Here is a 72089-nt window from a genome sequence, read left to right as displayed (position 1 = left end):
AATGTTGTGCTTTTTGAATTGATTTACTTTTCAAATGTATTTATTTTAACATTAAAGTATATTATTTATCTATCTAATTTATTAATGTGCAATTGTAGGCCTTTGCTCAATAAGCTGTTGTGCCATTTTTTTATTCTTTTTTTTAAAACAGTGGGATTTTTACTGCAGCATTTTGCTTGTATAGATAGATAGGCAGATGTAGTTCAGCCTGACAAACAGAGGGGGTTATTGGTTGTGACTGATCAGTAGGGACGCACACTCAGTAACCCTACTCCGATGTAACAGACACTGATGAGCAGATTATGTTGCTGAAGCGCTCGTCATAAACCAGCTGTGAATGCACAGACGGAGTTGATGAAGGGCAGCATTCCTCACTTGAGAAAACGAGTCTGCATTGTAATGTATATTTATAATACATGCCGGTTATTGAATGTGCGTGCGTGCGTGTGCACAAGCGTGTATGAGTGTGTGTGTGTGGCTTTATCTGCCTTCTTTCCTGTGTGTGTGTATGTGTGTGTGTGTGTGTGTGTGTATGTGTGTATGTGTGGGAAAGAGAAAAAAAAAACCGTGTGCACATCTTTGTGCATGTGTATGTCGAATGTGTTTGTCCGCGCTTCTCGAGTATGTTGCATTTAGAAATTCCGTACCCGTTAAGGAGTCGTTTGTAGGATCTGAATATGCAAGTGTGTATGAGAGAACGTGCTCTTCTGTAATGTTGGTTTACGTTCCGGGGTTTGGGAAGCGGGGCGAAAAGCATTTACTGGTGTTGAAGACAACCACAAGAAATGTGTTTACCTTTGACGAGAATGATAAAAAAAAATTTAAAAAAAGAACTGTAAATTGATCCAAGAATGATTAAAACAATGCCTATTAAAATCTTTTTGCAAATTTAATGTGTGTATTCTTTTATAACTGTTTCTTTGCAGAGAGGTAACATGCAGCCTTCTCCTTCGCCTCTGCCCTTTCCTTATCTCAACAGTGACTCCTTCACCTTCACCTTCACTCCCGCTGCACTCACCGCTGTTTGTTTCTCTTGAGCACCACTTGGCAGCAATGCTCTCCCTCCTTCCCTCACACTCCGCTTCTCCGCTTGTAGATACGTCGGCTGTGAACAGACGGCACACAGTCTTGGTGTAAAATGATCACCCTTTCTCACATGGCCCATCCGTGCAGCACCTCGCGTCAGTTCTTCTTCTGCCATAAAACATAATGACAGCATGGGGGGGGGGAGGGGGGGGGCGGAGTCATGGCTCCACATCTCCCACTCTATCCATCTCTCTCTGGGAAAAAAAAACAAAACACCTGCAAGCCATTCATGTCTCCACAAATCCGTCTCTCCACGTCGCTCTCCTTTCCCTTCGCTCCTGTCAGCTTCTTTCTAATCTGCGTACGCAGAACAGACGAGCTGACAATGGGGAGAGACACCTCTCCCAAAATGCACCAATGTCCACGTCAAAAGGGACAGAGGGGGGCCGGATAAGATTTGTGTCTTTGATGTTACACACATCGGGCCTAAAATCACATTAGAGAGAAAGAAGTAGAGCGCATTCTGCTCTCGGCTGTCAACTTGTCCCCTCCAGTCCTGTGTCAAAGACTATATGCAAGTGTGTGTGTGTGTGTGTGTGTGTGTGTAGGGCTAGTGCCAACAAACTATTTGCGTTAATTTAATGTTCTTTATGTGATTGACAATTTTCTTGACAAAATGTGAACCATACTTAACCAAGCAGGTTACGGCGAAGTGATCGCGTCTGTTAATAAATGTTTCACAGCTGCTTGACTCTCCTGTGCGGGAGCAGCCTCTGATCCGGCCTGACGTTTGTGCGTTTAGCTGACAGATTGATAATTGTTGAATAGTACTAAGGGACTTGGCTTACAGTCCCTCGCCTACTTCTAGGTTTGGACTTGCACATACGTGTTTCAGTGTTTGGACACCGGGAGAACAGGGGAAGGGCTTTAGCTTCTGCTCCAGGCCCCGAGTTGACAACTTAAACCGTCCTTTTTGCAGGAAACCGGCCTCCTTGGTTTTTGGCAGTGAGGCTGTCTCTGGATAGTTATGTAAGGGAATTAACGCTGTCATATTTACCCCTTAATTTCCTGCCTGGAAGGGCTTATGTTTTGCTTGTGCCTGAATCAAGCATTAATTGATGCGCTTACTATTTAAATGTGAGAATCAGGAGTGTTGCAAGTGAATTTAAAATGCCCACCTTTCCCTGAGCAGCTGACACAGAGCCTCACATTTTTAGCATGAAATGGAGATCCCCCCCCCCCCCCCCCAAAAAAAAGGTGCTCTGTCCAGACTCTAACTACGAAAGACGTTCCATTTGCAAAAGGACACGACCTCGTCTCCGTTTGGAGGCATGTTATCGTTTTCTGAATCATTTACTGTGAGATAAGCCATCTGTAGCACGGGCAGGCCCCGTGCCGTCGAGAAGAATTCCCCTGACGAGCTGCACCGTCTGGCCCTAACAATGAAACGGATGCCTCCTCCTCAGAGAACCTGTTACAGCTCAGGCCATCAGCGAGACAATCACGTGGACCGATGCTGCCTTCAAGTGTTTTTTTTTGGAAACGCCTGTTTTCAAAGGTTGGGAATCATAATAAAATGACTTGTGTTTCGTTCAAGATGCCTCGGGGCCCCAAAAAATGATGTCATTGACATAATGAAGGTTTTATTTTGGGAATCGTGCAGCACAAGAAATACATTTGGCAGAAGGTTTTGTCCAAAGCAACACATTTTCCTCATCCAACGCACGTATCAGGGGGTTGCTAAATTAATAGAAGGGAGGTGGGAATCAAACACCAACTCTACAATTCATGGCCAGCCTGAGCAACCAGCAGCAAATGTATGAAATGCTTAACGCTTGTAGGCTCAGTGATCACTTTAACATGTAACAGTGATCACTTTAACACATTAAACAGAGTGCACATGAGAAGGTGTGTCAATGCCAGCTATTTACTCACTTCACAGTCTACTTTCTTCGGTGCTCAGCTTGTATGATTGATATTTACTTTCACTGGAAATGTTTACCCTCTTTCTGCGAATCTTACTGCCATTCAGTGCATTCACTCACTGACACACTGAAGCCTTTTTTTCCCCAGTTCGTTTATGGATTCCTGATTCTTGACAGTACTTTTGTATACTGCATGTGCAACCATGGGTTTTTTTGTATATAACAAGTGAGGTTCAGTTTCATGGGCTCTCTTGTGTCAGACACACGCACTGGTTTTCCAGCTACACATTCCAGACAACAATATGACGACATGGGAAACATCTCAACCAGGTATCTTGTTTCCAGACAACAGGTTTTTATGAGGATGTTCTACTTAGTGTAACCACCTAATCTACTTTCCACCTACAGGTGTCGCCAAAGCTTCCTTTCAGCCCGTGTCTCTGCTGGGGAAACTGCCGGTGAGATGGACTACAGGACATTTGAAAAATATTATGCAACAGATTTACATTAATTATGTTTACCTATAGGGTGAAATATGAATTTAGACTAACAATGATGAGTTGGTTTATGTATAAGGTCACCTGTGTAGTACCCTGAACAGATTTTGCTATCTTTATTCTAAGCTGGTCTGAAAACATGTTCAAATGCTGAAGTCCAGCGGGACCAAAAGAATAATATCTCTTCAAACTCAAAAAAGTTTAGTGTGCCGTCGTTGAAGGCTGCCAGTGAGGCTGCTCAGGGACTTCCAGTGTTGATGAATCAGTGAAGAAAGGCCATCAAAGGCAACATTTGCTAAACATGTCTCTTATGTAGCTGTTGAAAGGATGAGCTGACCTACTGTACGGACCATTTCTTTCAACCTTCAGGATTATATTAGTCCAGGGGTGAGTCATCACAGAGTGGGACAAGAATAAACTTTCCATGTAAAAGAGCTATTTCTGTTCTAACATGGAAATCTAAGTTTGTTAATGACTTAATCTGTGCATCCTGAGGACAGGTTTGTTGGTTGTTGTCTGGCACGTAATCCCACTTCACTTTGTGTACGGATCAAAGAAACACAATATAACATATCAATTTATGAGCTTTGGAGGTGCTAGATTATTTTACCGTGAGACAGACTGAGGGCAACTTGTTTCCCTCTGTTTCCAGTGTTTTTGCAATGCTAAGCTAGGCTAATTGATCACACTGTACTCTTACTGTCATATCACTGAGTGAACCTTAATAATGATGAAGATCTCAGTTCCATAGCTGCGGTATGTATCCATTCACCTGGTCCCAGGTGGTATCTCAGATGCGTCTCCGCTGGTCTGAAAGGACCCTGATGAGATCTCCTCCAATCTTCCCAGGATTCTGGATGTGACTCGGCACTCCTCCAGCTTCAGGAGGAGTGTCACTGTGAGTCAACTCTCCTCCTCTGCGGAAGGAGACAAACCCAGGTGGGGGGGGGTTTTGAGCTGAGCTGAGATTAGGTAAGGAGACATTTTGGGATCCAAAATGGCATCATCTAGTCCCCTGGGAAATATGATGCCGGCTCTTGCGACTAAGATACTTGGCAGGATAGGGAGGATGACATGACAGTCCACTGGTGACGTATAAGCAAGCTTTCAAGGCCGCTAAGACGTGTTATAAGTCGGTCTTCATTTTATTATATTTCACCATTAATGAGCTGATACAGAAGGATCTGTGGGGTCGGCATTCAATCTCGTTAATAGTCCCTTTTGAGCCTATAATTGGCCCTCGGTGGAACAAGGGTCACGTTAAAGTCAAAAATGTGAAATCTGCAAGCAGGAACAACTCTGCTTCCGTGAAATAGGCACAAGCTTGCATTTATTGAATAGTCATAATGGGCCTAAATTAAATGAAAACGTCCAATTTGTCAATGACAGCACACTGATTCCGGGTTTTATGAGGCAGACTTTCTTGGACATGTTGTGAAGAGAGGCAGGAAAATGTGAATGTGCATCTTAATTAGAGCGGCGTTAAGCTTCCTAGAGGGCTTTGCTTTTGCGCACATTAATTTGGGCTCTTGCCAATCCTCTCCAGATCAGTTGACTAATGTGTTGACAAGTGGAGGAAAGTTATCGCAGAATATCAAACGTTCGCCGTCTGCAGCAGCAGCCTCTTGTACGCGATGCAGTCGCTCGCGCGTGTGAAAATGTGTTGAATATTAAAGAGGGCAGGAGTTGACTGTAACCCTGGGCTGTAAAAGAAATAGAGGTAGATGTCAGGCTGCACAAGGACAAAGATTGTATGCCCTTAGTTGAGGTCTTCATAATGTATTTACATTCATAAACATATCAGTGAAGTCAGACAAAAAACGTTATCTATTTTCCCATTTAAAGCGTCTTATGAATTATAGAAAACACATCTGATCATCTGCTGAAAGCTGCACTGTCCCACAGCAGAAACTATGTTCGCAAAAACATCCCAAAGTCTCCGGTGTGTGAGTATATTAATGGATGTGAGATTTAAGATGCTTTAACTGCAGCGTATTCTTGCCTGCATTAACACAGCCTCTGTAGATTGTGGAGAAAGTTGAAGAAATCAATGAATTTGTAATCGAATGGAAAAAAAAAAAATGGACTGTACTCCAGCTTCACAGATTCCCTCCATGGAATAGTTTCTTTTTCCTATTTCTATTTTTTACGCCCTCCAGCTTTCACTTGTTAAAATTCTCATCTCTTTTGTCCTTCCTGCGTTCTTCCTCTTTCTTAAATGTTCACTACTGTACATCTCGCCCTCTGGCCTCTTATCATTTCTGTCTAATCTCTCCACCATCAGCTTGCATTTCCTCTGACCCCTCTTAACCCTTTTCTTCATTTCAGACTGTCGTACCTAACCTCCAGTCACCACATTGTTCCCTAATCACCCCACCCTCCTCTTCCCCTCTGCCTCCAGATTTAGCTGTAATCCCTCATTTCTGGTCGCTACATCTGCACAACACTCAACAGCTGGGGACCCACTCACACAAACAGCCAAAGACCTTGTGCAGTGTGTGTGTGTGTGTGTGTGTGTGTGGGCAGATATGTACATGTGCCCACACTTTGGACATCTGGTCAAATCTTAAATCCAGCTATAGCTAAATGCTTGTCTCCAAAAAAGATGTTGTGACGGAGTAGTTGGAATCAAAGGAAAGATGATACTGTTTATAATTTACAGAAAGCTGCAGAGAGAGTACATGTAGTCTGGTTCGTAAACAAATCTAAAAAAGGAAAACCAGCCTAGAGATGACAACCAGGAAGCTGGATCTCTCACTCTGTGGTTCACTTCATAAAGCCAGAATCTGGAGCTTCTTCTCTCACACACACAATGAGAGACCTTCTTAATGCAAGGTATTAAATTATTTGGTATTGATTTATTATTAAATGATGACAATTCTTTTCTAGACTGGTGCCAGCATTAGGCGTAGCAAGACTACGAGACTGCTGCATGCTAGCAGCTCTGTGAGGTTGTACTCTGTACTTTGTGCTAAATGCTAACTTTAGCATGCTAAAATGCCCATAATGACATTGCTAACATGCTGATGTTGAGCAGGTATAACATTTACCATAATAACTTAGTTTTGTGTGTTAGCATGCTAATAATTGCTAATTAGCACCAAAACCAAAGCACAGCTGAGGCTGATGGGAATGTGGGATAGTTCTGCAAGTATTTGTTTTTACCGATTAGTAGTATTGAACAAATTAGAACTTCTCTCTGATGATAGTGACAGATGAAAAGTCTGGGGATAAACCAGGTTCATCCTCTGGGGACCATGAATGTTTGTATAAAATGTCGCGCTAATCCAACACAGCCACTAGAAATACGTCTACTCGGATGTCCAATACGAGCATAATGTTTTACAAGTGTACAGATATGAATTATATTGAGTAAGATCCAAAAGCATGAATATTTCATGGGGGATATTTGCACAGTGATTTTGTTGACACCCATTTTGAACATTTCGACTGCTGAACTCCTCAGTCTGATGACGAAGCACTGATTTGACGGGCCAATTTATTAAAAGGTGTAACGTGTTGCACTTCATAGCTATATTCTGTACCTTGTGTGAGCAGGTGTCAGATCCACTCACTTCAACTGACTGCGTCAGATGTCACAAGGTATCTTAGCTCACTTCGCTCGGGGGGGAATGTTTCCCCGAAATGTCATATTGACAAACTAATTTTGCAACTGCCTTTCAGTTTCAGTATGCCTTCTATTTTTTTGCAGACGTTGATGCAAACTGAGACCGACATGCTGTGTGACTTAAAAATATATCTATAAATACGGAAACCGATCTCATGAAAACATTTGTGATTTCACAAACAACCTTTGTTCGTGAGTTGTTGGTGTTTTCATCGTCTTTCATCGACAGCTCTGCATCGGCCTCGAAAGGGGACTGTTTCTCATTCTGGAGCATAAATAATCTTTGAGGCTGAAGCCAAATACCCGTTCACAGCACGTAAGACTCGTGTGAGCGCTACAGTACACCAGCAAGCTGCAGAGTGTTAATAGCCATAATGATAGATGAGACGTTAACACAGAGTGGTGAAGCGTTCAGATGAGGTGAAAGGACAAAGTGACATCCCGCGCTAGAACTTGAAGGTTTTGGAAATGCTCATTGAGAGTTTATATTTTTTATTAATTAACCGTATAGTCTAAAAATAAAAGCATTTTCATGAGTTCATTGTTTTTTACAGTAGGTTATTTTAAAGCTGGACTGGCAACATATGTAGATGTCGTGTTTGCAGACATCGCATGTCCTACTTTCAATTTTTTTTCCCCCAGCTGGCAGCTCGTGTTTACGGGAAACCCAACATCACATGAACGCAGCATGACTGTTGGTTGGGAGCCAGCTGAGGTCCAGCCTTTAACAAGAGGCCTAATCAAACCCATCGCCTTTATATCTGCAAGTGTCAGTAAACACTGAGGGAGGCTGGGACTGAAATGAAGAACGACGTCTACTTTAAACACACTACATGTAAAACTGGCACGCGTTGTATGTTTCATATGGTTCAACCCCTCCACACTCAGCCACAATGGACTGTTACCACGAGGCTTCATGCAAAGCAATTAACCAATAAAATCAAAGCAAACATTTAACGATCACTCCCCGCGAATCAGCTCCTTTACTGATATCCTATCTTTTATTTTCATTTCTTAATCAGACAAAGTGGATCATGAAAGATGTGATTAACAGCCTGTACCTTACATACAAAATGAAGGCAACACTTCCCATGAACACCTTTGTTGATACATTTGCACGTGTGTGTTTTTGTCCCCTTTCACTTCCCTGTAGAGACAATTGAGATTTCTGAACACTCAACAACTTTCATGCTGGAAAACTGTGATTTTAAAAATAATAATTTTAAACATTAATGGATAATAAATTGCCAGTTTGCTCTTCCTGCAATCTCTCACGACTTTTTTTTCATCTTAACATATCTTATTTCAATTTTATGAAGAATGATAATGATTTTCAAGTATTTCTTATCCATTATATTTCTGTGCGATTTAAATAAAACAGACGTCCCGGTTCATTTCCCCTTAAATGACCCAGAACAAACCGCACTCCCGCTGTGGCATCGAGGTCCCACAATGGGCACAAGAGTCAAGTATTGACAGACACTGATGACTTCCAGGCACAGCCTCAGTTTAATGCTGTTGTCCCCAACGACACCCTTTTAGCAAGAACTTTAGAGCAGGTTTTATTTTGTTGTTTGAATGGAACCCTAGATGTAGAGAGAGAGAGAGAGAGAGAGAGAGAGAGAGAGAGAGAGAGACTGATTAAAAGACCTCAGCTGTCCTTTTAACCATTATCAACCAGCCCATATGAGGGAGGTGACCTCTACCCGGACACGCATGGGACTAAGCCCTCTTAGGCCATCAGGATGTGTTATGAAGTCCCGTTGATTTCACTGAGTGGGCTCAAGCGGAGCGGAAACTTACACACACACATACACACATCTGCAGTATCCGTGTTTAAATCTATAAATGGATATTGAGAGAGCAAATGAAGTCGATGCAGGATGAGTAAAGAACAACGACGTGTGTGATGTCTGTCTGTGTCAGCGAGGGCTCGTTTGAGTGAGTTGAGTGCAAATGTGGATGTGGATCTGCGTGTGGATGCATGCTGAAGGCAGTACTTATTCAAGAGAATGAAAACAAGTCAGAACATGGTTACATGGTTCACCTGTCCTGGCAGAGCTGTTACACAACCCCTGTTCAGTCAAAAACACATCACAGTGAAGCAGAATAACAATGACGCAGGCTTCCTGCTGATTTTCTCCTTAAGTTACTGGGCTTATTCATATTATATCATTTCCACTATTATAGTCCCTATTGGCAGTGGTGAATGGAAATTTTGTTTTCGCCTCACGTAACAGATGCCCCTCCTTGCATTGTACTCTGTCATAGATTATTTTGTCTTTTTGAGGTTCATTTGTCATACATTGTGTGCACAGAGGGAGCAGATGATGTTTTTAGGCGTGTTCATTGTTATAATGCAAAGACCTACATTTGCTGTAAACGACTCACTGACGTGGTATTCACAATTTCGTAAGTGGAAATTTTCCGATAGCTCCAATTTGTGACACACACTAGTGTCAGAGCCAATGGTAGTTATTTTCTTAAATCCTCTTTTGTGTTGTTAATGACTTTGTTTTTCCTAAAGTTGGGGATGAAAAGCAAAGAACACCAAATTAATTACTTCTGTTTTTATTTATTCTCCAGTGTTCCCTAGAATAAATGAAAAATGTGAACTTGACCTCCCATGTAAAGTGAGATCGGTTCATTTTGAAGGCAGCAAGACACCAGATTTAGCTACGAGACAACATTACCAACAACTGGTAGGAGTTCAACACAGTGAATTCAAGGCCAAAATGGAAGAAGACAGGAAATTCTTCTGTCTCTCACAAGTCACTACACAACCAAGCCTCCTGCACCACCTATTTTTTTCACGAGCACACACAAATTCATTCTGCTGTGCCACTCTCAGCTGTTACTTGGCACTGTCTCTGCACCCTGCTGCTCCAGACAACAGGCTGTGCTGCAGTGAGATCACCAATCCATTTATAGCGGATCACCAGCAAGGAAGGTCTATCAAAGCTCCATAGTACCCACTACCCCACTGGCCAACATGAACACTCCAATTAATCCTTCACTAATACGATTTCTTTCACTGGAATAGTGAAATTTGCCAATAGCAGCGGGATGATTTAGAGCACCCGACTGGGCTGAGCCCCTCATATCTCCTGAGATGAACATGGCTTACTGTGCATGCACTAATGCCTCCTTGAAGCCCATTGGTGGAAATCCAATTGAGGGCACATCACCCCAGATAGTATCCATATGTATCAGCCGACCAAGAGGTCCAGGAGAGGCTGCAAACAGACCATCCAGCTGTTGTGCCAGTTGTGTGGTAAACACAGCAAGGATTAGCCCCTGCTCTTAAGCTTGGAGATAATGATTTGAAATGCATGCGTCCTGTTCTGTGGGCAGTCCAATATGCTCCCTGTATCCTGTCTGCATTCAGAAATAGAAAGACCTCTGGTCCGGGTCGGCGCCCGAGCATCCACCGTCACACCGCAACTGCCAGGCTCACTGATGGACATTTTGGAAGCACACAGATGATAAACTAATACCTATGTTGCAGATCACACACACACACACACAAACTGACATATGTACAATATACAGAACATAATTTGCACCTTTTCTCCCTGTTGATGAGCGATAACAGCAGAGAGTGACCTTACGGGCACTCTAAACCTCAGGATAAAGTGTATCATTTTCACCAAGTCATAAGAGGTCTTCACTGCCATAATGAAGGTCAATGAGTGGTTTAATGTATAAGTACAGCACAGCCCATTAAGGTCGTCGACTGATGAATATGACCTTAACTATTAAATACTATTGCACAATATCAACAGAGCGAAGAGAATAATCTCTCCCCGCAGGAGCAGCTGTAGTGAAATTCTTCTGGTCGTGAGGTTAAACAAGGCTGTAACGTACCTTTGGGGTTCAAAGTGTGAACGGCTACAGCAACTGTTGGTGATGTTCATGTCCACCTTCAATGGCACACCTTCTTTAATATTATCACGTGTGCACAAAATGAACTGTTGACTTATCACATCCGGATAGTATAACGACTGTATCTGCAGTGAGGGGTTATAAATAGAGCTGTTAGATTAGTGCTGCATTACCCATTTAACATCACCACTGACACAATTCACTGCAATCTGTCCCTGCTTTTGCTCGTCAACCACGTTTGATTGTTTCTGTGAAATTGGACATCTTGTCGCTTTCCTCGCTGGTGAGGTGCTTCAATGCAGAAAGCTACTAATTCAGTACACTCTGTTCAGCTTAAGGATTCAATGATTGGTTTGTTTATGTTCTGAGCACCTCTAGAATGCTAAGAAGGGTCAATTATCTCTTCCTGAAACTGAAACAATCCCAGCTCAAGGTCCACTTACCAGCTTTTTCCTTTTCTGGATGGAGTGTCCCTGGTTGTAATGGAGAAAGATGTGTTGTCATGCTAGCTTGATGATTGTCATCAATATCACTTTATCCTTGTTGCTTAAAAGTCAAACATCAAACTTCATTTTTTGACCCTGGGAACAGGAGTTTGACAAAAATCCATTCACCTCCTGATCATCTCCATCATGTGGAGGATCATGTGCTTTGGTCGAAAACTCTGGAAAAACAATAGTATTAATACTTTTGTACATTTTACCTGCTTAACGTCAGCATATTAGCATCTTACTACCATGTTAGCATGGTAGCACCATTTCCACACTCCGTCACAAAAAAACATTAACAAGCAATATAAATAAGAGATAATTAGGAAAATATGAATGAGAATAGAATAAACCAAACTATGTTTGTATTAAAATAAAAATAATGGCAAAAATAGTAATTCATAAGTAGGCTGCCATATAAACATCGTTTTTTTTATTGACTAATCTGCAGATTTTTCTCTCAATCAATCTGTTGACGCTTAATCTTGTTCAATCATTTTTTTCTATCTGTTACCGTCTGTTTGCTACATTTATGTCCTACGTTTAGGGACCTCCGGAGGATTAGCAATTGCATTTGCAGAATTGAATGTGAGTCCTATATAAACAACATAAGAGTGATCAAATTCAGGTCATGTTTGTTTCCAAAAGGTGTTCAACATATTGCAGTACACCTCCTCGACCGTGATGACGGACGGGGGAACAGATGATCTCTTTCTCAACGCTGTCACGTCCAATCATTTTCGACTGAAAAACCTCAGGACTCGTCTCGCACTCCGCTCACACTTGTTTAGCTTTCCCTGCACAAACATGTTTCTTTTTAAAGAGTCTCCTCCTCAGAGGAGGAGGCAGTGAGTGAGCATGCATATTCATGACGGGAGCGTGTATTGTCAAGTTAGCCAAAGACAGGAAAGCATGTACCTTCTAACCCTTGCCGCTGAGGGCTTTATACGCGCTAACAAACATAAGTTCACGATGCACATGGAGGCCATGCAGAAAGATAGATTTCCTCAATAATGAATGCAGCCTGTTGAAGAATGATAGCTGAAAGCCAAGCCATTTTAGGGGGGTGGATCCATAATGCAGAAATCCCGAGAGGCAGCACCTGCCTGCTTGTACAGGCAAGAACACACACACACGCTACTTTCCTAAGCACACACACACACACAGACACAGCATGCAGGGCCAGTGGAGGCTGCTGCTGCGTCGGTGTGAGGTGCAGAGTGGGGCCCCTCTTGGGCAGAAGGGTCTTTGTTCCTCTTTCATGGGCTCTGCTTCCCTCTGATGATGGGCCCATTGTCCGTGCCTCCAGCGGACCTGCACCATTCAGGCCTGCTGATAAAGCCCCCTTTCACAAAACCGAAGCAAGGGAACAAGGAGGGAAAGGGGGAGAAAGGGGAGAGAAAGGCAGTGATGGAAGTGTGGAAAGGCAAAGGAGATGGGAAGGAGGAATGCAGCGAGAAGCAGAGAGGGTCAAAGGCAGGAAAGAAAGGATAGTGATGGAGGAGAGAGTTCTGGAATGGTGAGCAGGACTGCTGAGCTTTTTAGAGGATAGAGTTAGAAAAAGAAAAGAACAAAAAGGATAACTGGATCGGAGTGGAGTATTTGAAGGTGGATGAAAACTGGCTCCTCATCTGCTGATCTGAGATTAGCCATCAGGCGAACAGAAGATCTTGTCTCTCCAGTTGTTTCCAGCCCGTTAGATCACACACTGCAGTCAAAACCCAGCACATATCCAGTAAGCATTGCATGACTCTGAATGTTTTTCCATCACAGATTTTTTTATTTTTTACCCTGAACTTTGAGGAGAGCTTTGTACCACCCTTAATGAGAGCTAACATCAGCGCTTGACTCGCAATTCTCTTTCGCTGCAGTTCAGCAAAACACAGATTATGTAATTATGCAGATTTGTTTATTTATTGCGTGTAGCCATGCGACCGAACCAAACACGGGCTTATTTTTGCTCGGAAAGGCGGGGAAGGACGAGGAAGAGGAGGCCGAAAAGTGACCGCTGTCGCTGTCATGCGGAGCCGGAGGGGGCCCTGCTGGTCATACCAGCAGGGCTTGGCCTTGAGGCAGCCTCTCCCCTTTCTCCTCCACAGGATTAGAGGGGTGAGCAGTGAGCACTCATCGTGGTCATGCGTTTTTCACCAGCTTGCTACTACACAAGCGCGCACGGGGGAAAAAAACGCACACTCAGACAGCAGGCAGAGGTAGTAAACAGTGGCCAAGTACCACAGGAAGACATGGATTGAGGGCACAGAAGGACAAGGAAAGAGGGAGGCAGCTGGTCACTTCAGATGGTTTACGATCCAGTCGCCTTTCACTCTGACTAAAAAGCAGAAATAACAGACTCCAGAGATGTAAAAGCAGATTTGCCCCAAAGATTTACCGAGATCTTTTTTTACCAAGAAGTCCATTAATCTGCCCTGAAAAGTAATCATCTAAAAATAGTTGCAATAAGGATGAGAATGTGTCAGAGCGATTCTGCGTACTACTTTTGGTTAAATCCTCGTGGCGTGATGCATTGCAGCGGAGGTGGTCATCATAACATAATCTGTACTGAGCCCGTCCACATCGCTCTGAGTCAAAGTGTCATAGCTTGAACTGAAGCGTCACGTTTTTGATGCTCATCTCCGGCCGTATAAACACACTCTTTACGTATAATGTGAAGTAGGAGAAGTAGAAGAGTCCCTCTGAGAGCAAGCTGGTCTGTGTCAACACATAAGATGAAGATGCCCTTCCAGACACAGAAGAGAAAAAATAAATCAAAGCTGGTGACTCAGTTTGACAAGTCGAGCACTCTCATTTGGGCTTTTTAAAGCTTGAATGTTCCCCCACATCTGTGAGAGAAAACTAACAAATTGCTTTTGCCATATCCTCATCAGAGGGAGTTCAAAGCCAGCCTGGTACGTCATGGCATTTAAGGGCAAACTTTCTGAAATGTTAAAAATATTCAGTGATGATTACAAAGGACTGCCGAAAGCCTCTGAGGGCGCATTAGTGCGCCAAGGCAATGAGCCATTGCAGAGGTGCAGTGTCTGTAGAGTTTTATTTTCATTCTGTCGTTTTAATCCAGCGACTGCACCATGTCTGATATCTCACAGACGTGTGTGTGTGTGTATGTGTGTGTGTGTGTGTGTGTGTGTGTGTGCGCGTGCAGGGGTCATTCAGAGGGCCAGAATAGATTTAACAGGTATCCGAATGGAGCGGAGCAATTATGTCAGCAAAGAGGCCCACTAAATGAGCATTTGCATAAATCCCTACACAAATAGACATCCTCTGAAAAAAACTAAAATATATCGCTGTCGCTACGATTCAGATAAAAATAGCCGTTTTGTGAATGGAAAGGGGAATGCAAATCCATAGGTTACGATGGTAATTACAGGCGGTCTGGAGGGGGGAGACAGGAAGCGCTGAAACTGAGCGGCGAGTAAAGCCACAGGGAGGATATGTTTTTAGGAGAAGACGTGGATGTGTTCAGGACTTCCATTCGCACAGCAACAGGCACTGGGACAAATCAACAAGAGGACAAAAACAAGAAATGTGGCGGGAGGAGAGGAAAAGGACGAGGAGATGGAGCGTGGAAGAACTTGTGTCTTATGACTTCGATATGTCATCCTGACAGTTGTGGTGCTGTGTGCTACTTGGATTTAAATTGAATCACATTAAACAAATACGACTCATTCAAAGCACATTTAGATTCAATTAACGAAAAGCAGAATGAGGAATGCAAAGTAGAGGGACAGAAAGATTAATGTCATTTGAGCAAAGGGAGGTATAGAGAGATGGGGGGGGGGAAGTCAATGAAGGCAGAGGGAGAGGGACGGAGCAGGAGGGGTAGGTTAAGTACAAATCTGGAACCACACAAGCCAACCACACGCTGAAAGACTGTAATTTGGATTTTCCCAGAATAGCCAGTAAACGAGGGAGAGAGGAGGGACGGAATAACATAAACTCTTTAGCAGCACGCAACACGCACAACAACAACACACTCCCAGGGACGGCCATCATATCTCACACACACACACACTCATGTATAGAGGCATACATATAAGCAACTGTATTTATCTACAACCCTGTAGGATTACAGAGTAACATGTACGGTACATGCACAGACACAAAAATACATGTGTAGATGGTAAAACTCTCCTCTCTCTTTTGAAAACATTCCAAGGAATAGTTTGGAATTCAGAGAAATTAGCTTATTGGCTTTCTTGTAGAGAGTTAGATGAGAAGATTGATGCCATGCTCTTAAATAAGAAGCTACAGCCAGAAGCCAGTTGGCGTAGCATATCACAAAGACTGAAAACTTTGAAATGGCTAACATGGCTCTGTAAAAGGTAACAAAATCCGCCTAGCAGCACCTCTGACGCTCTTTCTTCTCACCTTGCAGACTTTACAAGTATGCGAGTATGAACCCAAAACTTCAAACTATTGCTTTCATCTTTTGTTTAACTCCAATGTGACTTTGGACTGGATTATATGGAATATACATAAATGTACCGCTACATTAGCCTTCGGCTCAACAGAATTTCTCCGCACTCAGCCCCGAAAGAGGAAGTGATGTCATTATTGAGGAAACACCTCAGGTAGTGTTATATTGTACAAAACAAGTTAACGATGCGCATGTAAAATAATTTAAACAAATTAGATATACGTTGTAAAATAGTGATGTCTTTTCTATGTTTTACATTTGGAAAGAATCAGGCTAGCTGTTTCCCCCTATTTCTAGTCTTTATGCTAAGCTAAGCTAAGCAAAGCTAAGCTAAGGGGTTGCCTGTGGTTTTAGTGTGCACACGTGTATGGTATCAATCTTTTCGTCGAACACTTGCCACGAAAGTGAATACACATATTTCCCAAAATCTAAAACTAATTCTTTAATGTTAAAGCCTTTTCTCTTTTCTGTTCCGAACTCCCATCAGGAGTTGGAACAACCAAACAAAATGCTCAGCTCCTCTCCTCCACCGTAATTCCAGCCTTACACTTTCCAATGGTGGTTGCTGTAAAGCTAACAACACAACTGATTAATTGTTTTTGTAGTTTCTTCTTGCTGGGGTCATTGTTGTTCTTTACTGTCACAAATGTCTCTGTAAGCGATCATGCCTCTCCAACAAGTAATTGATACTTCTGGTACGTCCTGAAACAGCTGAAAGCAATAATCTCATCAGCAGCAGTAGTGTCATGGCTGATTTATGACTCCGCGTTTAACACTTCCACACTGGCCTGCAAAGCGCCGCACACAGTGCGCTTAAGATATCCATCTCTGTGGAAGTCATGTGCTCGTCCAGACCCTTTCAGCTGCACGTCACTTACGCAGACAATGCACAGACATGCTGTCTGTCAAACTTACCAATAGCTTTCAATGCACATGCATTCAGCATAACTGGACACAGATCTCTGCAGGACCTGCCAAGCTGTCTAAAACACGAACAGCATGGATTGCAGTGAAGTATAAACAAAGTGTCATTCACCACACAGCACAGACATAAGCTGAAAAATCACTTCTAATATGTCAAGCCGTTCCATATCGGTTCTTCACACAGCTTTATTTCATTATCATGTAGGGAGGGGATGTTACGATAGCACGATTCTGACTGGAAGATAGCTGGTTTCAATTCTGCCACTGCTGGGAAAATCGCAATGGGGAAGAATAAAAAAGGCTCACTTTACTTTCAGTAACTGCTGCTAAAGTTCCCTTGAGCAATGTATTAACAGCGGTATGCTGTGTGTGAATGAGGCAGCTGTGTACTTGAAGCAAGGCAGCGCAGAAGTAGCAAGCTTTGTGGCCACGGACAAAGGAGTAAAACAAAAAGAGAGCTTTAGTATTGGACTCGCCATTGTGAATTCTTTTTTTTTGCTTTATTCCACGATGACTCCTCAAGGTTGTACATGGACATAGCTGCACATCGAAAACAAAAGAATCAGTCGGAAAGCGACATTTGGAATTCTATTCTATTCAAAAAATCTGTTTCTCTCAACGTCAAAACCAAAACAAACTAGCATAATGATACTTGAAGATCTTGATCTCTTGTCAAACATTAATTACATTTTCTTGATACATAGTCATGTTAATGTCTTTAAAATTGGCAGACTACACGTCTACATTTAGACTGATTATTAAGCAAAAAATAGTAAGCAGAAGATTTTAAAAACAAAACTAAACAACCGATAGTCATAGTAACAGAAGGTTATTATAAACCTCAAACTGCTAATCTTTGAGATCCATAACCTTGAGTCTAAGGTTAACCTGAAATTTAATGTATTCCTGATTGGTATCTCCATGTCCGTGCCATAAATGTGATAACCCATTCATTAAGATGAAGCCTGCTTATCTATGTTCAATGTTTGTGTTCTCATACCAGCAGAAATATGTACACAGTGACTGCTGTGCTCTCTCTCTCTCTCTCTGCAGTACAACCTCTTTACTTATTTCCACCTTGTCTGACTTACTGTGCATTCACAGTTCATCACTAGTTTGGACGGAGGATGAAAACAGTGAACAAAGCTGACGAAGGCTGTGGCGATGCCGTCAGCCCTCCGCACCATGTTCTATTACAGCAGGTCAAGCGGAAGAAGCAGGTCAGCTGATGATTGAAACTGGGTCAGGTTGGCCTATTGCTGATGGCCCTTGGGCCAGCCAACGTGGGTATTAAGTGAACGCGGCCCTCATTAACAAACAGGATTATCACCCTGTGATCCTACTTGATGACTGTGTCATTTTGACTTCTAGAATTAGAGACTCTCTCGAGGATGGAAGATTAAGGTTCATTTACATTTCTTGATTTTAAGCATGTAGCAGAAGCTCTAAAGTGCATCAGTAGAATAAGCTTCAATTCCTAAATCAGCATAATGACATGCAGAAATTAGTATTTCCTCACAGTATTCTTGGCTGGGTTGTGCTGTATTTATAATATTTATTATATATATACAGTATGTGTATGTATATATATATATATGTATATATATGTATATGTATATATATGTATATATATGTATATGTATGTATATGTATATATATGTATATGTATATATGCATATTTATTTTTCTATTATTAGCAGGGATCATATGAATGAACGACGTAGGCATAAATATCTCACCTGGTCCTAAAAAGTTGTGTAGATTTATACCACTTTCATGTCTGTACATTTTCATATGAAGCTACGGTCAGTTAGCTTTGCTTAGCTTAGCACAATGGCTGGAAATAGGGAAAATGACATGGCTCTGTCCCGGTTAGCAACAATGTTTTTGTACGGATTAAACAAATGAGAGATACATGTAAGTGAACTTTAGAGGTGTTTGTAGACTGATCTAACTGTTTCCCCGTTTCCAGTCTTTATGCTAAGCTAAGCTAACATGCTGCTGTTCGGAAGCCTTATATTTGCTATAGGCCTACAGACATGCGATTGGTATCAATCTTCTCATCTTAACTCTCACCACGAAAGCCAATGAGCTCATCTCCCTAGCTACGATAACATTAACACAAATGTCAAAGGAATCTTTAGAATAATTATCTTTCTGCCCTGAGCTCTGATCAGTGAAGATACAGAGTGTTTTCTTTGCAGTTCAGATGTCTTACTTCATTAGTGACTTCAACCACTGAGGAAAGCCTTCCTTCCTGTGGGATAGTATTCACTTGCTTAAACACATTTGTGATTTTTTTGTCTTGGCACGGAGTGTGTATGTTATTACCGCAATGTTCTTCTTCTCTATGGTTTCTGAAAAAGCAGCTCGGAGTGCTAGTCACTGCTGAGATGAGTCAGCCCATCAGAGAATACCAGTAACACCACCAGCCATTTGTCATTATGTATTCCCTGAGCTTCCTCTCATAGCTCCACGGCTGTCCTTCAAGGTGTTTCCAGATTTTGAAAGACATTTAACACATCTGTGATTTCCATCTTTCGTTAGGCAAAAAAAAAGCAAATAACTCAGAGCACCAGAGTTAAACCGCAAAGATATGTCTTCACTGGCTCGGTTGTGATTAGATGCAAGATTGAATTTCTTACCAGTAGCAAACAAGCTGGAGGGCACAGTTGACATCAGGGAGGAAAAATCAAAACTTTGGTTGTCATGACAAGTCATGGAGATCATTTCTGCGATGATTGCTCCTTGACCGTGATGCCAAAATCAGTGAGGGGTGAGCAGCGGATGAGCTCGATCACTTTTGTTTTATGCAACATGGCACATTTAATAAGGGCAACATACACCCTAATTGTTGATGAGGAGTCTTTGTTTTCATGTGGGACATCATTTTCCTCCTGTAGATTTGATCACATCATTTTGCTGTCTGTGAACGCTGTGACATTTTGTACTCCAGCTAATAGTACAAGTGCCCCGTACACAACCAATTATTTCAGTTCCCAAGGTCATTTCATTCTCCAATCCAGAAATTAAGACATTTTTGGCAAGCCCTGAACCACGCTTGGATGTGAATAAATCATTGTAATAGTGCGCACTGACGGTCGGGATCTTTTAACGGCTTTCCTGCAACTTTGAGCCAAATGTCCCAGCTAATTACAGTCAATCCAGGGATCTCCTCATCACACTCTTTCTCTTTTAAATAAAAAGTGAATAGGGCTTGATGAAACATTGTTATCACCAGGTGTGTTTGTTCTTCATGCTGCGGGCCATTAACAAGCCCATCAAACGCGCACGCATGCAGGCACAGCAAAATCTAATCACGCGAGGTGCATACATGTTCATACACATGCATGCATGTCTACATTACACAGAGGCACATGATTTATCATCAACGCTCATGATTACATCTATAAATATACTTTTCACTTTCAAATATCACTTTTGCCGCAAAACTGTTTAGCTTGGTGAATACCTACACCGTCACCAAGAACAAAATACGATTATTCTTGGCAAAGGAACAAAACTCCCCTCATTTTTCCCACAGAGCACACACCAATGCATCACGTCCAACCCGTCGTCAAAGGTCCTGCCAGTTGCCTGTGTTTGCTCGAGTCCTGCTGTATGTAACCGTTGGCTACAGTCACACCCAACACTCTCACGGAATCAAAATTGACAGATGAATTGAACCGGTACTCATTTCCATCCATTTCACTTCTGCTGACTCCCTGCCGCCGGCGATGCTGAGTATGTTTAATGGGATAGGTACAGTCTCTGTCGTGTCAATAAGGTTTTTACAGCGTTTTAAGAATAAATCCCAGCATGCCTGGGGGGTCTTCTGTGCCAAAACAACAAGAGATTCTAAAAGTCTTTTAATGATGCCTCATCCATTAAAGCATGCTGGTCCTGTTTTCTAGGAAGACTGGATATGGACTGATATTCCAGGAGATTCAGTTTTTGTTTTGTCTCCTAGTGACACTCTCATGACTTTGTTGTTTCGGATGAAAGTCATTTAGCCCTGACCCATGACTGTATTTAGATAAGTTGGTTTCCAATGTGTTGTGGTCTTTTATGTTTGGTACTAAACAGTGAGTGTTTTGTTTGAGCATTTGTAATGTGGTCAGCACTCACACAAGAGACATGTCCAGTAGAGGGTGGATGGGTGATGTTTGCGACCGTGTGAACTGAGCTGGATGCTGCTGAACAACCGACTGAAAATTTCTGCATTTTTGTGTTTAGGTTTGTCCAAAATTGATGTGTCTCTATGTTTCTAAATGCATGTGTCTCTGCAGTTCTAGGAAAGCCTGCTTCTGCTCTCTGTCGCTCTCTCTTTTTCTTTCTCAAAAATTTCCATCCGCATGTGTTTGTATATGTGCATGGGGAGAACAAACCTGGGTAGGGCCAGCGTCTGGAGAAACCGGGCAGACAGACGTATGAACATGCCAAAATGTGACCAAGAAAGAGGAAGGCGATGTTAAAAAACAAGGGAGGACAAGAGGAAGACAAGGCAGAGAGGTCTTGGACACTGGAGAAAGTGGAGAGAGACGGGGCCCCTGACTTGACCACATACTGACACACTCGGGTCCCTCTCTCCCCACCAGCTGTGCATTGTGGTCGATTCGGATAGGACACACTCGCGCACACATATACTTATCTACGCATGCTGGCGATGAGGACATACTTGGCCTGAATGCATGTGTGTGTTTGGATGTGACAGCCTATCCATGCATGCTAAAGAGAGTGTGGACGCTACCAAAAAATCCTCCCGTCTGTGTTTGTTTTCCCTCCAGCCTCTATGTCCCTGAACCTGTATGCACATCTGTGTGTGTGTGTGCACACGTATATTTACACGTCTGCTGGAGTGTGCTGGTGCTCATTTCCATCTGTTTTTCTTGCTCGGCAGCCTGAGCGGGCAGGATATTGACGTGTAGAGTGTCGCCATGTACCACTCCATCATCTCAGCCTCTTCACTGTGTCTCCACATGTGTGTCACGTCTGCGAACCATTAGCGATGTCGAGCACAAACGGAGTAATTAGGAATAAGTGCTCAAAGGTGCCACAGTTAGACCACGCAACCCCCCCCCCTCCCCAAATATCTCTTCCCACAATCCTTTGCTGCATTCGCAGGCAGCCGTTCCCACCACTGGAGTCTGTCTGTTACCCAATGCGCACGTCTCTGCAAATAGAAATGGTGCTGCTAACAGGCGATGTGGGCACCCTGTGTTTTCAGAGCGGGCCCCAGCGAGTGCTGACTAGCCCTCGGAGGGGTTATTTTTACTGTGTGTGTGGAGCTCTGCAGGACTGGCAGCGGAGAGAGGTGCAGGAAATGCAGCGTGGTCAAAGAGTCAAGGAGGGGAAAGTTCCCTCTCAACACAGCAGTTTGTCATGTCTGCGTGTCGTGCACATGGTTATGTTTCTGTGCATCTGTGGCTGTGTGTATGTACGTTTCACTGTAACCAAATGCGGGTGGGCTTTTACAGTATGTGTGCGCTGGGTTTAGACGAGGAGAACTGCCTGTGTGTTTATTTGTACGAGTGTTATGTGTGTGTTTGTCTCCCCATTTCTAGGAAACAGGCTTTCCTTGGCAAAGCCAGCAGATCTGCTGCAACCTCTGTAACCTCCACCCACCGCAACCATCACCACCACCTCCACCCTTCCTCACCCTCCAGGAAAGAAGCTGGGAATCGATACTCCGCAATCTGAGGGAGTGAGCGTGCCAGCATCCGTAAACTGAGGTTTTCGGCCATGGAACATCAGTCAGATACGCGCGCGCACGTCAGCATCCTAACAATCGCACATAAACACACACACACACAGACAAACACATGCATGCACGCGCACACACATGTTGATGTTTGCGTGGACGTGGGGACTTCCCAAACGAGCTCATCATGACATCTTAATTCAGCAGCGCCAAGCGCAAAGTGGTGCTCAGCCGAGGGGAACCAGGATGGAAAAATTGTGTTGCTCCAGCTGAGGTCAGTTCTGGAGACAAACCCCTTGATGATCGAGCAAAGTAAAAACCTGAACTATGTGCTTTAATCGTTGTCCTCACTCTGCCCTCCAGCAATACGTGCTTCTGCTGGAGTCACACAAAGGACGAAGAGGGAAATCAGCGTGAACATATTTGCATATGCTCACAGTTTACTCTTGAGCGTGTGCAAATGTTGCATGGAGAATGGTTCCAAACAATCGTTGATGCAGTTTAATTATGATAACGCTTTTTTTTTTTTTATCTCCATCGGTTCCAAACAGTTGCACACATAAACAAATCTGCCAGCTATGCATAGCTTTTATGGACGAACGCACCTACTCATACACACACTCCCACATACACACAAACGCAAACACACTGAGGCCACCGTAAATTACAGTCATCCCATCTGGGAGCATTAAGAAGCTGTTAATGAATAGGGTGCTGGAGCAGCAGCCACAAGTGGAGCAAGGCAGCTGGAGGAGGGAGGTGTGGTGGAGGCAGGGAGGATGGGGGGGGGGGGGGCGGGGTAGCATCTGGGCAGCAGATATGTGTGTAGTCATGTAAAAAAAAAAGGGCTTGCGGTAACATTGCACGTCTTGGGGGAGGAGAGGAATCAAAAGATGTGTTTTGAAGCCAGTGCTCTCTGTGACCTGCCTGGTGGAGAACGCTCTCTGTGAGTGTAGCAAATGCAAATAATACCCATAATCAAAATAATGTTGTTTTTTTTGTAAAAATAAATTCTGCGGAAGGTCAAACGTGAGTGCTCACATTTTAAGCTGAGATGTTTAACGTTGTATTAACAAGATCAAGAATCCAGATAAACTCAGTAACCCTGCGCACTCCCCCGTACTGCTGAATGGGTTCACGCAGAAGTGGGGCTGCAGGGAAAGGGCAGCTCAGCTCCACACTAATGACTGCACCTTATCTATGGGAGGTGTCGGAGGAGGTGTGGCAGCAGAAGGGCCGGCTATCCTAAGTGACCCTTTAATACCCTCTGCTCTCTCACAATACCTCCAGTGGCGGGCGTTGAAAGTGGACACATGGGCAATATACAGAGCAGAAGTGTGCCTCAGAAGGAGACAAAAGACGCCACCTGTATGCTAATGCATTGTGAGGCTTTCAGAGAGGATGAAGAAGGATGAAGTGTGCCGCTCCTCTGGAGAAGGCCCGGGGCTATAAAACGGAAGCAGAGGCCCAAAAAATAGATTTTGGACCCTCTTTTTTTCAGCAAGTAGAAAGGGAAGAAACAAGAAAAATCTGAAGGGTGCCACTTTATGGGGGAGAGGGGGCTGTAAAATTGATTTTCTCCTTCTTTAAGGCTGCAAAGGAGAGAGACAATAAGAGCAATGTGGATGAGCGACTATAGGACGGTGCTGAGGAGAGAAGAAAGGGCATGGGCAGTAAAATTCATTTCCAATCTTTGTGTTAAGTAATGAGAAAGAGGGAGAGTGGCGGAGTGTGCCACTTCGGATGGGAAGCGAGGGGGGGAGGGGGCACAACAGAGTGAGGAGACAGATAGGACCAAAGGCTGTAAAATTCATTTTCCCTTCCTCTCTTTAAGTAATGGGAGAGCAGAAGTCGCTGAGGGTGAGTGCGGTGCCTTTGTCAATAAGCAGAGGGAGGGAAATGGGGTAATAAAATTCATTTCCTCTCATTCCGTATTTTCTTAAAGAAAGAGAGAGGTTTGGCTGGCGGAGTGTGCCGTGGCAGAGGGGCGGCTGTTCATATGGAAAAAAGGAAGGGAGGTCAGAGGCTGTAAAAGTCACTTGTTTCCTCGAGTAATAAGGCAGAGTGGTAGCATGTGCCAGCTTGAATGGAGGGTGGAGTAATTGCTATTAAGCAGATTTTTATTTTAGCAAGGCACACATGGCAACAGAGACAATTCCTCCCTTTGGAGCCCTAGACCACATGTGCCGACTCTTGGCTCATTCATAAACAGACTTATGTAAACACATCTTCAGCATGCACACAGGCACTGCATTCGTGTCAGTAGGATTTACCGCTATCTCTGTGCTCCTCCAGACATCGGAGCGGCAGCGTTTTTTTCTTCTTCACACTATCTTGTTTCTGCTGAAAAGCCCCGAGCCATCTATTTACCACACTGTGTCTCAGTGTGTATACACCCAGACCTCTTCACTGCATCTTTTTCACACCATCTCTTGCTATGGTTCAGCTGCAAAGCCCCAAACCAGCTTTGAATATATAACGCACACGATTTTTTCTTTCTCTGCAAAGCAAGTCACGAAAGGCAACTTCTGAAAGTTGCACGAATACTACTTCCCATCTGTCAGCAGCAGTCAGCAGCAATGCCACTGCCAAGCCGTTGAGCGAACGTGCATGTTAACTATAACCTCTTGTTAGCAACAGTGTCACTTGCTGTCAGTGTGACCGTCAGGATGGCGCTATTCTGGGCCTGCCAACTGCCCATGTCTCCTGTCTCCCTCAAGGCTCCCCACGGCCTATCAGAGCCGGGGAGGTCTGGGCTCTCCGGACAGACCGCTGCTCTTTTGGGGGGCCGCAGAGCATGTCACTGTCATTTGGACCTATTTCAGAGGGTAATGAGCGAACGTGGACGGCTTCGGCATCCTCGGGATTGACAGCATGACAGTACATGCTGTTCTTTCCTCAAATCTGGACTCTTCTGCGGGATCAGGTGCATCTAGCCTCCAGCTTCTTCCAACAACAACAACAACAAAAAGCATGGCCCTGCAAACGTCATTACTATTCAGCTTCCCTTCCTCCTATTTCCTCTGGAGAAAGGTGCTCAGCTGGCCCCTGTGAGATTGTTAGAGCTTTTCTGTTTAAAACTCCATTGTATAAGTGTAACGTGGTGCTGGGTTGTATGTATTGTGATGATGTAATAGTGCTTTGGTCAGTCCTTGTAATTCGGCGGGCCGGATATACACGCCGAGCCGCCTGTGCCATGCCAGGCTGTTGTGTTGTTGCGTCGAGGGAAAGCAGGGGATGGTAAACAGAGCCTCTGGGTGGTCCCCTTTCTCTGGACTCCCTGGACACACTGTAAAGTCTGCTGACAGGAGAGCAGCTCTTTCTTTTCAACACAACCTGCTCTGTCGCTCTCCTCTCCTTTCTGTTCTGTCGCTTGTTTGTGGCTGCCGCAGTCTATGGAGCTGCCCTCATACATATTGAAGGGGCTTTTGAGGAATCCACCAGTGTGCGTCTTGTTTCATCCAGCCTACCCTCCTCTCCCCTATTTACATTTGAGTGTCAATCGCACCCTCTTTTTTTTTTTCTCCCTGTGTCTGTCTGTATTTTTCTAAAAAAAGTACTTTCATATTCCACTATTCAATTTCTGTTTTTCTCACTCTCTTCCACCTGCCCACTTCGATGCAAGCCCCCCCCCCCCCCACTTTCTCACACCACTTAGCTCCAAATTTCTCTCTGCCTACATTTTATTTGCTGGCTTTTGTTTTGTAGATGAAAACTCTTGTGTGCATCTCTCAAAGCCTCTCTAACGTAACTCACACTGCTCTCCATCTTTTCTCTCTCTAAATGTCTCTCCACGCTCCAAATGTTTATTTCACTATATCTCTGTCTTTCTCAACGCCTCTATACCTTTTATGCATCTTTCTTTCTCATCTATCAGCTATTTTTCTCAGACTGTCTCTCCTCTGCTCCAAATTTCCTCCGGTAAATACAGTGATAATATATTTCTGCTTAGCTAAGTCATACTCCTTACTGCTGCCACTACATAGTCCTCTCTAATATCTTGTTCCATCTCTCCAGCATCACTCTCGTATCCTGCGTCCATATATTTCTATGTTAGTCCTCATCTGAACATCTTATTACATCTTGTGCCTCTCCTCTCTCTCTATCCTTCTTGTTTGTTTCCTGTCTATTCCTATCTTTATCACTCTCTCGCCGGCCCCCTCTCATTCATTTGGCATCCGTCCCTGCTTCAGCTTCTCCTCTGCACTCACTTTCGCCTCAAATATATTTATGTTTACACATTAAGTCCCTTTTCACCTTTATTTCAAACCTTCCTCCTTCTTATCTCCTCCGCGTTATTAGACTTCCTGCAGATTTCCGTCTCACATGGAGACATTTTGGTGGTTTTTTTTGCGCCGCTTGAAGCTGCACTGGACGGATGAGGCAGACTCCATCCGTTTGTTGCTGCTATCCAAATGACTCTGCGTTTCCCAAGAGACGGCCTGGCATTGTTCATTTGTTTGTCTCTGAGTCGCCTGCAATATCTCACACACCACTTACTAGATTTTGACAGTGTAAGGGAAATGATGCATCGCACCTCTAAAAATTCAATTTGCCCAAGGGAGGGAGACATAATTGCAGGTCGGTAAAGGTACCATGTTTGCTAATAACAGGCCCAAAGGTTTTCCTGCATCATTAATAGGTGAAAACATGTTCATTGTTGCTTTATGGTGTATCCCTCCTTTGCACTTTTTCTCCTGCGTCTTTTCTACTTTGCATATTCTCCTTCTTAAGAGCATCTTTTTTTAAGCTCTTCACTCTCATCTCGCACGCCTCCTCACTTTTGCTTTCATTCTTGGTCTTACACTCTCGTTATCTAACATTGTGTTTGCATTTCTCCTCGATTCTCCTCCTCCTCATCCGCCTCCTTCTCAGCTGCTCTTTGTCTCTCAGTTTGGCTTGCATGGTGGGTATGCAGGCGTGCATATTTGTGTGTCTGCGTGTGTGGGTGTCTTCCCTCAACGTCTAACCACAGCGACTGCCTGGCCGTCAGCAGGGCCACTCGCTACGATGTCGTCTTAATAGTCTTACCTGAACTCCAAATCTCTCAGCCGACACGCCGATCATTGGATAATCAACCACCTCTTTGTTTACCTCTGGTAATTAACTACAGCTAATTAAGAACTGGCATTTACCACTTCATCACTTTGCTGTAACGCTAGGGTTACTCACTGATTACCTTGAAAATTGCTCCACCTAATCATTAACTTTGCTTCCATTGCCTCAGGAAAGCCGAAGGAAAATCAACAATTGTGCCAGAGAAAGCAAAAAGAAGACCATGAACAAACTTGTTCTTGGCAAACCATTTAGGGAAGGATGGTGATGCTATCTTTACAGCGTCAGTATTTCATAAGAGGAGGTAGACCTGTGCAATGCTAACTACAGGAAACACTTCTCTTCCATTGTTTGCTAAGAAAGAGCTCACAGGTTCAAGAACACCTCCTGCAGAGGAGCTATATTGACGACACAAACCAATGGAGGCTGATGAGATGAGACACACACCGGACCAAGCATTGCTGGGCTGCTGCTCAGTTCACATCAACACAGTTCTCTTATGTAAATAGATGGCGGGGTGTTGTTTGGGGATGGGAACATGATGATAGTCTGTCGTTAAACCTAACATTTGTATTCACAGTGAAGGGGCCACACACTTCTCCTTTAATGGCCATGCTGGAAGAGCCAGAAGGAGGAAAGTGGCAACAAGCTGACTCAAGACGACTCTCTGCACATTATATATGGTCTGAGATGTTTCTATGGATGTCAGTTTTTTAGCCACGACAATGGCCAACATGTCGACTGCAACAGACGAGGTAAGGCTTGTTTTTATACAGCCGATTGTGTCTTTTGCTTCTAAAGCATTTGTTGGTTACATGTTGCCCCTAACAGCTCTTTAAGAGTAGTGAGCAGTCAGTGAAGGTACAAAACAGTCAAGTACGTTTTTCAAAAAGTGTGAATCACCGCAACCACAAGAGGTCTTTAAACATACAGTCATAAATGAGCACAGAAAGATGTTAGGCTGATGGTACCAGTAGTATGCAATATTGACTGTGGACAGAGGCAATCACACACACACACTCACACACACACACAAACGCATGATCTTCCTACACGCTTACGCCTGGCAGAGAGACAATTAAAAAAAACATGCATGTAGGTTGTTCCCATACAGAGGAATATGTTCTTTCTACTTTTTCAAGGTAAAAGTCCTCCGTGTTTTGATTTCTCTTTTCAGGATCACAGAAAGTGCAACTCTATGACGTCATCTAATTACTCTGGTTAAAATGGATGGAAAAAACAAATTATGGACAGTCAGTTCCCATGCCATACTTGAGACCGTTTCCCCTATCATTTTCCTATATCTTATTTTCATGCCACAGAACGAGCTCAGTGCAAATTCTGTCAGGATCTGAGGTGGATGGGGTTGTGTTTATGTGTGTTCGTGCGACTGCGTTTGTGTCTATGTGGACGTGCAAGTCTGCAGAGATCCATGCACGCGTGTTTGTGTGTCTGTCTGTCGAAGAAAATATAAATATCAGGGCTTGAGCTGCAGTTTTGTCCCACTTCATCTTTCTATTTACTCATTCAGTATTTCAGTTTGAAATGAAAGGTCTACTCATTTGGCTCCTGATAGAGTTTGGACATAAATGTCTGTGGCGCGGCGAAAGCTTTTCCGCAACAAATTTCCCATTGCAATGCAAATGACAATTATGTTGGCAGTCCCTCTCACTCTTTTATCTTCCCACCGAGCCACAAAAAACAATTGGACTCTAAAAAATTGATCTACCGGGATGAGCGCTCTTCATGAATACAAAACACATTATTTTGGACGACCTGCTTGACACTGAGTAGCACAAAATTACCATATATATGTGCCTTTCTGCATTTGTACTATTAGATCTGAAATGGTTTGTCAGTTTGGTCTGCATTTTTAAATGCAGATTGCTTGAACTGTGACTACTCAGAACCACTGAACATCGAATATATAGGCTGCAAGGTACAGAGGACTCCACTTGAGTCTGCATAAAGTAAACAGTAAAAGTAAAGGCCTTATGTAAAACACTTGACAAAATAGTGTGGGTGTCTGTTTGAGGTGATTATTAACACAGCACAGAGTCGGACTGGGGTTAACAGGAGATGGAAATAGATATTAGTCTAATCTGCTTGGAGCACCAGGTGAATGGTATGTAATTGCGCTGTGACAATTAAACTGTCAGATAAACTGTTGATTTGCAATCAGTAGTATACTTGACAGTTTAATCGTCTTGTGAAACTGTCAGGCCCTCTGTGACAGCTGCCACCGTCTAAAATTTCATGCACCGTCTCCTCTGGCTAACCTGATCTGAGATGACTTTAACAAAAACATAACATCTTAAAGGCTCTATCTCAGGGCTGCACAGAGCCTCTTGTACTGTAAGAATGCCCGATTTCAGTTGAAGTGTTTGCTTACATCAGGAGAGTATACTGCTCTCTCTGCCTTCCTTCACTCTCTTCTTGAATATGGACCAAATACACCTGCTGAGTTTATCTGATCACATCAATGAATCGTATCTATGTCCTGAAATTGAGTCAATGCTCCAAACTGTCAGCTGTTTGAATTTATTATCCACAATGGTTGCATCCCCTTTTTTCATTTGTTTGTTGTTTGCTGTGATACATTTGAAAGCTGCTGTTCTGCTAAGCAGACATAGCTAATAAAGTGCCATGTCGAGCAGAAGAAGCAGGCTTGAAAACCCCCTCTGGCAATTTGGCTCACTAGACTGAACAAGCAGCTCGCGGTGCAGATTATCCATGTCAATGGAACAGAAAATGAGAATCGGGATTTGCAATGTATCTGACAGCATGGAGGTTATGAGCTTCCAGCTGAAGGTAGAGTCTTTGTATTTGACTCTCTCGGTTTTACATTTCATGTGGCCTATCATTTCAACGGCTGAAAAACTCATCGCTTTCAAAGTCAAGGTGGAATCGCTTCCATGTTGATATTACAAATGAACACCTTTAAAATAAGATTCACACATAGTGGAAAAAGAGCCCTGTAAGATAAAAAAAACAAAAAACTTCCCTCCAAGAAATCACTGTACAAACAAACCAGATGTTGCTCAACCAGTACTCAAGCAAGGGTGGTGCACTTCAGTGACAGATAAGAGCTCAGGAAAAAACAGTTTGAATGCTTTCGACATTGGACATAATAACTTGGGTGCAACAACAAGGGTGCAACATAATGCATTAGCCTTGCAACAGATACAAGAAAACAGTGTGTGGCAGCTTTTAATGTTCAATTTTCATTTACAATGTGTCGTCTGTGTGTGCGTGCGTGCGTGTGTGCGTGCGTGCGTGAAAGCTGGTGTGCATTTATATGTTGCAAGTGCAATGAAATTGTTTATTTGACATGTGCGCAAGTAACATTAAAAAATATATCATATGAATAAATGAGCGGTTTATATTGTAGTTTTAGTTCTCATGAACTGATACCAAAGGTATCCTTATCCTAAAGGAAATGTTTTGAACGTAGGGTACTATAGAATTGTAGGTATACTATAAAATCTGCAAAATTTAACATTTTATTAGCTACATTAAAAACTATGATATAAAAAGTATGATAAGGTTTCTGCAAGCAGACATGTGACTGCTTGCAGATGTTAAACTGCAAACATCTAGCGTAAAAATCCCAGTCCGATGTTTCTGAATGTTGTGTTGTAGACCTACTCGGACATACTGTACATGATGGAGTTGTAATATTGTGCTCAACGCGTAAACATACAGCAGGCCTACATAGTAGAGAAAGCTGCGGAACTCGCGTCTCTCGGACAGCCCTCTGATTGGTCCCCGCTGGTACAAAGGCGGGGCTCGCGGCTGTGGGCATTTCACAAAATCAGCCACCACGCCGCTCGGGCTTTCATTGACTACGGATCTGTCGAGTTAACCTGACCTCTCTACGGTTTTTTTTTTTTTTATTGCTGCGCGTATGTACTTGCGTTTTGTTTTTCTTTTAGATTCACTACATGCGTAAAGTGTTTTCTTAATCGTGCAGTCTCGAGGTGCGCGGACGAGCTCCTCTCGCTGAACTTTTTTTGTTGTGTTTTTTTATTTTTTTTTGCACAACCTACCTGAGTTGCGTTTCCTCTTCTGCACGCCTCCACTCCTCTCCACCATGGATTTGGTCTGGATTGTGGGCTTGGTCGTGAGCGTCTGCGCCTGGTTCGCTTCAGCGGAGCGGCACAGCGTCTACTGGAACAGCACGAACCCCAAGTAAGTATCTCGTTTCCTCTGGGTTTTCCCCATGCTCATGCAGCGCTCCTGAACCCACCTTTGCGCTCACTTCTAAAAAAACAAAGATTGGTTTGGCATCTTGGACATAAAATAACTTTAAACCTGATTCTCAGTGCAGATTACATCATTGTGATCCACACTCGCATGCGTTTGGATAGTTGCAACTCATGCATATTCAGCGAGCTACTTGTGATGAATCTGTGATGGAGGACAACTGGCTGCTGTTGTCATGATAATGCAGGACAGTTGGAGTCTCTCTCTCTCTCTCTCTCTCTCTCTCTCTCTCTCTCTCTCTCTCTCTCTCTCTCTCTCTCTCTCTCTCTCTCTCTCTCTCTCTCTCCCCCTTCCTGGACTCGAACCTGTTATTACGGTAATACTTTGTCTAACCTGTTGAGATTTAATCCGTTTCGCAATCGGTGTACCAATGCTGCGGTATTAGTTTACACCATCTATTTGTCTTTGTGACGTGACAGAGTAAATAGCTCGTACCTCTAAGGGAGAATGGATGAGCGTGTTTCATTAATGCACCGAGAAATGCATTGATTGTTGTTTTTTCTTCTTCTTTATTTCAGGACTTTATCAAACTATGATCTATGAACACTAAAATACATTTCCATATTTAGACTCTTTATGCACAAGTTTATGAGTTTATTTATTGTATGAGGGAAGCAACTGTGTATCATTTTGATAAAACAATTAAAAAGTGAGTGAATTCCTCTTCTGTCTGATGCTGTTGTGTCTTCATCCAAAGAGCTGACATCCTATAGGGGAGGGTGTTTTTCCCCTTGCAAGGATATATATATATATATATATATATATAATTATTTTCCCCTGGTCTGACTCACAGCACAATGTGTTGAAATATCATATCCTCCCCCATCTGACAGAGAGTCCTAACCTTCTGTGTGCAGTGGGAGGTTGCGGTGTCTCCTAAATCAAGAGATATCACATGGGGTTTACGCGGCTGTCAGGGAGACATAGGAGTGTTCATATTTCAGGTGGGAAGACGAGTAATAATGGTGTGTGACAGAGACGGAGGAGGTAACTTGAGGCCTGACCAGTAGGTCACACTGTGGGGGAGAGAGATGGATTGCTCAGGGGAGGAGAAATTGGAGCTCAAATTGTCGGGGTTAGGGGCCATTCAGAATAAGTGGGGGTCAATTAGAATTGTGTTCGATGGTGGCCGGGTCTACGGGGAGAGTTAAGTTTACACGCCACAAACTAACTTCTACACGCACCCACATACAGACACACCCACTTGGGACGGGCAAGCACTAACAGGGACTCCTGGCATACAATCCCAGACCAGGACACTCGATCACACCAACTGACAACACCATCTAAATCAATCAGTGTTTGGGCTCTCTCTCCAGGAACACATGTCTTGTCTTGGTTGCAAACAAGCAGATATTCAATAACTCTCCCACCAGCTTACATTCAACCGCTGTTATCCTCCCCATCTCCCCTGTGGTTGAAACTACAGCGTTCACTGTTGTCGGAAAGGTCACAATTACAGCGTCAAATGCACTGAAAATCAGAATCTAGTCCCAGATGGGAAGGCGTTTTGTTGTTTTTTTTCCCCCCCCGCTGTGGAATGACAATGATCATGCCTGTGTATACATAGTAATCTGTCCTTTTGCACTTGCTATTTTTTCTCCGGATGACTGTGCTAAATCTCGCCCTTTGGCTACTCTTAATCCTGTATGTGCGGAAAAAGCACCGAGCCTCTGAGATGTTTTCATCATTCCCAGCAATCTGCTCTCCCCTTTGACCCGTCACTTGATGCAGCGTGTTGACGTCCATCTTTTCTCTCGTGAGATGTGGTTTCCCCTCTTTCTTTTTCCCTTTTTATTGTTCCACCTTGTTGGTTAGAAAGCTGTCATTAATCAAATTGATCTCAGATTGATCACTGGGGTGCATGTGGTGCAGGCTCATTTCCTTTTTCTCCATGAGTTTGTTGAGGGATTTAGCCACACACACACACACACACACACACACACACACACACACACGGGTCTATACATGCACTAGTGTGTGACTGACTTCCAAGGTCATCCCTGCCTGTACTTTAACGACCACTTTGTTCCAGCAGGAGTGAACTCTATTCCTGACTGCGTGTCTTTCAGCACTCTCTGACCTTTTCACTTGTTAGCATATTTGTAACCTTTTGTGTGTGATTAGCAACAGCTTAATCACCGGCACGGTTTATTCCCAGAAAGAGGCTCAGCAGTGTGCCCTGTCTGTGTGTGTCTGTGTGTGTCTGTGTGTGTCTGTGTGTGTCTGTGTGTGTCTGTGTGTGTCTGTGTGTGTGTGTGCAACATCACCAGATCTGTGTGACTCTTATACACATTAACCTCAGTCATCCACTCACACACATGTGCCACAGTCGTGATTGATGTTAACATCGTCCCAGGAGCCCTCTGGACTCCAATAATCTGCTCCTTTCCCCCCTTTTCCCTGCTGACAGAGCATGAGTACACCCCACACACACACACACACACACACACACCCTCCTCCTCCTCTGCTTTGTACCTGTCTCTCCCTCTCTCCAGCACCTCCCTCCCCCTCTTCTTGGCCAGGTTCCCTTTTCAACTTGGTTCTGTGGTCTCCAGTCCTGTGAGTCTGTTAACCGTTTCATGGCTCTCTCATGCACATGTTTATTTTGACATCATCCTCATAATGATGACACATTTTTTTTAGCTAATCTGTTCTAACTCTGAAGTCTTGACGTGGCTCTGCCTTTCTAACAAGCTTTTTTGTTTTTTATTTAGTTAAAACGGCAAAATACGCTTTCAAAATGTATTTCGCAGACCATCGCTGGCACAGTGGTTTAATTGAATAAGCTTGTTGAGCTGTGAAGGCTTGAATGAGGGCGTTATTCAAGGTGTGTTTCATCCATGGGAATGTTTTTTTGTGTGTGGCATTTAGCCAGTCAATAAGGGTGTTTTGTGATGCTTCCCATACAAATTGGGGAACGGTCTTCACGGTGAGCCACAGAAAGAGAATAGTAACTGGTGTGACCGATCGGGGGTCAGAGTTCGCTATGTGATGAAGTGGCACAGCCTCTATCAATCTGTCAGTCATTCTGTCACGGCGGTGGTCCCTGAATACTGGCTGCCACTCAGGCCGGCCCCTCTTCACACGGCCGTGGCTCTGCCTCTGGGAAACTCTCATTCTTCCCCCCCCTCCTGTCTTTTCGGTCCCTTTCGCTCCTTCAACCGGCTTTTATCTCAACTTTACAAGCTGTCCCTTTTCAGTCTTTTATTTCCTCACCTCCAACTCTGTCTCTCGGAGAAGGAGGGAAGCACGCTAAGAGGTGTGGAATTTTTTTTTATCGTTCTTGGCATCCATGGCGATCCGACACAAGGCACTTTGCCCTTTCCTTCACGCCCCCCATCAGCCCTCTTTCTTAAAGCTTCCTTCTCCAACCTCCCTATGAAAAGCCACTCTAGTCTTCCCAGCAAACGGGTTTATTCTTTTACTTTTTTTTTTTTTTTTTTTTCCCACTTGTCTGTCAGTGTGTGCTTCTCCCCTCTTGAGTCTGAAGCGGTGGGTATGGAAGTGGTAGAGCCAGTCTGAGAACTCAAACCGTGAAAGGGCAGGACTTTTAAATAAAGAACAAAAACAAAGGAGTAGGTTAACGTGTCTGTTTGACTCCCGTGCATGTGAGCGCGAACATGCTTAAGAGATAAGAGATGCGAGATAAGACTTGGTAGTGAGCGGGTGTGATTATGTGGACGCAATAGATATGGGATTTCTGCGATTTCCAAGTATTCTGAACCGAAGCTAGTTTCCTTGAAAAACATCCCCTTTTCCCACTTCCCTTCCTAATCCAGCTTTCGCTCCAAACACCCCAGCCCTTCTCTTCAGTAAATTCCTACGTCTATCCCCATCTTCTGCTTGCATTGTCTGTCCCCTCCCACCACCCATAATCTGACCTTGTAATCTGTCTGCTGAATTCAATCTGGGGAAAATACTCGGAGATTGTCAAACCGATGGTAATCGCCTCTTATGGGCTCATTGACGTGTGTTGAGGTTTCCGATCTTAACAGTCTGTAATCGTCTGTAAGAAGACTTTACATTTACAAGAGTCTCTTCACACACACACACACACACACACAAATCGCTGTTTTCATCCTGTTCGATATTCCAACTTGTTGTTGCCATTGTCAATGGCTTGTTTTATTGCCTGCACCAGATAAATATTTGGGCCAAAGGTTTTACCTTCCTGCAGGCATGCTCTCTGTGTTTCCCTGTGAAGTGCCTCACTTCCTGGCTACGTCTTTTCCCGGGAAAACAGCGTATCCTGTCTGCACACTAAACAATACAGTTCTCACACCAGCACACGTGGACTCTGGGAGTTGCTTGACTTTCCCAGGCCTTTTTTGTGGAATGAATATGTTTGAAGAAAGAGAATAAGTATATTAGCGGTGATTAATTGTTACCGTGAGGGTATGTGCTCAACTGTCGAGCTGTGAGGATGATTTGGGATCCGCCTCCCCGTCTGCACTGCTGTCAAATCTCTGCGTCTCTATTTTGGATTCTCCTCTGATCAAAGTCAGCCCAGTCAACCCCGCCAGTGGTTCTCTGCCCCATGCCCATCCTTGTGCCTCTTCCTTATCTTTGCAGCAGACTTCCCCTGCTCCTCCTCTTCTCAACCCACACAAAAATCACAGAGGATGAAAAAAGCATTCATATGCTGATTTATGAGTGGAGCTTGCACTTTCTTTCTCAAAGTGCATGTGTGTGAGGCAGAGATAAAGAGCACGTGTGTCCTCCTCCAGACTTGTTTGTCAAGTCTTGGTGACACTCAATGCACCGACAGTGTATGTGTGTTTGGATGAAGAAGAATTAGTCTGCAGGAGTCAGATATTATCTCTGAAAATGAAGCATTGTGTTTGTTTGGTTGTGTAAATAAGGCTCATTGTGTAAAACGTTTGTTTTTCTCTGGCCTTTTTTTTTTTTTTTTTTTTTTTTTTCTCCTGTTTGTTGGATGTCTGGGTTCAGAGTGTGTGAACATGTCCACACAGCAAATACTGCCACCCCCTAGAGGTCAGTTGTATTATTACCATTGGTAGTACTAGGTAGCTGTAAGCTACTACTACTGCACTAAAAAGAACTGTGGCTTGAGCTCACATCGTTTCCCCGTGGAATTCATTAAGCCACCGGCTCAGAAAAAAAGAACATGTGTGAACGTTTTGCTGTGTGGAAATCAATCCAGAAAAATCTATTTTCTTGTACAGATATTGGCCTCCTGAGAAATGTCATGTCAGTGGTGACCTTTGTGTTCTGGCCCTTTATAAGATACAAATGGCTCGGGGGACAACGTGAGACAGTTGGAAAGAGCATATGTATTCATCTAAGCCTTCTTAGTACGGCGGAATCAGCCAATTATTTCTCTGCTGGACTTAAATCTTTGTCACTTTGCCGGGTGGCAAAAAGGAGCTTTGGCAAGTTCAGCCGGGAACGCCGGCGGAATGACCAATGATCCGGACGGACAAAGGTTGAATGACGGGACGGGAGAAAGCTGATTGAGATGGATGACAAAAAGTCAAACGGTGCGAAGAATGAAGGTTGGAATATTATGTTTAAAAAAAGGAGGAGCCACATGAGTTGGACCATATTCGTTTCTATGACGACCCCAGCGTACCCACGCGGCATTGTGCTCTGCAAATGGCAGGTCAGGAAGTTGCATATTTGGAATACCATCTTTGTGATTGGTTCAGCAAGTCTGGGGTTGGAGGGGAGGGACAGAGTTGACATGAGGATCTGGTTTGCTTATTGAGTGATGAAAGACGGACAGAGAGTGGGAGGAGATTGCTGACATTGATGGATGACTAGATAGAAGAATGAAACAGAGTTTGAGCAATAACGTTAAACCCTCCCACTTAACTTAACTCATGATGCACCGCCGAAAGGCTTTCACCTCTCTCTCTCTCTCTCTCTCTCTCGCTCTCTCTCTCTCTGAAGTGCCACCTCCCTCGTGGAGTCGCGTAGCTTCAGATATATCTTGAACGAAATGGCTCCCTTGTGTCTAGTGTCTTTCATTACTCTGTTAACGCCTCTCACTTTCCCCTCTGCAACCAGGGACACACACACACACACGTCACTGTGTCTCTTCTGAACTCCAGTGTAGAGTAATAATACCTTCTCTGTGTGAGAACAATAGTAGTGTCCCCACCCTGCCTATCTCACCCCTTACTCTGTCCCCAGCCCCTCTGCCGCGGCTCTGGGCCTCGCTGTCCACTCTAAGCCCCCGTATTAAACAGGGTCTGGTGCTGATGAATGGACCAGAGCTCAGCCTCTGCTCCACCATATAATCCAGGCTTGGATGAGCCAATTAGGTGGTCCCTACATTCTGGTTCACTCATCTGTGACACAGGCCAGTCACCTTTTGGGTCACATTACTGTCGTGCACAAAAACCCGGGAAGAAAATAATCATGTTTATGTGGTTTGGGTGACCTCACAGGTCAAGTAGACCAGAGCTCCTGGTTTTAGACGTGGCCTCCGTGGATACTTTTTTTTTTTTTTTTTTTTAAGTAGTTCTGCATCGATCTTTAAAGTGTGCGATTCCCGTCTGAGCAGACGTCGCTAGAATTTTAAATTGCACAAGGCCCCTCCGATGCTGACTTGGAGATTGTCCGACCTTTGATCCACATTGCGGCCTCTTCGCCTCAGAGGTCCAGCATTCCACAGGGCGATAGAGTGCAGAGATGAGAGGGTGATGGATGGGTGAGAGGAGGGGGTAGAGGTGGAGAAGAAAGCAAAACGCTGGCCAGAGATTAAAGAAGAGAGCTTAGACTTCTGCTGCTGAAGAGGCTCCAGTAAATCAGAAATTCCTTCTTCGGAAAGGAGGAAGAACAGCCTGTAGTCTATTTTTTGCCCGATTATACATACACGCATTTCCACATTCTATCACTGCTATCATCGCTGTCCGTCATTGGCATTTATCATCCACCATATCCCGACTGAAACACACTCCCAGATTCCTCAGAGCTCTTCAGACGCAACACACACACGGACACAGTCCAACACAAACAATCGCACAAGTCTCGGGCTGAGACGGACACGCATGCACACGATCCCCATTGCATATCTGCCGTTGCTCCACAAATCATCCTTAAGTACAGAATGCAACTCTTCCATGCTGTTGCTTCGGCTGAAGCTCCGAGCGGCACCGTCGTAAAGAGAAGGCATCTACGGAAGAACAATGGGAATAAATCAAGACCGCCTATTGACAGAGAGAGGGGAACAGTGTGGAGGAGGGAAATAACAAGGACACACACTGGGGGAGACGGAGCGGGACTTTGTCTGCTAAAGTGAAGGTGGCATGATTTGACTTTGTTAGCTAAACCTTTTCACACCGAGGCCTAAGCTCCCTTTGAAGTGTGTTACTCTGATCAGTTAATTAAGCAGATGATGTGGAACGTTTCGATGCAGAGGCGTTGGAGGGGAACAAAAGGCAGCAGGATAATTAAAACTATTTGCTATCAGTAAAAGGGGCTAGCCAGCCTCCACGGTGTGCGTATTCAACCACTGTTTTCTCTGCTAAGTGAGGTATTCCATCAGTGCGGGCATGTTGTGAATAGACACACTGTATGGAACGGTGGCGTTGACAAACGCAACTGTAGCTCTCGCATAGATACTGACTGACTGAAAGAAACTTCAAAAGCCAATCCCCCCCCTCCCTCAAACCAGTTGTGGTATGCTCCCAATGTGTTCATCAAAAGGGGGTCGAAGGGAGGTGCAATTAAAACACAAAAAAGGGGTATTAAATTCCCCCCCCCCGGGGGTAATTATGTCCCCCCCCCCCCCCCCCCCAAACTCTCAGCCTGAAGGGACTGGGAAGTGGGGAGCGGGGGGGGGACATAATTACCCCCCTCCGGGGCAACTTTAATACCCCTTTTTTGTGTTTTAATTGCACCTCCCTTCGACCCCCTTTTGATGAACACATTGGGAGCATACCACAACTGGTTTGAGGGAGGGGGGGGATTGGCTTTAGGGAGTTTGTTTGTTTGCAGCGGGATGATAACTCTGTCAGGCAAAAGCAGACAAGAGTGTTTGTTCAATAGTGTTATCGATTCGACTGGAATTGAAAGTGGCAGGGGGAAAAAACACTTTAGCGCCAATCTGGTAAACAGAGCGTGGCGGGCAAACTGCAGATAAGCACAAAGCTGTCTGGACCATGGCAAAATGATAATTATTGGCCCTCCCCCCCTCCCCCAAAAGTTGGCAGGGGCACACTATTATCAGCACAGTTAGATGTAAGTTTCATCAGTATACTAAAAAGGTGCTTGTTTTCCAACGTGCCTGTGTTGCTGTTATAATGGTGTTGCCGGCTAATCTGCTCATCAGCATTGAGGGAATGCAGTCAGCCGGCGAAAGGTGTGGGGGTGGGGGAGGCAGGCAGAGGGGGAGCAGGAGTCAGGACCCGGTGTTTGGAGCCACAGCGTCTGTCCTTTTTTTCCAGGCGGCACCAGAGAGACCACTGGCCAAAAACAACAGCAGCTAACGAGCGGCGGGGGCCTGTGCACTTTGATCGTTCGTCACACATATGGACCTTGTCACACAAACACAAAATCCCCAAATGCTGCTTGTTACATTTAGGTGTTTTATGAGAAAATGACAGAATCCTCAAAGAAAAACCACCTCCAGCGGTGAGGTCTTTTTTTCTGTGCTAAAGGTGTCCGATTGGCTCCCTGTAGGCTTTTGGGAACTCTTTGAGATTTGCAGATCTGATTTAAAAGCAGTCAGAAACTCACACTGGCTGTCTGCCTCTGTCTTGGGGTTGGTGAAAGTATCATGAACCAGCCATGTATTCATTGCAAAAGCAACAAAACCCTATATTAGACACACATTCTCCTTGTGTGTTGTGAAAATATTGAAGTCTTGTCAAATTTCATCCATTCTCAGAGAACCCCTGGTGATCTAGAACAGTAGGAGACGGTAAACTGATAGGCATCGCTTTGGAGATCAGTACCGGGGGAGGGCGTGCGTGTGTGCGTGTGCGTGTGTGTGTGTGTGTGCGCAAATGGTAGGTAGCTACTGCTTTAGGTTGTTGATAGATGGGAATTACTGGGGTGTGTGTGTGCTTGTGTGTTGCTAGCGGCCAGCTACCGCTCCAGGCCGATGATAGATGGCTTTGGCTGAGACGAGAGCATTAGCTGTGAGCAGCCCCCCCCCCCCCCCGAGCAGCCACTCAGTCAGGGGGTAGGGGACAGAGCTGGAAAACCTTTAATGTCAATTCCCTGGAGATAAACTCATAATATCTCTGATAAAAAGGAAATCCATGAGGGGGAAGTAATCATGGACAGTTGAGATAAGGCCAATTCAAACGGCTGCTAAATAGTTGTTTTATGTGTTTCTGTAATAGTTAAATCGTGTTTCGTGTTTATGGGGCCATTGGAAGCATGTTGAAATGCTAAAAAGTTGTCTGCGGTTGCTCCTTTGACCTACGTCCAAGGGGAAGGGAGGGAGTTCAGTTTACTTTGAGGACCCTCGTAAAGAGGGTCAAGGAGTGGCGGGAGGGATGCAGGGAGGAATGGAGGGGAGGCAGACAGTCTGACTGTGTCTCTGTGTTTGTAATGAGAGGGAGTGCGGTGGGAGACGGTTACAGGCCGTCACCAGACTCATTTTCTACGTGTCCGCCCGTCTCTCACTCTAATGAATGGCTTAAAAACACACGTGACCTTCATTTGAATCCATATCGCTAATCGACTCCGGTGTGTGTCTGCGAACTCGTCATAATGCATTCTGCCTCTTTATGCGTGTGGGTGTTTTGTGTGTAGCCCTGCAGATGTCGATACTCATCTCCTGTCTTGACGGGCTAACTGACTGCTAATGTTTCTCTGTAAACATCACTCGACTCCCGAGAATCGTGGGATCAATGTGCACTCAGTGCAGCGAGCAGCGGCAGATACGCTGGCCTCGCGTTCCTCCATATTTATGCACATGTTCTCTGCAGATCATTCTTCCCCTTATCGCGTTTTCCCTCTTCATTCCACTCCAACACACACATATTTCGTCACTCACAAACACTCTCTCTCTCTTTCTCCTGCTCTATATGTCTCATTGCCAGGCCTCTCAGACTTTTCTCTGATTTCCCTGTTGTACTGTGGCGTGTAGCCGATCAATATATAATCAGAGCTTTTGAGGCTTATATTTATTACCGCTCCGATGCTATAAGCACGGTTATCAGTCTCCTGCCACTTGAATAACTGTCCTCCTCTGCCTCCTCCCTGCAGGTTTCTATGGGACGACTACACCGTGGAGGTGAAGCTCAACGACTACCTGGACATCGTCTGCCCCCATTACCCTCAGGGTGAGGTGCCACTGCTGGATGCCGAGCGATACGTGCTCTACATGGTGGAGCGCGAGGACTATGACTCCTGCAAGCCCCAGTCGTACGACCAGATGCGCTGGGAGTGTGGCCATCCGTTTGCTCCTCATGCCCCCGAGAAGTTCTCGGAGAAGTTCCAGCGGTTTACTCCGTTCACTCTGGGAAAGGAATTTCGGCAGGGAGAAAGCTACTATTATATCTGTGAGTGTCAATATAACTTTCTTTTCAGAGTGTTTTCTTTGTATCTTGTATTTCAATCAATCCAACATTTTCCAACAACGCGGAGAAAATGGAGAACTTTGAAGCCTGGTTATACTTTCTGCGAGGACGGTCGCACAACTAATTTTATATTATTGTGTATATAACATTTTCAAAGCTCTTCATTTTCTCTGGCCAACTGCGTAGTTAGAAAATGTTGAACATGAACGGACAGGCGAAAACCTGTCGCTAACATCGGCACATTAGCATGCCCTCAATGAAAAAAAGGTGTTCATATTTTGACTAGATGATGACTAAATGAAAAGATAAGTGACCTTCAAAATTACTACAATTCATCTTGAGAGGCAACCCATCCAAAAGTGAGATATTTCAGTCTGGTGTCAGACTGTCCGACTGGAGGAAGTGAGGGCAAACTTCTGCAGTTTAGTTTAGTTTTTCTACTACCCGAGCTCGGTGGCCTGCTCATTTAAGCTCAACGTGGACATTAACTGGGGTGTTGGCTCAGTTTGCCAAGTTTATACAACACTTGCCCTGCTAGAATGTAACCACAAAGAGCCAGCAGTGTTGTTGCCCTGACCACGGCTGTAATTAGATAAACTGCAGGACAAGACCCACTTCGCCTGGTCACAGATGGCCTCCTAAGCTTTGTCCCCTCGTCTGTCTGTTGCCAAGTGTGCGTGTGTGTGCGTGTGTGTGCGTGTGCGTGTGCGTGTGCGTGTGCGTGCGTGTGCGTGTGCGTGCGTGCGCGCGCATGCATGAAGGTGAATTAAGGGGCCAGTGGAGGCTAAGTGCAGTAGTTAGGATTTTAACGCCTGTGTTGTTTCTTCCCGCAGCCAAACCTTTGCACCACCATGGACAGGAGTGCCTCCGGCTCAGGGTGGACGTCGTAGCTGCTGATGGTGAGTTTAACCGCCCCTCCCGGCTGGAAGGAGAGCAGCACAGTTCTGATAGTCGTGCTAGGCATTTTTGTGAGACCCAAGCAGAGTAATTGATGGTATTTTTGTTTTTCTTTCAGGCTCTCAAGAGGCCAGAGTGGCTAAAGGAGGCACAGCTGGGGCTGAGGCCGGAGCCGGGGGTGGGGTTCACAACCCGTCCAATAGACTGCCTGCAGGTATGTTTACCAACCCTGCGTCCTTTCTAATTATCCCTGATCTTAAAACAGGATTCAGGATTGCGTCCGGGTGTAAATATGTGGTGCTAATGTGACTTCTTTATCTCCAAACTTCAAGCAGATGACCCAGTGGTGATCCTGCCAGACGTCCAGAAGAGTGTACGGTCAAACTCTGTGGCGGCGGCTGCGTCCCTCACAATTCTCTCACTGCTGGTCCCATCTTCATTACTGCTATTGTTGCACTAAGAGTACACGAAAGGACTGCTGTCGGCAGACTTTCTTTTCAGGGACTACAATGAACACAGTCCGTGGGGATGAGACCACTGACTCAAAAAGACAGTTTTCCATGCCCAGTGCTGGCCACCGGGAGAGACTTTTGAAGCTTGTAAAGTACAGATGAACTCGCTGAGTAACTCCTGAGCATTTGAGACAAAGTACATGTGCTTCGTCTTATATTTCAAAAGGGTTTTTTTTTTGTTTTTTTTTCTTGGAAAGACCAAGCTCTCCTTGATTTGTATTTCTTTAGGGCTCTCTCCAAAAACATAAATACATGAACTTGTTTGGAGGATAACCCTAGAACAAAATATGAAGCCGATTTAAAGAGGGACCTAAAGTGGCCGAAGAACAATCGGGAGCAAAGACACCAACTCTGTTTGAATTCTATAAATTTAGATGGGATGAATCCACATTCTGTGGAAAAGTAATCTCTCACCTTTTTGAGCCAAAGATCAGTCATCTCTCCAACTTGTACACTATTCCACCCTTGAGTACTGTGTGTTACTTGTTGTATTGTTATCGTAATGGTATCAAGTGGCATTTGGTGTCCCAAGTGATTCCTTTCTCTAAATGTAGCATTGACAGACTTGGGGGGGACCGTTCTCATGACTACCAATCCTCTGCGAACTCGACCATGTGCTTATATACTGTAGCACTACTGCTGCACAGTACAGACACAACAACATACACCCCATTACAGTGTCTCACACACACACACACACACACACACACACACACACACACACACACACATCGGATGACATGAGACATGAAAACACACTACATCGAACTGTGTTGCATGTACATTCTGTGAAGATAATTTATACCATTTGCAGCTGAGAAGTTTTACTGTGTATATACCATGTGCTCACAAAGACAAATGTTTACTGTTGGCTACAGGAGAGCTTCTCTCTCCGTCTCCTGGTAGAGTTAGTATTTGTGTGTGAAAGGGCAAACGTGTGAGAGTAAGGAGGGAAAAAAAGGAGCGATTGATTGAAAGAGTGACGAGACAAAATGTTTTTCTGCCAAAAGCGAACACTGAGATGTTGTGTGTTGCGGAGAGGCTGGACTTCTCTGTTTGTTGGATCTTGCCGCTGTATTGGTTAAGCTGTCTAACATGGAGTGCTGGTATCTTTTTATTACTACGGGACCCCGACCCTGTGTATCATGGTGCTTTCCTCTCATGTTTTCAACACAAAGTTCAGTTATTTCGACCTAATAATTCCCACAGTTTTGGATGATTTGAAAATGTTCTAGTCACCAGTTCACAAGAGACGAGACACGGCATCAAACCAAGTTGCCCGAGCACATCTTCACCTGACAGGCTGGCTTGACCAACAAAGCACAACGGTGTATGACTACCATTGAAGTCGGTCTTTTTTTTTAATCTGAATTCTTGTTTCCTAATTTTGTACATGTGTAAGTAAGAAAACTGTGTATATATGTATATATTTATATATATATATATATATATATATATAGAAGATTATATAAAAAATGTTTGATAACTATGCTAAATGTGAAAATTTCATGTGAAATAAAAGATATTTTTGGGAAACCCGAACAGCTTTCTGTGTTTTATTTTTTTTTTTTAGCCACGCTTGCAAGTCCAGGCAGCCATCTCTCCAACTTGTTCACTATTTATTTGGTGATATTGGTCTGTTTTTAGCCTTTTTTGTGCTTTTTAAGGGAAATGTATTTGATGGACTGCTTAAGTTTGGTTCAGACATTCATATCCACCTCAGGATGAATTGTAATAACTCTGATTATGCCTTGATTTAACATCTAGCTCCATCATTAGATCAAAATGTAAATTTGTCTAGTACTAACTAGCAAATGTTAGCATGCTAAGCTTTAAACTGCTAAAACATCAACATGTTAAAACTGCCATTGTAAATATGTTGACACGGTGGCTTTGACTTAATGCTGCACCAAAGTACAGCCGTAAAAGGATGAGTCTTGTATGCACATGATTTAATTATCTACCCTTTGAAAACAATTATCCAGTTTCCCCAGCATCATCCTAAATTAAAGATCACACTTCCCTCTTGAAGTAAGGAATTTTGATGCTGAAAAGCTTTCAGAAAACCCAGCCCATTTCTACTCATGATTACACTCCAAAGATATCCACAGAAGGAGCCAATAGCTCAGATAATGAATCACACACACGCCAATGTGACAGGAGTTGAATATAATCAAGGCCAAGGTGGCTGGAGACCAGCTACAATAGAGAGATGAAGGCAAAACGAAAAGACTATCATTACCGTTAAGGTTGCCTTTAGCCATGAAGACTAAGCACACAGGTGTGATCCCTCTACTGTCTTTATCTCAACCTTCTGTCAAGCCTCCACCCTGAGCTACAACACCCCTGTCCCAACATACACCCACAGCTCCTCTTTTCTCCAGCCGTGATACTTTGCTCATGTGCAAGTTGCATGACAAGCGATTGTTCCTGTCTCTCCTCTTTCCCAGGGGAGCTTTACGGCCGTGACAGTGAAAACAGCTGTTGCACCAGAAAAACTGGTGCCTCTGCCTGACAACTCCCCGATGTTTCCAAAAGGATGGTCATAAATTAGGGCCCGGGGGACAGGCCCCTTAACCGCCCGACCCCGAGAAGAGGCTCCACTGAGTGGTAGCTCGTCAAGAGCAGACAATTCTTTTTATTTACTCACTCGTTCTGCGTACCAGCTTGAGTAAATGAGAACAGCAAGTGTGAAACCTTTAACGCTGTAGTAAATGTTAAGGGCAGTCAGCAGATAACCGGAACAAACGTGGAGCACAGAAAACCTCCTGAGGGCAACATGTTCACAGGCCTGAAAGAAGAAAAATCTCCATATGATGTTCACACAAGATTTAAAAGCCCAAATTCATAGATCACACGCATTGCAGGCGGTAGCAAGGAGAGCATGAATCAAAATCTCTGAATATTGGGAATATGATCAAAGAATGCTTCCAGGATACTGTATAGTAGAATGTATATTAAACCAAGCCTCAGTTTTTGCCTCTCATGTATTACCATTACATTACATTCATGCATAGAAGAGCTGTTCAGAAAGTATTTCTGGAATCCTCAAAGACTCTTTCAATCATCTTAATGAAAAGGAAATAGCCAGCAGCATCATGGAAGATATTTTTCTCCCATTGCTCTAGCTGTTGCTATATTTCCAATTCAGGTAGCCAGAAATGACTTATCTCTTTGCTTTCTTCTCCCTTTGTACAATCAAAGAAAAACATAAACATGTTTTGCATTAAAGTATAAAACGATACAGTGTAACATCAATAAACTGTGATTATTTCACTCTGTACAATTTGAGCATGGTGTTACAGTAAGGAAGACAGTAGCTGTGCAATGAGAAAATAAGATGATGGGGAAAAAATAAGAATACATGTAGTGTATTTATGAAAAATTATTAAATTATAAAATAGCTATAACTTTGTGATTCTGTCTAGGCCAGCAGAGAAGGCCTTGCTGGCCCTGACGGCCTACCACTGGATGTTTGTATGCAGATGTTAGCATTTAGCAAAAACCACGACTGTGTCTAAATAAAGCTTTACATAGCCGCTAGACTGGCTGTAAATTCAGACTTTATGTTTGGCATGACAACTGGTCTATTTCTGCATCTCTGGACTGATTCATGCCTCACTATTGACACCCTGCAGTTTGCCTACAGAGCCAACAGGTCTGAAGGCGATGCAGTCAACATGGCCCTTCACTTCATCCTCCAGCACCTGGACTCCTCAGGAACCTACGCCAGGATGCTGTTTGTAGACTTCAGTTCTGCCTTCAATACTATCATCCCGTCTCTGCTGCAGGACAAGCTCTCCCAGCTGTACGTTAACCCGACTCCACCTGCAAGTGGATCAGAGTGAGGTGAGGTGTTGATGAGGGTTTAGAGATGTCCCACTGTCAAATCATTGCGTGTTTGAGGGCTCTCTCGCAGACATTTTCAGCCCTTTATGAACCCTTTCCGTAAGTCATTAGATACAGACTTTGCCCAAAGGATTTACCCACAATCCATTGCAATGGGACGTTAAACGGGGTAACCAGTGGAAGCATGGAGACGTAAAAAAAAAAAAAAAAGGTAAACAAAGAGGACGTCCTGTCATTAAATTTACACAAAAACATGGATTAAAGATGGAACAAAAAAAACCTCATGAAATCAGAGGTTATTTATTTATTCATCAAATATTTAATTTTGGCATTTAAGCTGTTTTGATAAAAACAAGTAAATAGATTATCTAAAATGACCTCATCTTGTGAGGGAAGAGCCTGGAAGACGTTCAAAGCAAGGAGTAAAAAGTATAAAATAAATACCCACAATTCTACATCATATTTTTTGACGTCACGGTAACGTGATATGTTGCAGCAAAGTGCTGTCCATTCGTATTTACATCATTTCAAGCCCTCACAGTCTCTTACACTCAACCATTTACCAGGTGACGTCAGTAAGTCCTTGAGGGTTCAGGGTTTGAGGCTTTGAGGTTTAAGGCTGTGTTCTGTCCCCTCTGCTCTTCTCCCTGTACACCAACAGCTGCACCTCCAGTCACCCGTCCGTCAAGCTCCTGAAGTTCACGGATGACACCGCCCTCATTTGACTCATCTCTGGTGGGGATGAGTCCGCCTACAGGTGGGAGATTGACCATCCAGTGACCTGGTGCGGAGTTAACAACTTAGAGCTCAACGCTCTAAAGACAGCAGAGAGAGTTATGGATTTCCGGAAGAACGCAGCCCCACCAGCCCCTATCACCCTGTGTGACTCCCTCGTCGACGCTGTGGAGGCCTTCCGCTTCCTGGGCTCCATCATAACCTACGACCTCAAGTGGGAGCTTAACATCAGCTCCATCACCAAGAAGGCTCAGCAGAGGATGTTCTTCCTGAGGCAGCTGAAGAGGTTCATCCTGCCACAGACAATAATTTCTACCCTGCCATCGTTGAGTCCATCCTCCTGTAAGTATCAAAGCAGCTGTTTATGAGGAGCGAAAGAAGAATAGACCCTCACAACTCAACTCACTCAACCCACGAGTGACTTTCTAACCTCGTTCACATTTTTATTCAGCGATGATGCACGCTCTGATTACATGCCGTTTTTATTATAGCGGCATATTTGGAAGCTCCTTTTATTCCCTCTTTTGCTTGAGTCCAGCTGTAGAGCCTGTAAAAGCTTTAGATGACAGCCGGGGCTCATTGGAAGGAAACACCTTGGTTACACAGAGGAGGACTCAGCCTCTGGGCCAATCAGGACACATTTTGGTCCCCTGCCATCTCTGGAGGTCAGGGTGTGGTCTGCTCTTCCCGAAAAAGTCCTGTCACACACTCTCTGCTACGGTCATTTGTCTTGTTCCAGCTCATGTTTTGGTTTCCTGTCCGTGTCACTCGGTCACTTTCCTTTCTCTTTTCTTTTTTTAAAATGTATTCTCACTTCCACACTTCTTTTGTTCTGCCCCTTTTTAAACCATTCACTCTCTCTGTATCCATCTCCTGTTTTTGTCCCCCCCCTCTTTTGTCACTCTCATCTTGTCATTACTGCTCACCCTTTTCTGTATATGTATCAAATCTCCATCTCTTTCAGCTCTGGGCCTCGATTACTAACTCCATCTCTCTTTCTGTGCGTCTGTAGATGGGTTTGAGGTTTTGCTGTGAAATGTGTGGGTGGGGAAAAAAAGAAGAAGTATTTTCTGTGCAGAAAAATGATAGGTTTTCAGTTTTGGTTCTCAGCCTGTCGAGATGAATTTGCTCCGAGCAGTGTCACCGAGTGTCTCTCCAAATGTTTTTTATAGTGTCTGAAGGTCTCAGTGAGGCCATCCTGCGGGCACAACCCCGTGGCCGCTCTCACTGACTCTATCTCCATTAGGTTTCTTCCTGTTTTTCAGCTCCTCTCCCAATTTATCTGACTCCTCTCACCTCACCACTTCGCAACAGAACACAAAGAACATTCTGTGCACGTTTGCCATCTTTCTCAGCCAGTCAAAGGCAGACAGAGCAATTATGATAAAAAAAAAAAGAAAAGTGTGTGGCTAAGTGGCTCTCATACTCCAAAACCAGAAAAAAGAAAAGAAAATTGCAGCAAGAGGATGTTGAAGTTGCCACTTAGACATGTTACATCACCAAGAGATTTTAGATGACTTTGACACGAGTCAAGTCGACAGAACTTACCACTTTGGGGCACAAGAACGGATAAATAATGTATGTCATTCATAACAAAGCTTCATATTTTCAATAGGAAAAAACACTGAATCTCAGCTTTGGTTTTGTATTATTTCAGGTAATTTTTTTAGCTCAAAGTGATCTTAATGATATAAAGTATGAAGGACTGTGTGAAGGTTTGATTTCTACAGGAACATATGAAAGATCGTCATGAAAATCTTGACAGGCGGGGATACAAAACTGCCATGAAATTATTATTATGGATTTTGCTCAGTGCTTCAAGTCACTGTACTCTATCAGGTGCACCCTCTCTTGTAAATGCTGCCACTCACTCGTAAAAACAACAGCAGTAGTGATGTTTGTTGTCTCACATTTGCTGCAAAAGAAATGCACGGAGATTTAAAAAAAAGAAAAAAAAAAGCTTGAGCATTTGAGATTGTTTCTGATGGGACGGCTTTTGATACATCTCTGTCTGTGCATCAGATTATACATAATTACATTTGCTACCATGTAAAGGGATAAGTCTGCAATAAAGCTTACTGTATGTTTGAAACAAAGGATTAAAAGGAGAAGACACAAAACTACTTAATGCCGTAGCTACAGATACACACGCGCTCTTTATGGTCTGGAACATGTTTGGCCCATTCTCATTTATACTCGTGTCTGATAGCCTGCAGGATACAAACAGATGGATGTCTTCAAAGTTCGATATGGGCAGAATGATGACAAAGAAAAGCGATTTAACTATTTCACATGTGGTTACGAGTGAGAACATCGTAACTACCAAGGGAAGCCTTTGGTGTAATTGCCAAAAGTAGAAGATTTGCTGGTAGATAACAGGTTGCCTTTCATCCAGTCTGCTCCTGCAACAGCTTGCAGACATTCACGGGGGGGCTGACGTTGCAAGGCATGATGGGGCTGCAGCCAAATGGCACAACAGGCAGCGCGTGCACACAGAGAATCGCCAACTCTTTTGCATTTGTTCTTAAGTTATGGGAGCTTTTGAAACCCTGTAATGAGGCCTTTGGCCAGGCTACGCTTTGTTTATGCCCAGCGGGAACTCACTGAAAATGAGCATAGGCAGCATTTTAACGCGCACACAAAAGAACTGTACTCGCCAACATCAGATTAGTTCAGGACTACATACTTTAGCTTACATTGTCTGACTGGAGCAAACCTCTGCGAGGGAAGCAAAGGAAATGCTGTATAAAGTACATCGCTCGTCGTCAAACTACAAAATGGGACAAGAGAGATCTGTCTGTTCAACAGGAGGAGGCATTGAGAAGTTGATATAAAGCCCTCGGGTCATGTGGGTAATGCTCGGAGAAGGAATGCATCATATATGCAAGCAGTCATGCACATACTCGCATACCTCCTGGCCCTTTGCGAACCCCCCCCCCCCCCCCCCCCCCCCCACACACACACACACACGCAGGCAGAAAAACTGAAGAAAAATAGACTCCAATTTAATTAAGTTCCAGCAATAGCCGCAGGGCACAAGTATGAAATTGGACAATGGAACGTACACTTTCCTACAGATAAACTCTCGTCCATACAGATGAGCAGCAGCCTCCAGACAGCATTCAGTGAGATTGTTCCAGTGTGACCTTTTGGTTTCACTTGTTGGCGTTTCATTGATCGACAACTTGTTACAGACGATATTTTAGCAGACCAGTGACTCTCAGGGGTATTTAACTGTGTGCAGTTAGCAACAAAAGACATCATCATGTGTGTTAACAGTTTACCTTATTTTTACAGAATCTGGTTTGAGTTTAATCAGTAAATAAATGAGCTATAAACTGGTGATGTTTAATATCTTTCACTTCATTAAACATTTATCTTCATGGCGCAAATTGCTGTGTTGTCACTTATAAGTAGCCCAGAGAACATCCATCAGGCCGTTCATTTCTAATTTCCTGAAGCACATTTGATCGATATCTAATCTGAAAGAGGTGACACGGGATAAGAAACACGGCTGCATAATGGCTCATTATGATTGATGTTCTGATCATGTCTGCTGGAAACTAAACCAAAGAAAAAAGGTGTCAGTTCTGAGAAGAGTTTCATCAAACACATTTCACAGATAAACAAGAACTATTGGACACTTGGTTGTTTGTAAAACTAGTCCGCGCATCCCTTTCAGTCGCTCATAAGTTTCTAAATAGTCAAGTGCTACATCTTTAGGCCCCTTCTCCTCAAGTCCTCTTTGGCTTCCTTTATCTGCCCCTGCAGCTCCTTTTCCGCCTCCTCGCAGTCATTGAAGGTGGCCACCCTGTATCCCACCGTGGCCAGGGAGTAGCATCCGAATGAAACCAGCAGGTACAGAGGCATCGGCCAGGCGACCTCTCTGTAGGTCTGAGGTAGGCTCAGGTCCAACAGGTCGAAGGAGACCAAAGCCCAGACTGCGCCCACCAGCGACACACCGAACAGCCACTCCAGAAGTTTGGTCATGATGAGAGCTGCCGCGGGGGACTTCAGGTCAGCAGCCGCAAAACAACCTGAGGCAGAAACGGACGGTTATAAAGGCTGTAAACTCAATTAGCTTAGCTTTAGCACACCAAGGTAGCACCGTGTTAGCTGTTGAGCGTTATCGTTGGATACAACACACGAGAAAGACAAACGGCAAATAACATTACGCAGCCAGAATAAAAAGTCGTACGACAGATACTAAAGAGAACGATTCATTCGTTTAAATAGCATTTCGTTCAATAAATGCATTTAGAAGAAGGTATCCGATGTGTTTACCTCTCGAAAGCCACCTCAGCGCAGCGCAGTTTTATGACGTAAGCCGTGACGCCTTATGGGAAATGTAGTCAGTGCTGTGTTGCTTCCAACAAATCTACTGAATTGTGATTAATTAAGGTCATACTTTTCGCAAATGTCATTATTCACAATCAAAAACACCTTTTATTAAAAGCTTAAATAGTTATCATTAATAATTTGTTGACCTCAAATCAAATACAATCTTTGAGATCTAATAAAAAACATAAATAAAGATATTTTTTCACATTTTTAAATGTGTCGGTTATAATGTTTACATGTAAAGCCTGACGTTTTTTTATCTATCTATATACATATATATTACTGTGTTTATGTTACTATTGTACTACTAAATTCATACTTTATTGAATGTGTCCTGTTTTGTTGTATATTGTCCTCTCTGTAAGTGGAGTGAGAAGAAAGTGGTCAAAAAAATGAATCACTACATTCCCTCATTATACTTCTCTGTAAATCTCAACGTTGTCGCTGTTTATGTTTTTCATTAAAACGCTGCCCTAGACTGTTGGCGGATGTATAAACAACACTAGCACCCTGTCAGCTGAGAGACAGAAAACAATTTGTTTCAACTGAGTCTATAATGAGGCCCCCAGTCAGGCTTTTAACTCACAGTAGACCTTTAACTGTTTCTCTGTGCCATCCTCTTAATTTAGAAAAGCCATTTTGGAAATTAGTTTACCATTAGCGCTTGCTGAAAGCTATCCATAAATACTAATGTTATTCCAAAGTGAGGAATCCAACAACAATTTCATTAGGGGCCTCGGGGAGCACACTGTTGTTTGATCTCTGTGTCTCTTTAGGTGCTATGGGCCACGTCCATTCATTCGGGGAGGTGAACTGTCCAGGTGCAGAGGGCACAGACCACTCCAGGGTGAAATCAGGAGGAGTGGGAGACGTAAACATCATTCAGTTAGCTGGGGACAGGGACGCATGAAGAGCCACTGAGAAATAAATATCATTCTTTGGGGAAAAATGGAGAGTTATTTTTAGGACGGTGGTGTTTATGTTTGTCTGCACCAGTGTTAATGGTGTGAGTGACGATCTGTGCGTCTGCCAGAGGGGTAAAGCCTGTTGCTTCTGTTTATGGAGACTGTTATATGCAAGACTGGAAGATAGTCAGGGTTTATGTCTGTTTGCTGAAACATAAATCTTGAAATCCTGAAATCAACAATTATCTTTCCAAGTCTGCAATGTTGTTTAAAGATGCTTTATCTTGTGAATGGCTTTGTGGCTTTGTGTAACGACCAAGATATATGCTGCGCCCTAAATGTTTGCGACCGTTTACTTCGCTTGAGTTTCCTCACAAGCAGCTGCGACACGAGAAGCTGCAGCTCATGATTACTTCCATTATTGATCGATATGTTGCAAGTGTTTAGGAAGCTTTCAATAATTTCCCCATTTAATCAGTAAGGAAGGAAACATCTTCACATTCATAAACATCCAACACAGAATTTAAACCTGGGAAAAGAGATCCCAAAATATGAGAAGTTGAACTCAATAAATGTTTGGCATACTTTTGCTAGATGAATTGTGGTAATTTCTTTTTCTGTGAATTCTATAATAACCTAATGCCTAAATGCTCATTTATGTCTATAATAAATATATTGGTAAACTAAAAGGTGGAGACTTAATATGTTGTGATATGATGACTATCATCCTGTGATGGTCAGGTTACTCCACTGCATCGATAGAATAAACTGAATCCAGGTGGGATTACCCATGACATGCTGCATCATGACATACATCATAGCGTGTGCTGTGTCCTGCCGGTGCTGCATCACTATGAGATGCTCAGTGGGAACAGTCGAGCTGGCGTTTCTCAGTGTATCTCCCTGCCAGCTCCTATTCCGTTCCAGAACTCAGGAAACCTGCGCTCCAGCCGAGAAGGCCTGGCAGACACAACACAACAGCCTGCGAGCGGTAGGGGCATTGAAACAGAGAGAATGAGAGAGAGAGAGAGAGAGAGAGACATACAGGTAGAGGAGGGAGAGACAGATAGGGAGACATGCAGAGTGAGACAGAAAACGAGACAGGGATGTAGGGAGGCAGAATGAGAGAGAGAGGAGAAGCAGCAGCGGCAGCAGTTACTCCCGATAAAGAACCAGAGAAGAGAGGGGGGGGGGGGGATTTCATAGTTGACAAGAGCGAGAAAGCTGAGAGGGCCAGAAATGAAAAAGAAAGGGAGAGCTGAGTATTTGGATGAAAGAGGAGAGGGCAACAGAGAAAAGAGGAGAGGAGGGAGCAGACAGGGGAGAGAGGTTTAGACAGGGGGGGGGGGGTGAAATCAGGGGATTTGCAGGTGCAGCTTGAACAACCAATGACCTTAATGGTGCATTAAATCCAGCTGTTGCTTATCCAGACTTTTCCTCAATCCCCCTAACACCTTCGACTGCGCAATAGACTGCATGCAGCACCTCGGTTCCCACAAAGGAGCGAGTATGGCAGCAGAGGCTGAAGGAATGAGAAAAGAGCATGAAGACAGTGAGGGATCGGTGGCCGAGGAGATACTTGATCCTCAAGCGCAGAAATACGATTGACTGTGTGACTCCATCCACAGAGCGAAGATAAGGCGCATAGATAAAACAGGAAAAGTGGTAATGGAGGGTTGTGTTGACTCTCTCTCATGGCTTTGTCAATATTAGTAGAGTGAAAGGTCCAGATAAGAATGTGTACTACTAAAGGGCTGTATGGGAATCAAGATTTGGCTGGATAATAATTGGATAATATCTCAAGGGTGTGAAGCAAGAGCTGGGGAGGCTGAGAAAACCAGACAGAAGGAGAGAGCGAGAGAGAACATGTACTACTGTCAAAACGCTGTTCAAGATAACAATGGACCTTGGACTCAAAAACAGGAACCCTCTGTTTCCTGAGCTGGAGACCATAGCTGTGTTGTGTTGTCATTAGATGTGTGTGTGTGTGTGTGTGTGTGTGGATATGTTTGGGAAAAGGAAAGAGTGACTAAAAGTGCGTCACAATGTCCACGTTCCAGGGGTTTTGTCGCTGGTGGAAGAGAGAGAACTGATACTCGTCGAGTGCCCAAAGCACAGGAAGGAGACATGAGCCTGGCAAAACCAGCCGTAATCTTTGAAAGGTTCTTCTGGGAAATTTTGGTCTGGGAAGAAATTAAACAGACTGAGCCTGGCAGCTAAATGTCAGACCAATCGGTGAACTAAAAAGTAATGTTAATGGCCTTTATTGTGTCAGGCATAATTGTTCACGATGATAACCAAAACTCAACCAGTGGCAGGCTCCCTTCCTAATGCACGTCTTTAGGTCGTGTGTGTGCCTGTGTGTATTTCAGCCCTATTGTGTAATGAATTATAACAAAGTGTGAAAGATGTATTTCCCCAATGAGGGATTAATAAAGTACTTCTTTTATAGAAAATACACTAGAAATAAACATGATTCCATCACATAATGAAGTGCCCAACAAATAAAGACAAAACCGCTATCAAACGATTATCAGGTCTGTCAATGCTGAACACAGCATTTGAAGATTTTCCCTTCAAAAGCTGTGTTAAAAGTTTCCTTTTACGACATCAATACTTCAGACTTGTTTGTCAAGTTTTTGCATTTTGAGTTTGAAAGTCTCATGTCTCAAGCTTTGACTATTGATAGCCCAGCAAGTCCTTTGTTCTGCCAATCAAAGGTTAGGTTTGTGTTGTCTCCTTGAACGAGAGTACTTCTCAACACTCTTTTTGTGTGTCCAACTTGAAACGTCACCTGGCCCTCGCGGATTCCATTTGTGCCTGGACGGACCATGTTGAGTGGAGCAGAGTTTGTGGGATGACTTTACAAGAGGCTCCTCAGACAGGTGAGGTGACCACAAATCAAACTAGAAGCATCGGCCTGGAGCGGCCCCGTGATACAGCTCATCAGGGGTCCCAAATTCGAAGCAGAGCTGCCGAAAGTCTTGACGTTGATACACCGCTCATGAATATCCTTGAGCCAAGTTTATATTATGGACAGGGAGAGTCTGTATTAAATTGCAGAGATAATAGTTGTGAGACCCCTGCGCTACTTAGGGCCTGCTTAATGAAGTCCGGGGCTACGCAAGTGGGTGCGAGGTCAGAGTGCGGTCAAGTGTGACCAGTCTGAACCATGTGAGAATAGCACTTGTCTTGCCCTCGGTGCCCCCCGAGTAAAGGCACGCACCTGTTTCAGCTGCTGCTGTGACGGCCGCAGTGAAACAACAGAGGAATGCGCCCCCCCACCTACCCTTCTCTCTCTCTCTCTTTCTCTCTCTCTCTTTCTCTCTCTCTCCACGCTGTCCTAATGAATCCCATCACACGGCTTGTGTTTGTCCAACTAGTGCTTTGTTTGTTGACCTTTATAAGACGTCATTACTTATTATCTTCATGGGTTGTGTAATTCTGCCCCTTAACACAACCCCCTCAACCACGTCCACGGACCACAATGAGTGTGTGTGTGTGATCAAATGCTTCTTGTCAGTGTAACAGCCATTAACAATGAACAACGGGTATAAGCTTGATGATGTCTCCCTCCTCCCTCCATCCTTCCTCCCCTCTCACCCTGGAACACAATGTCCTTTAGCATTACCATTATTGACAGTGGAACTAATTGGCACATGGTTATGGAAGTTCCCCCTGGGCCATTTTAAATTGGACTGCACAATTTCCTTCGACATCTGATGGGCGAGTCTGTGCACGAGACCTGGGGAGGTATTGATTATAAATGTATTAATGTGGGTCAGTGCTGTGTGCTCGGCATGGGGCGGATGATGTAGGGCTGCATGTCTAGACTAGAACAAACTGACTTTATCTTGTGTTTACATCACGGATGGTAATGGGAGAAAGAGGGGAACGATGTCCGATAGTTTTATCATGCTCACTACATTGTTTTCCTTTGATAGATGCCTTGCACACAGGTGTTGGGGAGAAGTAGCTACTGTATGGGTGAATCTGACTGCTTACCGTATGCAGCTGTAAACCATCAACAGGGTAACACATCTCTTGCCAATACCACATTGATTTCAGGGCAGACATTGCCAACTTTATCACCTCATTTCACTGATGTAATGAAGGGGCTCTGGAGAAAATGGGCCACGCGTTAGAGAGCCAAACGTGGCAAGCTAAACATGAAGTTACATACAAAAACTCATTAAGTCCAGTCAGCATCACTGCCTGCATTCAATAAATTGCCTTTGGTCTCTCATTATGCAGACGATGTCCTTCGCTGCTCCACTAGATTAGGCCTGGCGTTCAGGGCTGGAGTCATGTTGCTTTGCATGATCGGAGGAATCATGGGGGTTCAGTGATCCGGGCACACATCGATATGCTGTTGATTGATTCCACAGGCTAATTACAATTTGCATTTAAATAAGCCACAGAGTTTAATGATTGAGAAGTATGTCAATAACCGCCACTGAAAGGATTACAGGTCAGTTCAGCAATCGGAATCACACAAATTCACTGTACATTTGTCGATGCCCTCTGTCATCAACTTTATGTTGGGAATGCAAAAGGTCAGGGATTATGGATTTGTCTGGGCAGTGGGTAATACCCTGAAAGCTGATTGTGGTCTGTGTGTGTCTGTCGATGCCCGTAAATGAAGTTGGTTTGGTGAGACAATTGCTCTGTTGTCTCGTCTATCTCCTGCTCTGGACATTAGTCATATTGTCCCCCCTCCCACCCCCCCTCTCTCCCCGCTCGTTCAACTCCAAAGTCTGCGACTGCTTGACCTCTCAGAAATCTGACCCCTGAGGCTCCTTGCCGCTCCCCCCAGGCACCTGCCAACCTTTCACCCCTTCACTGCGTGAGCATCTGGAAGGTGAGGAGGGACAGACGAGGCAGCCGGGGTGGGCCGTTGTCAAGTATTGACATGGTAACAGATAGGACCATGGAGTTGTCAGACTTCAGAGACATGGTTCGACTGTTTTTCTCTTCTCACAGATCAAGTACCAACTCCCCCTCCTCCTTTTGTGTACGCCTGTCGGTATGTGTTGTTTCACGTCTGTTTCTGTCTTTGTTTCTGTCTCCCACCCCCTGTCTGTCTTTTATTTCTTTCTTTCTGTACACACGGATCATGCAGGCTATGATGTATGCACAGCTGGTCTTGACAGAGCCGTCCAGGAAACGTGTGGTTTACGGATCCCCTGTTGACACACTGATTTGACTTGCCTTTCACTTTTCAGAGACCTGGAATTTTAACAGTGCAGGGGCTATTGAGGTCCGACTCAGCATGTTTTTGACCACGGTGGAGAACCACACAAAATATGCTGCGTCCTGATTTACTTACTCCCTGAATGGATCTGTCACATAGTACGTAAAGCTCAACCAGAAATCATGGTTTCTAACCACACGTGCAATGGTCCCACACCTGCTCACGCCATTTCTTACAAAGAATTTTGTGCCATTAGTCTGGCTAAAATGTTATTCCACACCTCGGTTTTATGGAAACAATAATATCCTACAGACAGACTGTAGAGATATATATCTGAAGTTACGCCAGCCTTAAAGGTACACTTTAGGGCCAAAAGCTGTGTAATATAGTTTGGTCCACTTCACACTCGTGATCCAAAAGACAGATTTTAATGGTTCAAACCAGTGAACCATTATTTTGGGTTCAGAATTAAATCGTTTCTAAAGGATAACATCCCCACATTGCAGATTGTAGTTAAACCTGAGATAGCTTTCATTTGAGTCACTTGGAGGCAGCGGGAACATAACCTCAACATATCATGACCTTTCTAAAAGGTAACTTTGGTATTTTTCAACCTGGACCCTGATATGGAAAGGAAAGGAAAACGAACTAAAAAGTTTTTCGATTACTTTTGGCTTGATCCGGTCTGTTTGTTATTGTGTCATGTGAACAGTGGAAAGTGAGAGTTGAAGAGAGAAGTGTTGTGGGGGTTTGTTGTGCTGGAGTACAGAGAAAGCGTAGCTTAGTCTGAAAGATTTTCAATGTCATGGTTGAATATTTAGGTGATTTCGACAGCGTGACCTCTCCGAAGGAGACTTTGTTCGATACAAAAACAAACAGACCGGATCAAGCAAAGGGTAAAGGTAAAGAAAAATGTTTTATTTCTCTGTAGGGTCCAAAAAGGTCTCTCTCTTGTCCGTCCACTTTGAGCTTTACAACGACTCTTCAGAATGGGACCACGTCCATATTTTACACCATCTACGGTCTTCATGCTAAGCTAAGCTACCCAGCTGCAGACCAAACGACTCATATTTAATGAACAAACACGAGAGTCGCATCGATCTTCTCATGTACTCTTAGCAAGCGGGCGAATAAGCGAATTTCCTGAGATGTCAAACTATTCCTGTAATGTGGCATTTGATGTCAGAGGGCACTCTAATTGTCCAATTGTGCACTGTGTGCAGTTTGATTTATGCAGTAAACTACCAAGCATTGCATAATACGCATTGCATCATTAAGCAGAGAAAAACAAAGTGCAATCCAATACAGGAGGATATGCCACTGGAGCGTAAATGTTAAACTGAATTAGCCCTGTGTCTTCTCTCACATTTGCAGTGCACTAGGTTACAGTATGTGGCCATATGGGCTCAGTGTAGCATTACTGTCACCCTTCATTTATTATAGTGAGGGAAGACGGCCCAGCCATGCCCCTCAAATCCTCTTTGCCAACATTTAGCTGATTGTTTCCCCCCCCCCCCACCTTCTACCTCTATTCAGATTACCAATGAGATAAAAGCAGGAAGTAGTATATTATTCATGCCGCTCCGTCTCATGGGTGGATGGATGGACGAGAAAGAGAAAAATAAATCTTTCAGCTGTGGCCACGTCTGGAAGAATAATATCGAGGCAGCGTTATTGAGTTTTAAGGCATGAGCAAACCGAATAAGAGATATGAATGACGTGAGTGTGATTAAATTGCTCCAGAAATAACCTGTTTCATATGGAGAGACAGAAATTAAGAGACGCCACCTCTTGTGATTGTAATGTGGAGGTTTGTGCTTATGAAGATGAATAATTAATCTTCAATCGAATGAAAAGTCCTCGGCTATAAAGCGCAGGGAGCAGCTGTCATGAACTGAGCTTGCAGCGGAAACACATTTCCAAATTTTATTCCACCCCCTGCCTACTTAATTCCTACTGCAGGCCTCCACCGCAGAGATCCACGTTAATGGTCTCAACTCAGCAGAATAGTTTCAAGCAGGTTCCCCATAAACAACGTATTCCTCTTCGGGCTGTAGAAACCACACAGCGGATTCAACAAACAAATCAGGTCTTGAACATGTGGTGTAGCTTCATGTCGCTTAAGACAGTTGGGTTAGAGGATTCCGACAGACTTTGTCTATGTGTTCTCCAGATGGCACCGCACACTGTCTCTCACAGATTGCATACAGCTTTTAGATCCTTCATATATTGCGACGATTCCCTCCCCCCCCATGCTCTCCCACTAAACCATGTTAAATGATGATCATGGAGATTATGTATTGGTAATTCCTGCCAGCTCTTTAAAAGAATGCCCATGCTGTGTGCTTAATACTTCGTGGAGGGATTATGCAGACCCTTACATGTGGTGTTGTGGCTGCATACCTCCAGTCAGACTAAACCCAATCTGTTACAGATTTGGAGTAAAGAAGAGAGGTGCAGCAAGCTCAAGGGGGTGGGTGGAGGGCTGTGCCGTGCTGTATTCATGTTTTACTGTACATTCCACTTCTTCTCTATCATGGGGGATCAGAGCTAAACCTCCCTTTGGTGGCAGTACTTTTATCTGTGTGTATTAGGATGTTAAAAAAGAACCTTGGCTTGTGTCAAGGCTGTGCGCTTTAGATATATATTGTTTCTCGATTCAACTCTTTTTTTTTTTCTTCTTCTAAAACATTTTTATTTTCCCTTTGTGGTCGAAGCAAACCCAAATCCCCCAACAGTTTCCCCTTTAATGTTGGTCCAATTAAACACACATGTGGATTTTCATATTGAAGCTCATAAAAGGTAAACGCCAGCGATTTACATTACATTTACATAAGGAATGCTAAGTACCTACACATGTGAGGTGTTAATATCTCTATCAAAAGCAGATGGTCATCACTATTCATTATCCAAGGTGTTTCATTGAGCCAGAATCTCTCCATCAAGTCTGTTTCCTATTTTAAACTGTGATTAGCCAATAGGTGGCGTCTTTTGCAATTTATCAAACTAAACTGATGTTCTATTCAGTAGATCAGAGGCCATGCAGGACTCAAGGACACGTATGTTACATCTGCTGTTAAGTGAACTTTTTATTGCATGTGTGTAAACAATAAAGTTTGATTCATGGTAATTCCTACACATGAACTCATACATTCATACAAGAGACCTTTTGGCAGGAAATGTTATTCTGTATATATCAAGACTTGGCATGAATCGTCTAGTTTTACTTTATGATGGTTGTCCAGATCGGCCAACAAATGTAAAGGTTTGTGTGCTGGTATAGAGTCATTTGTTATTATGGCTATCAGTGACAATCAATCAAAGTGTGGCAATGCATATATGGTAATAGTTAAACATATTTATTTTGCCAATGACTTTAAATTCTCCCTCTTTTCTTCATATCATTGTCTCATATTGCACCTTGTGTTATACACAGTACCTTTCAAAAGAATAAATAACAAGTGAACTGTAAGTAAAGCCAGAAACGGTGCTGTTAAATTAGAACGTAACAAAAAAAGGCAGGTAGTATATACTCCCACTAAAGTAAGAGATCCATAAAAGCAAATGTATAGTTTTAGGAGATTTGGAAAACGATGCCAATTTTTCCAGTTTCCAATTTTTAACAGCACATTTCAAAGTGTGAGGCTGACAACATCCTATAAAGAAGGACCATTTGATTGGAAAATGGGTCCAATTATTTTTCTTTCCAAATATAAATATTCTGACCATTACAATAGCTGCAGTGTGTTCAGATGAGGTTGGAGATATCTGCCTTCTACAATGACTTGCTGCACTCTAGTGGTGAAACAGGAGAGCGCCATCCTCTCGGAGAAGATTGCAACTGTGAAAATATGGATGGAGCAGAATTCAAATCAGGCAAAAGCAACATCAAAAGGAAACAGAAGGTGTTTTAGTAATTCAAATTTGCGTTTATTTAGTGTGTATGTACTTAGTTAATTTTTCTTTTGCAAATATTCTGCCAGCAGGTGACGTTCACATGGATTTAATCTACTAGTCGTTTCATAAGAAGCACTGCTCATTAACTTACAATCAAGCGAGGTTGAAAAAAACACCAAAAAAAAGTATTGTTTGCAAGAAAACAACTTTTCACCGTCAATCAATGCTGTTATCAGTCAAACCACACGCACCCATGCGCATAGGCAAGCAAACACACACACACACACACACACATCAGACTCATGTCTTTGAAACACAAAACAGCAATGCACAGAATCGCGGGAGTGATTAGCTGTGCAGCAGAGGTATAATTGGAGCTTCTAATTACAGTATTGTTCCTCTCTATCTCTAATTTACCACATTTACATCCCAGAAAAATAATAACTTTGGTTGGGGATCATAACGAGTGAAATCTGTGTCGTTAAACACAAGTTTAGTTATAGATTCAATAGTCAAGGCCTTTTATTCTTTTTACATACACATATATATCTCTAAAACATAAGAGTTCTTAAGCTTTAAACATTAAGGGCATGAAATAACAGAGTAAAAGCTTCTACAGGGAGGACGACATTGTGTGGCGCTGTATCTACATTAGCTTTATAAATGTATGCAATATAGCCTGGCTACAAGTGCAAGCATCAAAGATATAACATAATAATAAGTAATACTTAAGCAATAACTCTTGCAAAACTTTATATAACAAAAATGTTGGAAACTTAATTACATTGCATATTTGTTGCTATAGAAACATCTTCTGGTACAAAGAAAATTAAATACAAAACAAAATCGCTGAGATTTCTAGCTTTTCGCTCTAGCTGAGTAAATACTTCACAATTACCAATTACATTCCAAATAACCATATGACTTCAGATCAGCCGTCAGTTGTTCTGTGAACTAGAGACCCGGGGTTGGATGGTTACCCTTCTGACCGGAGTCTGGTCCGCATTGCGATTGGCTACCAGCTCCTGCAGCTGCAGAGCCCCCCCGCCAATGAAGCAGAAAGCCGGGCACACGGGGCCGGAGCAATCCACGTGGCCTTCCCACAGAGGCCGAAGGGAGTGGGCGTCGTAGAAGGTGACGCGACCCTTCTCAAAGTCGAGGCACACGCCGAGCCGAGGGGGCAGCGGGTAGGTGACGCCCGCGGACGAGGAGGGGCTGTTGCCGTTGGTGATGGGGTCTCGGATACCGTTCCCATGGCTACTGTGGTGGTGGTAGTTGTGCTGGGGCAGGTAGATCTTACCCATCCCCATCGTGAGGAAGCAGAATGGCGGGGCGGAGTCCAGAGCATCCTCTGCTCCGCTGTCATGACCACTGTCCGGGTCGTAGCTGGAGGGAGAGCGCAGTTTGAAAACAATTATTATGGATGAGTCATCTGCTTATGTTACACTGCTTATTCACTTGTATCTGTTGTTACGGACAGTGGCAACGAAACATTCAGTTCCTTTACTTAAATATAAGTACCAATACATCAAGGTAAAAATACTCCAATACAGCAACGTAAAAATATTCCAAAACAAAAGTCCTGCATTCAAAGTCCTACTCACAAAAGTACTAGCAGCAAAATGCACCTAAAGTATCAAACAAAAAAGTACTCCTTCTACAAAATGGCCCTTGTGAGTGACATGTTATTCTATGTCTTTATTGCAGAAATCTGTAATTCAAGGGCACCGTCTCTGCATCCAGCTCTCAGTGCCGCCCAAGACGATTGTGATTGAGTGCTTTTGAACCTTGCCTGATCTTTTTGAACTTTAGATTTTCTTATACCCATTTGGAATTGTTTGCCTGTTTGGACTGCCTTTCCAGGTTTTTGACCAGTTTTCATGCCTTAATGTGCTTTGTCTGCATTTGGGTCGTATCCCTGTTGCCTCATACTCACCAACTGTGACAAAATTCAATTTCCTCCAATGTGTTTTTTTTAAATGTAAAATCCTAACAGGAAAAGTTTCTAGTAACTCAATCTGTCAATTCAAATGTAGAGAATATAAATGCATTATATTCCCCCCTGAAATACCCAAGTCAAGTACCTGAACTACTACTACAGGTACTCACCGGGGACTGGCCATGTCTTGTGGAAGGTGAAACCACTCCTGCAGTTTAGATTCCAGACCAACTCCCACCTGTTCAAAAAGAAAAAAGCAATCAATTTGTAATTAACTAAACATTTATCTTGTCGAAAATCTTTACACAACAGATTGATGTAGTTCTCTATTTCCCTATTTGGTTATTTTAGGGAAGCAGAAACACAAACATCATTGTTCCGTACTACTAATAGTGGAAACACTAATTTTAGAATGTGCAGTGGTACAATGCAGGCTAGGTTACTGTCAATCGAATCTGATCAGTGATGGAGTTTTAAATTTGTAAAAAGTAATAGTTTTGTTTAAAACTTCAACTATAATTGTTGCTTATGTTGTCAGAAATATTATCATCGAGAAAAACTTGAAACCAAACCTTCCACATACTGTCAGTATGCACTAATATTATGTAGTATTCAGTACATAAGATATGTAGAATTTACTTCTAGACTTGACTAACCTTCACGAGGTAAGACCCAGGCTCCACTGAGCATGCCCAGTAGTGCCTTCCCTGTGTAATAGCCACATCCCCCACTAGGAGGTCTGAGGTCAGGTGACAGGAAGTGAGGGCGTGGTCAGCGGCCTGCAGCAGGGACAGACCGGGGACGCTGCGAGCACAGCGCTGCTCTTTACTGACCACCAGCCGGTCGGCATGAAGACCCCAGCGAGAGTCCAGGTAGAAGTTGAGCACTGGGAGGAGACAGGGAGGTAGGACACAGCAGAGAAAAGGAAAAGGGGGGGGGGGGGATAGAGAGAGAAGGGAGGGGGGAAGAATTAGACGTGAGGGGAAGGGGAGGACAAAGAGACATGTGCATTCAAAAATTACATATAGGGGTTTTAGTAACGGCAGGAGACGTTTGGGAGGCAACAGAGGGAAAGTGGTACAGATTTACAGTCCGGAAGCAGCAAGGAGAAGAGAAATGAGGAGAATAGGAAGCAATTGAGAGGAGAGACTAGGGGGAGAGGGCAGGCATGCACCTCCGCACAGCAGCACTGGAAGAGAAAAGGACACTCCTCTATAAATTGATGACTCGGGGAGTAAAATACGGAAGGTATCACAAAGAAGCTCCGGCTATGGGGAGTGCAGATTTTTCCAAAGGAAGTACAATTTACTGAGGGAACATACGCAGTAGCAGGGAGGAAAAACAGCCTACTGGGGCACAAGGAAGTCACCAATCACTCAACTCAACCAATCAAAAAGCCCCGGATCGGATTCCGATCCATGTTGTTAAGCCTTGCATCTTAACAAACTGCAAACCTCATCAGCGCTCTGACAGATCTCGCCACAGAGCGGGAGGCGAGGGGGTGAGATTGGGGTTCTAGATGGGTGTGGAAGAACAGAGGATGCATGGGATGACCAGGAAGAGAAAGAGGAGAAGAGCATGAGGATACAGCGGGGTGGTCAAGAGATATGAATGCACTTCTTACGTTCCGTAGGAGGCACGTAGGTTGGCAGCGTGGAAGGAGCGCGGAAGAGAGTGACAAGTAAAAAGCTGTGAAATGGAAATAAAACATGAGAGAGGGATGAAGTAATAAAAGAGTGAGAAAGTGGTGGAAGAAAAATTGGAGAAGAGAAGATAGGAATGGGCAGAAAAAAAGAGAATGAATTATTAACTGCTCATCATGGAAACCATCCCATATGCTTTTAAATAATAGCAGGTGTGAAGAGATGAATGGCTCCTGGGTGACAGAAACTACAGCTTGCTGTTTGGTTATAATGACATTTTTTGTAGCTATCATACACGTGTCACTGACCATTAACCAAAAATAGAAGAAATACCCTTGCATAGTTGAGTGGAAGATGCAAAATGAAATGTATAAATAAGACATTCTGGACACTTTATGGTGGTGAGGGACGATCCCGTCTTCAAACTCTGTCTTCATTTGATCTCAACTACACACCTGTAAAATTTCATGATTGAATCTTGTCCGGTTGTGACGCTATCGCAGTGACACAATTTGTACACATACAGACATACAGAAATATAAACGCCTGGCAAAGTACTCAAAACCGCGTTGTGGTAGTTCCGCTACAGTAGATGTCTGCAGGACCACATTTTGCCATAATGACTCACACACACAGTGGGGCACTACCAAACTAGGGCAGAGTTTGACCCCTTCTTACACCAAAAAACGTGTTCTCTCACCTGGTGCAGGAGGGGTGTGCAGGTACACCTCCTCGCTGTACTCCCCGTAGCCGGCCTTGTTGCAGCCTCTCACCCGCAGCACGTACACGCTGTCCATTTCCAACCTGTCGATCACCGCGCTGGTCCCGCTCACTTCATCCAATCGCTGCCAGCCCCAGCGGGCGGCAGACAATCCTCCTCTGACGCCGCCTCTAGACGCTCCTCCCGGTACCACACCCCGGCGGCGATACTCGACGGAGAAGTGCCAGGCAGACACAGAGTCTTGGGGCAGTCGCCAGCACAGAAAGAGCTGGTCATAGGCCAGGGTGTGCTGGGTATCAATCACTGGAGCCAGTGGAGCTGTGACAGAAATAGTTTTAATGTACACGAATAACTGAAATCTAGAAGTTTAACGTGTGATAGTTGTACTACCACCTTCACTTCACCGATTAACCTACTATGTTACTCTTCTTCATAAGACAGTTTAAGAGAGATAAGAAAGCTGTCAAAAAGCTCCTGTCGTCTTCTACTCCCTTCCTTTCTTATCGTGTTCCCCACCCTTTCCCTTCCGCTCCCATCCTCCCATCACTCCCCTCCTCACCCTGGATGAAGTTCAACTCTGTCAGGAGTTTGAGTTCTTTGGAGACGTCCAGCTGGAAATGTCTGAAGGATGGGTCAGCAGCCAGAGTGAAATGCTCGAGATTCTCAATTGCTTTGCTGAACCTGATGCAGCAGGGGTGGGGGGGGGGGGGGGGGAGGGGGGGGGAGGGGGGAGGAGGGGAGCGGAAGGGGGGGGGGGGGGAACAGGGAGAGCAGTGTTAGAATAATTAAGGAGGAACAGTGAGGGCTGAAACAGACTGATGAGGAGGAAAGGGTGTATGATTACCTTTAAAAGATTAGGCTGACGTCGTTCTTTGTTATTCTTAGTGTCAACAAATACCAAAAAAAGATTTTAAAAACAATAATGCGTCTTTGTCGCTCAATCACAAGCCATTACATTCTACTAAAGATGGGTTACAAATGTATTGTTTTATTAAGTCGTTATTTACAGCTGGGCACTGTAGTTCTTCGCTAACGTTTCTCAAACACAAGTACATCGTGCATTTCTTGGGGACTATTTTAAGCTGCGGATTCATACATATTTGGTGCACTAGTGAGTATTTATGCGAGAAACACGTCAGCCAGTGACACGGTGTGGCACACTGATGTGGAGAGACGAATGAGCTTTATTCAGGCTTTGGCTACAGAGGCGGTACTTGTTAGTAGGATCAGTTTATTGCTGTTTTTATATGGATTTGCCGACAATAACAATTATATAGAACATCATTATCATTTAAGACTATTTTGTTTTTGAATGCAAAATAATCACTGACTAGGTGTGAGTAAAAGCTGTACGAATGGGAGAACAAACGAAAGGAATCTAACAAAGGAAGAAAAACTAACCTAAGATCAGTTCAATGGCAGCAGAGAGCTATGCCAAAACAAATAAGATACGACAAGCAAATAGAAAACCTGTTATGGGTCTGGCGAGCGGCCTGCACAAAGCAGGGCTGGTCTGTCTCTTTCAGCAGCTCCTGGGTAAACGCCATGAGCCCCGTGTGTTCCATCAAGCCCCGCCTTTCCGCCACTTGAGCGGACAGCGCCTCGCCTCGTTTCTTGCGCGCCACCTCCAGAGCCTGTGTGAGCGAAGCGTGGCGCTCGGCCAGAGCAGCCGTCAGATCCCTGATGCTCTGAGCCAGCTGCTCTCTGGCTGACACACTGTTCACCTGTTGAAGAACAACGCAGACGGGCCGGCTCAAACCTTTGGCAACATCCAGCTTTCATTGAGTGAAAGTCGGATGCTGAGGTAGACTGTCGAGTCAGACAGGTTCGATCACACATAAAATTGGATGATGACATGCCATTGACATTTTATATTAGCCTATCCTATGTAGCACTTATAAGCAGGAAATAGACAATTAATAAAGATTTGTAACACACTAAAATGTAGTTGCAGTCAGATATAAGGACATTATCTTATTACTATTGTATTCGTCAACAATCACGCCACAACTCCTCCTGTAAAACATCAATTACTGGCATGTAAATAGATAATAAGTAACAATGTACCATATAATGAATATAAAAGGTACAGTATTTCTACACATGTATTAATATTAAGTATTTATGCAATATATTGATTAATTGAATGTTATTTCTGCCGTATTCTTTTATTCGAGACCCTTCTTCACTCTCATGACAACTTAGCAAACCCAACCAGCAGATGGAGGCCATGATTTAAAGCTTAAAAAGCTCCAGGAGGAAGTAAGTTACTGTCCTCATGGGTTTTGAAATTTATAAACCATATTAAACTGGCCTATAAATTATTTGTACATACGTAAAAACTTCGTTATCAGTCTATAATTAAAGGTTAATACTCCAGTTATGTCACAGGCTTATTGTTGATAAATACAATAATAATACAAATACAATAATAAAGACTTCAACAAAATCCATATATATGATTAAAGCTATGAGTAAAGCTTAATAATATTGTGTTATAAACAATGTATGAATTTTCAAAAGTTGTGTGTGAGGTCGCAAAGAAAAGACAAGTCTGTCAAAGAAGCTGCTAAAAAAAACATCTCTGCAGTTTTATGGTGTTTAGCTGCTGACTGGTGTTACAGTAATTCTATGTTCAGCAACATTTTAAGAATTAATCACCTCAGTCTGAGTGATGGAGCTCTCCAGCTGGGTAATCTGGGACAGAACTGTGTCCTGGTTGGACAGAATGTAGTTCATCTCCTTCGTAATCTTCTCCTGTCAAATAAACAGCAACAACACGAAATGCATACAACAAATACGCATCAGACGGCTTAATGGTTACACATTAACTCTGCAACACTTACTGCACTGCTCTGTAGTACTGTACGATGCTCGTCTCTCATACACTGAAAGCTGTTTTTCAACATTTTGAAATAAAGCCTTAAAGTCCTTTACTGATAAAAAAAGTATTGCCTGGGTCCAGAAGCTTTGAATTCCTCCACTCCAGCGAGTATGTGCCGACAATTCTGTCTGATATTAGGCAAATACAAGTATCAATTTCAATCATATATGTCTACTTCTATGTTTAACTGAGTTTGTCAGAACTATCCTTTGTATCAAGCCTTTCATTTTGCAGAGCATTTAGAGGAACCCAGTCCAGACTATGTGGGATTCAGAGTCGTACCTTCAGGGCTTGGTATGCGTGGGCCACTGGCAGGATCTTGTGTCCTGTGTGGACGCGGCGCAGTTTGCAGAGAGGGCAGAGCAGCCGCTGACAGGACCTGCAGTAGAACTGCAGCTTCTCCTGGTCATGCTCCGGACAGGTCAGAACCTGAGGACAAGAGCTAAATTACATCTCAACGTATTTATCTACGGCACATTTTACCTCCAGGGAGAAAGAGACGATTATTATAAGGAAGTGTGTATGTGTACGTAACATCACAGCGCCACATGGCCCAACAGCAGTCAGAAGGTCCAGAAAAAACATAGTTAAGAATAGCTAATTTTAATTTTAAAGTTTTAATGTATACATACATATTTTTGTTCTTGTTTGTTATTTCATCACTGTGGTTGCTGGCCCAACAACCTGCTGCAAATCTATTACAAAAATATCAGACTTTTGTGTTCAAGTCAAAAAATAAGATCTGTGTCATATTTCGAGTGTACAAAAATCTTGGAACCGCTTTCTAATAATGCACCGTTTATAAGTGCTTTACAAGTTGTGAGAAACTGGTTCATTGTGTTGAATGCATCATTTCTGACGCTTTATTGATCTGCTTTTGGTCGCCAGGTTGTGAAAAATGATCTCACTTCAGGATTACACTTTATATTTTCATCTAGCTCTTTTATTAATCAATAGGACCCTCAAAATGCATGCTGAATGGCTTATTGGAAAGTGAGGAATCCATGAGTAGTTATTAAAATATTACCATGATTTATACTTGGATTATTAACACATAGAAAGGATCACAACACCAATCAAAGAAATGTCTTCACAACCTAGCAAATTGTTTTATGTTTGGCATACAACTTATCTGTGAAGCATGAGTTAAGGATAAATCAACCACAATTGAAGCCAGTAGTTATGACTTATACATCTGTATAAAGGGTGCCTTATTACAAAGTTGTACCAAAGGTTTTAAAATGTTTTTGAAATAATTGGTTTAATCTCTGCAAGTTCATGATATGTTATTATTAAAAATGTAGATTAACAGTGATTGTTCCAAAGTCTTACCTTTGGTCTGAAGTTGAGCGTCGGCTGGATATGTTCGTGTTGTGCTCGTGGCGTCCCCCACGGGTGATACAGCTTGAAACACTCGTTACAGAAATTGGCCCTGCAGTCAGCGCAGCCCTTGGTGGCCTCCAGAGCTTGAGGAGGTTTACAGAACTGGCACATCACAGCCACACTGCCCAGACTCACTGTGTGTCTGTACCTGGTAGTGATAGAAAGACGGATTTAACCTTTAAGCAGGCTTGTTCCATTGTGATCTCATGACTTTTTATGAAGAGAGATCTGCCAACAAACAGAAAGGTGCACTCAGTGCAGATGTACACCAGGTGTGTCTGCAACAACCGTTGCTGTAATGTTTGATGTAATGCAACCCACAGACGGCTAAACCCCCGACTAGACTGAAAGTCATCTAGACGCGCTTTTCACCTGCGTTTTCCACCTGTATGTCTCACACAACAGATACACTATCATTTAATCTATGCAGATGTCTGCACCGGCTGTGTGCATAAGCGCATCTCAGATTCATCTCATGGAAGCATTTATTTAAGCTCCATGTCTATTTTTTTGGCAATCTGCCTGTAAACGCGAGGTTAATGCCCAATAAAACAGCACAGCATGACTGTGTCTCTGGCTGCATAGCAGCTGCATGGCAGCCGCAGAGCGGCGGTAATGCAGTCAGCTGTGTGTGTAGTTCCGTTAGCTGTTAGCCAAACACACCATCCAAAACAAAGTGTGAAACGGTTTTCCCTCACTCTGTCTCTGGCCGCAGAGCAGCCGCAGAGCAGCCGCAGAGCAGCGGTGATGAAACCCTACTACCCAGTTGCCGGTTAAGAGTAGTGGTCCAGCAGTCGGCATACAGCAGTCCAATCAATGTCGGTATCAAACAAGCAAAGAAAGGTGTCCTAACA

The 72089-nt window shown here is 43.8% G+C and overlaps 3 protein-coding genes across 7 annotated transcripts in view; 1 reads left to right on the top strand and 2 right to left on the bottom strand.

Annotated features, from left to right (window-relative positions):
• The first annotated feature begins 29325 nt into the window (after positions 1-29325).
• efna1a (ephrin-A1a) lies at positions 29326-45152 on the top strand. Of its 2 annotated transcripts, none has more exons than XM_031866539.1 (5): positions 29326-31755; positions 42022-42317; positions 43169-43234; positions 43351-43446; positions 43568-45152. In XM_031866539.1, the coding sequence occupies exons 1-5, from the start codon at positions 31658-31660 to the stop codon at positions 43690-43692; spliced, it is 681 nt and encodes a 226-aa protein (XP_031722399.1). In that variant the 5' UTR covers positions 29326-31657; the 3' UTR covers positions 43693-45152. The 2 variants fall into 2 exon arrangements, with proteins under 2 accessions (XP_031722399.1, XP_031722398.1); XM_031866538.1 differs by having other exon boundaries at positions 29336-31755; positions 43565-45152.
• A 6143-nt stretch (positions 45153-51295) lies between these two features.
• On the bottom strand, positions 51296-52642 carry dpm3 (dolichyl-phosphate mannosyltransferase subunit 3, regulatory). The gene is made up of 2 exons (XM_031866630.1): positions 52613-52642; positions 51296-52365 (listed from the first exon to the last, which is right to left on the bottom strand). The coding sequence occupies exon 2, from the start codon at positions 52316-52318 to the stop codon at positions 52040-52042; it is 279 nt and encodes a 92-aa protein (XP_031722490.1). The 5' UTR covers positions 52319-52365; positions 52613-52642; the 3' UTR covers positions 51296-52039.
• A 10034-nt stretch (positions 52643-62676) lies between these two features.
• The window catches only part of trim46b (tripartite motif containing 46b), a 14181-nt gene continuing 4768 nt past the window's right edge, over positions 62677-72089 (bottom strand). For all 4 annotated transcript variants that reach the window (XM_031866580.1, XM_031866577.1, XM_031866579.1 and 1 more), the window contains 9 exons: positions 71185-71383; positions 70135-70281; positions 69630-69725; positions 68439-68692; positions 67528-67649; positions 66948-67286; positions 65261-65490; positions 64775-64842; positions 62677-64051 (listed from right to left, as the gene is read on the bottom strand). In XM_031866580.1, coding sequence (XP_031722440.1) covers positions 63604-64051; positions 64775-64842; positions 65261-65490; positions 66948-67286; positions 67528-67649; positions 68439-68692; positions 69630-69725; positions 70135-70281; positions 71185-71383 — 1903 coding nt within the window. In that variant the 3' untranslated portion in view covers positions 62677-63603. The remainder of the gene's footprint in view (positions 64052-64774; positions 64843-65260; positions 65491-66947; positions 67287-67527; positions 67650-68438; positions 68693-69629; positions 69726-70134; positions 70282-71184; positions 71384-72089) is intronic.

The sequence above is a fragment of the Anarrhichthys ocellatus genome, unplaced genomic scaffold (assembly GCF_004355925.1).
Source record: "Anarrhichthys ocellatus isolate YVR2014 unplaced genomic scaffold, GSC_Weel_1.0 scaffold35, whole genome shotgun sequence".
NCBI classification, from domain to species: domain Eukaryota; kingdom Metazoa; phylum Chordata; class Actinopteri; order Perciformes; family Anarhichadidae; genus Anarrhichthys; species Anarrhichthys ocellatus.
This window is presented reverse-complemented; position numbering and strand designations above follow the sequence as displayed.

Bases quoted from the DNA above. Each gene is read 5' to 3' on its own strand.
- efna1a (XM_031866538.1), top strand. From the start codon at position 31,658: ATGGATTTGGTCTGGATTGTGGGCTTGGTCGTGAGCGTCTGCGCCTGG. The intron at 31,756-42,021 runs GTAAGTATCTCG...TCCTCCCTGCAG, and splicing joins TGGAACAGCACGAACCCCAA to GTTTCTATGGGACGACTACA. The intron at 42,318-43,168 runs GTGAGTGTCAAT...TTCTTCCCGCAG, and splicing joins AGAAAGCTACTATTATATCT to CCAAACCTTTGCACCACCAT.
- dpm3 (XM_031866630.1), bottom strand. From the start codon at position 52,318: ATGACCAAACTTCTGGAGTGGCTGTTCGGTGTGTCGCTGGTGGGCGCA.